This window comes from Protopterus annectens, chromosome 9.part0 (assembly GCF_019279795.1).
Source record: "Protopterus annectens isolate FY-2018-M chromosome 9.part0, PAN1.0, whole genome shotgun sequence".
Classification (NCBI taxonomy): Eukaryota; Metazoa; Chordata; order Ceratodontiformes; family Protopteridae; genus Protopterus; species Protopterus annectens.
In genome coordinates, this window is record NC_056743.1 from 183,391,119 (window position 1) to 183,463,207 (window position 72,089).

The window sequence follows — 72,089 nt, forward strand, 5'->3', positions numbered from 1 at the left end:
GTCAGCAGATATGTATTCAGTCCTATGATTAAATATCTATACATATAATCAGGTTCAAGGAACCCCATACCTCCTTCCGATCAAGGAATATATAATCTGATTTTTATATCTTTTGATAAGCGTAAAGAATTATTCTTGTTTTGTTGTCCAACAGATCCAATACCTTTTGGGCCATTCACCCCAAAGCTTTTGCACATTAATCAAGACCAAATTACATTTTATATCACTTGAGAAAGTTTTGACTACTTGCAGTTGTGCTTTCAGCACCTCATCTGATGAACTATACAGTTTTAAATCATCCACAAAAAAATAAATAAATAAGTCCTTACACTTTGTTTTCTGGTAGCCAAATTATAACCATGACCTAATCTGTTAAATAGACAGCTTAATGGGTTAAGGGAAAAACAAAAGAGCAGCAATGACAGAGTCACCCAGGAATATCCCTCTGAATTTTTATCCCTGGGACAATAATTTGTCATTTATCACTGCTTAGTTGAAGTGTAATGCAATTGATAAATGTAGGGTGTATCTTGTACATCTGTAAACACTCCTTTAGCCATGAATATGGAATGCTGTCAAATGCTTTTTGTAATCTGTTCATGCCATATTTAGATTCTTCCCTTTTTTACAGTTTTCCATTATGACTTTAACAGCTAATGATTTTTTGTTCCATATGACTTTTTGTTACCCTTTTGTTCTACTGTAATGATTGAGTTTTCTTCTAAATACCTGTAAACTCCGTCGGAATAAATTCCAGTGTATAGTTCCTACACAATTGAAAGGCAAGTTATTGGTCTGTAGTTTTTAGGATAGCTTGCAGGTTCATTCTTAAGGAAGTAGTATCATTTGTCCTGTAACAGGCTGGTATGTGCTCAAGATGCACGTATAAATAGTTTTTACTTAGGGCTAGATCTTCATATAAAGGTGTTCATACTTTTAGCTAGAAGTTAGGTCCTGCATCTGGGCCTAGGGTTTTCCACTTGTGAGGTTTTCTTAATTTTACTTCAGTTTCTGTGGTTGTTACTTCATTTCATTTCATATCCTGTACATCTGAACTTCTTACTGTTTCTTTTACTTCTTCTGTCCATTTAACATCTTTATTATGTTCCACAGGATCTTCATAGATATTTCTCCAAAATGTGTCTATTTCTTCTTCTTTTGGTGGTGTTTCTATTCATTTTGCATTGTTTCCCAGGTCTCTATAAAACATTTGTGGGTCATCAATATGTTGCTTATTTTGTACTTTAGCTGTATATTTATCTGCATACCTTCTAACTTTTTTCTTCCCATGCTGATATCTTTAGTTTATTATTTGCAGTAGTGCATGATGGATCCTGGTCTGCTCTAACACTGTGCATTGCTTTTATCAAGTCTAAGTATTTTTGTTGATCTGTTCCTCCTTCTGTCTTCTAACAGTGACACGTCTGGTCTTAATTGCTTTATAGTTTTCTCTGTTTGATACTTCCACGGTGGCATTTGATTTCTCCCCTTCTTTTCCCTTATTGCCCTCGATTTTGTAGTAAGACTTTATCTGTTATTAATTTCGCTGCACAGTAATATATCCTATTTACTTCTGTTATATCATATGACATTCTGTTAATAGTCTTGATTACTGTGTTCATTTGTTAGACTTCTAACATTTTGGGTCTTATTGTCTTCCTGTAATCTATTTCTTATATCAGTCTTAATATGTCTGTTCTTCTCTATTAAATCAAGCAGCTCTTCCCTTAGATTATTTTCTTCTAAACTGAGGGTGGATTCTTTGTTCTCCTTTTCCTGCAGGCATTCTGTAGAAAGTTCTAGAACATCTTCCTGTCACATATTCTCTTCAGCTGCATTCTGTGTCATCAATTGTTCTTTTATATGGGAACTCACTGGCCTATCACTCCACAACATTGACCGAGTCAGAGTTGTCACTGTTTCTTGCTCCTTCCCTTAATGTGCAAATCCAACTGAACTATTGTACTGGTTTTCTACAGAAGGCTCAAGAGTATCTTCATGCAGCAAGTGATCAGATGCTTCCTGTTTCACCTGTTTCTCTATAATTTGGGAACTCATTTGTCCATCATGCTATGATGTTACCAGAGATGGATTTTCTACACTAAATCCTTCATTTTGCAAGTAAGTGAAAATTCTAGAACATCTTCCTGTGACATATTGGAATGGTGCAGTGGTGCAGCGGTAGCGTTGTTGTCTCACAGCAAGAGGTTCTCTGGTTAGATTCTCAGCTGGGGTTCCTTCTGTGTGGAGTCTGCATGTCCTCCCTGCGTTCGTGCAAGTTTCCTCTGGGTGCTCCGGTTTCCTCCCACGTTACAAAGACATGCAGCTGGAGTGTTTCTCCCTGGGCCTCTGCTGAAAATTGGCTTTGTTCCAAGTCGGACTTAGCCGGTTAGCAAATGTTAAATAAATAAATAAAATATTCAGGTCTTTGAACCACAAATATCAATATGACTCGGTCCATGTGGGAGTAAATAATCTGAGATGCACTTCTCTGGCAAATATGGAGAGAGACATGATGGAGATCTCAGAATGTGTCCTAGGCTGGTAATAAGCCTAGCATTGAACAGCACTCTAACTTCAGCAAGGATGATGTAAGAGTATAAATAAAAAATAACTGAATCTAATAGCTGGCTTAGTTTTTGGCATCCCTGGAAGGGGGTACAACATTTGTTGGCCAGGGAGGATATGGTTGACAGACCACAATGCTTTGCCAGAAATGGTCTGCACCTCTCCCTTCTAGGCTTTTGAATATTGGCAAAAACATTGTCCACACCCATAGTGTCTTTTCAGGCTTAGCCAACCTGATAAACAATCTGACATAGCTAAACCAACCCAGAGTAATGTAAAGGCAATACTGCTCAATGCCAGGGTTCTAAACAAGGATATCTACTCCCTGCAAGTTCTCCGCACTCTGGAGTATGTAGATCTCTGTCTAGTTGGCTCATCATTTAAAGCCGCAGGCAGCCCCCCCCCCCAGCAGCTCAGTGCAATAATGTCTTCCACACATTTAGACCAGTTATTGCACAGAAAGTGACAGAAGTTGGAAGTGTCTCAATTTACTTTAAAAACAAACTATCCTCAAGGCTGGTCATGCAGTATGATGCATTTGAGCTTTTCCACTTACAACTTACCATAAGCAAAGTCATATACTATATCTTTCTGAGCTGTATGACCCCCCCCCCCCAGTGACGGGAAACGTATACCATGTGCTTAAATTAACATGAGTAACTCTCCATTTAACTCAGCCCATACTCATGGGTAATTTCAATCACCCCACTATAAAAGGGCAATCATACATGACCTCAATATCCAGGCACAAAGAATCTTGAACTTCAACATGAATGCCCTTGACCATTTAGTCTTTATGCTCACTAGGGACACTAACATTCTTGACCTAATCCTCATCAGCATACCTCTCAACTGTACAGATTTCTGCAGAATGTACAGATTATTGCTACATACCTTTGTTTTGTTTTTCATAAAATCGTAGTTCGTCTGGCAAATCAGTGGCACATCATTAAAGATTAAAGTCAGAAAATAAGACATTTGAGTTTCAGACTTCTTACCCTTCAGAAAATTCATGTTAATGCACAACTTGTTATTCTATCAACTTTCTAAGTTAGTAAAAGCAATATTTAAAATGTGTCCCTATTTTGGGGCCTTCTGGACCCATTATTTATGTCTTTGTCCAGATTTCTTGCTCTAAGAGGTTGAGAAGTGTGCTTAATAGTATGGGGAAATATTGCATCCCTCCCCCCCAGTGCAATGTCATCACTAGTCAGTTCTGGTTGCAAAGCTTTCTGACAGCAGGTACACCTGGAATTTTTAGGTAAGCATTCTACTTTAAGTGAAACTTTGGCAAAATTTGAAGCCCCCCCAACCCAGTGTACACCACTGCCTAATGGAGTCATTCACAAACCCTTTACATTTTTAAAACTGCATTAAGACAGTGAAACATTCCCAAAATAAGCACAGGACAAACTCAAAAAACAACTTATAAACTTAAAGTGTAGTGATATGGACCAGCAAATAACCAAAGCTAAGTATCGCAGTAGTTAAACCAAAGGACTTCACATTGTCATTATAACCACTTTATTAAAACAATAATAACTATGGTTAAGCATTTTTGTCCTATAAAACATTAGGACTTAATCAGACCCACATTGCAATTTAAAGTCAAACTCTTAAATACTAAAAAGGTAACCAATTACATTGCTAATCAATAAAAACAACTGCATGGATATAAAGATACACTACCTTAAAAATCACTTTAAAAACAAGGATAAAAACATTATAAGTATTAATCAAAAGGTTTTTCTATTAAATAAAATTTGACCTTAAATTCAGAATAGGCTGAAGGGAAATGTTGTTGTTAATCCCAGGGGACCAAAAGGAATGTCATCTCAATTGCTATTTTATTTCTCTTTCTACAAGCGTGAACTTAAAGTTGCCAACCCTAGGATTAGTTAAAATTGGTTCTAAAATCGCAAATGTAAAGATGGTGCATTTAGGGCTGGTGAAAGCGTGTTTAAAAAGGACATTATTCATGTTTATTAATCTGATAGGTATGTTTGTATATTGTTTTCCTCAGGGGTCTTTCAGTTTTGCCCACATGAAAAGCTGGGCACCCCAAACATTTAGCCAAATAAATGACCCCCTTGGAATGACAGTTACCTTTACAGAAATTAACTCTGGAAAGTAAATCATTATCTACAGTTACACTGGCAACCTCCAGAATCTATTGACATTGTCCACATGTTCCACACTTGATTGTACCTCTCATCTGTAAACTATTAAGATTCATATGGAATTGTTCCCTCTCACGATGTTGTTTCATGTTAAGACCTGTTTTAAAAATGAATAAGGGGCTAGAACCCCAAAATTGATAGGTTGCTGTCTTACCCCTTAAAATGTTCCAGTTCCTCTTAATAATGTTTTTGATTTCACTTGCCTGTGGCAAAAACAAGCTACCCTGGTGGAATCCTGACATCAAAAGGATGCATTATGAAAGGAACAAAATTGTGGCCAAAAATAGGAGGTCTAATACCCAGCAAGAAAAACACTCCCTCATCAAACTAAAACAGCTGAGGTACTAATAGTCTACCAAAGCCAAATCTGAGGTAAAGCTAGCCTCCCAGGCTAAGGAAACCGAAGTGGAATTTTTTAGCTATGTTTAAGACCTCACAGTCTCCAATTAGGTTTCTTGACAAATGAATGAAAGGTTGTAAGAGTTAACCTTTGCACAAGATCAGCTCATGCACAGACATAGGAAGCAACCCATAATCCTGATGACATAGAAAACTCAGTTTGGTTTTGTCAAGGGCAGGGCATGCCTAGTCAACCTGGTGGGGAACAATTGTGGATACTGCCTTCCTCGCCCTAGCCAAGGTATTCAACACAATACCACACTTGGACATTATAGACACTCATGAAAGTAGGTATAAACATCTATATCACTTACTGGATATATGTCTAGACACATGCAACAACTTGAACACCCACAGAGATACCTTCCTAAAATAATACAAGGCCTGAACATGTCCTACATGGATCAACTCAAAGCCTGTCAATATACTCTGTATCATACAGACTGCTAATGTATGACCTGTCTCTGGCATACAAGGCATCCTCTGGCCCATTACTGATGGATTTACTGTACACCAGCAAGTCAAACGGCATCAAAAATAATCATTCTGGGGATCTAAACCTCTTTTGCAACACTGACAGAATGATTTTGAGGGACAGGGATATTTTACAGAAGATACTGCTGATGTGGAACAGACTCCCCATCCACATAAAACAAAGTTCATTCCTGTCCATTTTCAAGTACAACTTAGATCAATGGATGAGAAATAGAAGATTTTCCCCAGCACTACCCCTTGTACTACAAATGGACAGATGCTCCTAAATGCTTTATCCCATGAATAGGTCCCTTCAGATTATCTATGGTATGATCCCATTTGTTCTCATTAGGGGTAATATATAGTCAACCATAGGATGGATAAGACCAGTCTATAACCAAGAAGGATAGATTATTTTGAGCATAAAAAGGGAAACTGTCTAGGCTTAAAATCCCCTGCAGGGGCAGCTAGCCTTGTATTTACATGTGAACCCATGAATAGCCAGCTGGCTGAAATATAGGACTCAAGAAGTCAGGATAGTGAGTCTCTCCTCAAACAGAGCAGTTACTGGTGAAGTCCCCCAGGGCTCTCTGCTGAAGCTGCTTCTTTCTCATATTTGCTTCTCTTAAGTCAAGGCCAATGTAAAACGCCTCTGGCTGTCTAAGATTGTAGACAATTGCAAGCTAGGCATTGTCATGGAATTCTCTAAAGACAAAAGCTCCAAGATTTTGGAATGTATGTAGACAGTGGCCTTTGACTGCTATGTGCATACAGTAATAATGAAATCATTCTACACTGTGCAGCTTACAAGCAAGGATAAGGCATCTAGGTCCAAATATGTCATTATTCCATTGTATGCTGCACTCATTAATCCACTCATTGAGTACTCTGTTCCCTACAATACATACCTTACCAAGCATATGGAACAACTGGAGTTTCCGCAGATGTTTCTCACAAAAAGAATGCAGAGCATAGCCAACATGTCCTACACACACCAGCTCAAAGCTTTATCCTTGTACTCAGTCTCCTACAGACTGCAGAAAGGTGATCTATGCCTGGCGTTCAAATAATCCTCTGATCCCACCCTTGTGGATCATTTTTACATCCACAAAACAAACAACATCAGAAACAACCAATCTAGGGACCTAAACCTGTAAATAGGACATGGAGGGCCAAGTTTGTATCTCAGAGACTACCCCATCTCTGGAACAAGCTTCCCATCCATGTGAAGCAGAGTTTCTCCTTGCACTTACTCTAGCATAACTTGGATCATTGTATGGGGAAATCATAAATTTCCTGGTCTGCCATCCATTTTGAAGGAAGAAGCCTGGAAATGCTCAAACACTCGTGCCGAGCGCTACTCCCTATAACATGAATTCTATCAAAACCTGTTAAATACATTTGGGATTCATGGTAAGGTTTAAATAGGCCCTTTGGGTCATTTGCCTGGTTATCACCTACGAACTACTGAACCTATGAAATGGGCATAGGTCTACAGAAGTGGATATAAAGACACAATGTGAATGAGAGTAATATTCAGACATAACTATATCACTGATGTGGATCAGAAGGAATGGAAGAATGCAGACAATGTGCAAATATTACTAAAATGAAAAAAAGAAAAACACTGATTAAATGGAGCACTGGAAAACACTCCCAGTAATAGGAATAGACTTTTAAGAGAAAGTTAGAGGTAGCTTTTGTACCTGATTTGAACAAAACTATTTAGCAGACATACAACAATAGAAATAAGTATTTGATAAAAGATGTATGGACAGTATAGTTTCTACAAGAGAAGCTTGTGTTTCATAAAACTAAAAAAAAAAAAAAAAAAAAAAGAAACTTTTTTTTGATGTTCATAAAGATTGCAGTCAAGAAACCTTGTTAGTTACGGATTGCACAGTTAGTAAATTACATTAGCACAGTTATTGTGCTATATCCTTGTGGAAGCCTTGTTATGATTGGTTTAATAAGAAATCGACTTTTACTTTCTCTAGTATTTCAAATAGTATGGGTAAGATGATAGAGATGCCAGTAACAATGAAGACAGGTGACACTCTCTATACTAAAGGGAAACTAGTAGTATATAAGTAAAGCTGCAGCACGTGGATTAGAGATAGCTACTCACAAGGAGTTGCTAGTTTGAGTGGTCTGGGTACTAGTAAATTAGTACAGTAGCAGAATTGGCATTCATTTTGGCAGTAGTTTTAGTAAAGATTTTATGGTTAGGAGTGAAAAAACGTAGAGAGAGAATTGCAGTGGTTTATTCTGAAGTACAGAGTTTAATGGGATGTGATCTTAAATATGAAAAAAGTATTACTGAAAGAACTACTTTCATGGAGATAAAGATGGACTCCATTATGATGGCATCGCAGGAGTTCTTTATCCGTAGTGTGGTGTTCACTGTTATTCCACTTCCCTCTACAGATTTCATTGTTCCCTCATGAGTAAGTTACTGTGAGATGTGACTAAATCTTAGTTATTTAAGATGCCAGTGAAATCCTTCAGAGATTCAAATTGTGGCATCAGTTCACAGTCCTCTAGACATGAGTGTCTAACCTAAAAGAATTAGAGGTAGAAATAATGGCATAATACTCAACAATGAAGGCATAAAAAAGTGCACCCATTCAGGAGATGTTACATCAGGGAAAATATGAATGGTGTTCATAAAGTTCAAATCTCTAAATGTTACTAGCCATATGGGAATTTGACAGACTAAGTGGCACTTAATCAGCATGTCTCTATGAAGTACTCAACGGTAGAGTCTGAGAAGCTTTATAGGTTCATAGGTTCATACTAGACTATCTGCCCTAGGGCATTTATAAGCCTAGCCAGAGTGTGTTTGGCTTTCGCCACCCATTTTAAATAAATTTTGCTATGCCCTTTTTCGAGGTTAGTATACTGTGCCTCTGTCTAACAGTGACACAGAAGTGATACCCGGGATAAACCTACGATCTCCCATCCACTCATCAAGATTCCTCTTGAAGAGGGTCAATGAGGGACTCTGCCTAACCTGGACTGGGATTTTATTCCAGAGTGAAGGGAGCCTCCGGGTTATGAATCTGTCCCTCCAGCATGTCCTATTTATTTCAGTGCTGTGGTTCAAGTCTCTCGAGCGCGTAGCTCGATGGGATTTGGATTTTCTGAGGTGCAGCATGTCCATTAATTCCGGGTTGGATGTGGCTTTATATGTCAGGCACAGATCGCCTCTGAGCAGGCAGTATGCCACTGAGTAGAGCTGGAGTTTCTTTAGCCGGGCAGCATATGGCATCTGTTTGAGCCCTATGATCCTCTTGGTGAGGTACTTTTTTGCTGCAGGTGTCTGGAAAGGTACATCCCAAAAGGGGCATTGTACTCAATTATGGGCCTGATGAGGGATGAGTAAAGAGGCACTATGACCTCCCCTGATCTAGATGTGAATCCCTTCATGATTAGGTGGGCTATATAAAATGTTTTTCTAACCACTTTGGCCACGTGGTTGTCAAATGAGAGATTGCTATCAACTTGGGTCCCCAGATCCCTAATTACTTCTTCTGTACTTAATGGATTACCACCTATGTGGTAATTTGTGGGCACTTTGTTTTTGCCAAAGGAGATGACTATACACTTTTTGGCATTTAGCTTGAGGCCATGGCTCTGGCACCAGTTGTCTGTTTCTATTAGGCCCTTTTGGAGGATGCTTGTGTCGGCTGCAGAGTCGATTATGGTGCCCAGTTTGCAGTCATCTGCGAACTTGGTCAGCCACAGTCCTTCTGTGTTGGCCTGTACCTCCGAGAAACATATACCGAACAAGAGAGGTCCCAGGACTGAGCCTTGTGGGACACCACTTGTAACTGGTTTGGAGTCTGACATGGCTCCAGCAATTCTAACCATGTGGGTTCTGTCTTTGAGCCAGTTTGCAACCCATCTAGTGACATAGGGGTTTATATTTAAGCTGGTGAGCTTATCTATAATGCCCAAGTGGGATATTGTATCGAAGGCTTTTGCGAGGTCCAGGTAGGCTGTGTGGACCACCTTCCCCTCGTCAATGGTGACTGTTTCAAAGAAATCGACCAGGTTTAAGAGGCAGGATCTGCCCTTAACAAAGCCGAACTGGGTAGGATCCAGTGTCTGTAGGTCCCCAATATCTTTATTTATGAGGTCCATGATGATCCTTTCCATAGCTTTGCAGACCAAGCTAGTCAGGCTTATGGGGCGATAGTTTCCAGGATCTGTTGAGGCACCACCTTTATGGAGAGGGACCACTGTTGCTGTACGCCACTCTTTGGGTACATATCCTGTAGTAAGGCTGAGATTGAACAGTAGTTTTATTTTTTATGTATTTATTTTAGAACAGTTACTGTGGCAAGTAGAACTAATTAAACTGCTTGTTTTTGTCCTGTGTAAATTGGGGCTAGAAACAGGAAGAGAATATGTTATCTTGCCTCTGAGCATGAACTGTTTTGATAATCCTTGAGCCCTAACTCCATATTTTCACATTAAATTTCAAACCCCATTTTCTGTCTTTAGGAGATGTATATGACACATTTGTACCATCACTTAGCCTATCAGTAGGAGAGGTGTATGGCACATGTATGGCACATTTGTATTATCACCTAGCCTATCTTTAAGAGATGTATATGACACATTTAACCTTGACCTACTGTGAAACAAGTGTGACATTTCTTTTACAGTTTCACCTTCACAAACACAGGTGAATATTTCATTTAAAGCGAAACAAGTTATTTAAAAATGGGGGACTTGGGACACTTTTCAACTGTATGCATTTCATTCCTGTAATAGTACTGCTTAAAACCCCACTAAACTGTGGAAAGATATGTGTATGTCATAATGTAAAATTAACACCATTAAGCTGTATGCACTGACATTGTTACAGCTGCCAGTTCCCTACAACTTAAAAGTAGTAATACAAAAGTTTTCAAAGAAATACTAATAAGAATATTACAGATTAAAATCAGTATCCAGGCACGTAAACAAACACTGCTGCTACTTCACTCTCACTGCCACTGAAATTATATATTTTGTGTCTGAGGCCACAGATATTGTGTATGACAAAATAAAATGATCTCATGCACAGTACCTCAAAAGATAAAATACTTCAAATTGAAAAAAACATTGCATAAAATAAAAATGACATATGTTTTCTTTCAAATGTAAGGTATTAACTCATCTTAAATATGGAATTAACATTTTTTTATTGAGCCATTTGAGGACATTTAGTATGTACATACTTAAGTAAACTACCTCACTAGAATTTATGGTGCAAAAACAGTTAATGTCATCAATACTTATATGATGCCTTGTGACAATCACTGAACAGGAGTCGGTGAGCACTCAGGCATGAAATTTACAAACAATAATATGATTAACTGTTCTGAAATAAATACATAAAAAATAATTATTTAAAGATGAGGAGGAATGTCAGATGAACAGTGACAGTAGACCAAGCACCACACAACATTGTCCACATATTACTACATGCATCAATTATACTTTTTTTTTTTTTTTAAGAAAGGAAACTCTAACCTGAATGTTATGGTCTGTAATTCGGGACTAGATGCCACCTCTTCATCTGAGCAGCAGTATGTCAAGCATGAGCCTGCTGGATGGGGTCCCTTACCTTTGTTGCTAGCTGGTCATCATTAGTCATACTGGGACTTAAACTGGGAGCTGCAGTGACAACATGGGTGACTTTGCCACCAGTCTGGTGCAGAACAAAACATGCAGTAAATATCCTGTATGCAGTAGTTGGGTCATATGGAAGTGAAGCCCTAGACTCATCCAGGCCATGCAAATGACCCTTCAGGAGAACAAAAACTCTTTCAGTGACAATATGGGTCTGGGACTGGGCTCTAATTATCTTCTCTTCCGTAGTTCTATGTGGATTCTCACTAGTCACTAGTGTTTTGAGCAATGGCTCTGGTGGATATGTGGTATCACTTGAACGACTTTTAAACAAAAAAAAAAAAGAGAAAGGGGTTGGACAATACAAAGACGTGGTTTAGTGTTCAATGCATTTTACCATGAATAACTACTTAAATACATATTTTCCCCTTGCTGACAGCATGACCAGTTGAGATACTACCACGCAGGAAGAGATGGTGGAGTGAACTAGTGTGCCAGATATGGGAATCATGCGCTGCCACGGTGCTGGGCAGAGACATTAGTAATGCACCCCCGTGCACCCTACCCAGCAATTGATGGAATAGAAGCACTTTCTGTTGTGGTACCAGTCACCCCATGAGCCAGAAGGGGCCCTAATTGCAACAAGGGTGCACTCTATTGCACTAAGTACCTCAGGAAAATGGTCCACCTCATAAAAGGTACCCAAAGTCCTGCCTTGGTCTTGAGGTGACATCAGAAATAGATGTACTGATCCACACATGCCAAGTCAACTACCAAGAATTGCTGCAGTATCCTTGAGGTAGAAGCCTGTAAGATGCCTAGTGCATCCCTAGTTTGTTTCGTGGAAGGTCCCCTTACCAAGTATAGTGTGGTCTATACATACCTTAGTGTCCACAGGGATATGAAGTCCATGCATTCCTCCAGAACTTCTATGAGTGTCATACATACTCACTAAGACTGTTATAATAATCTTGTTCACTCTGAACATATCTAGTATCTCCTGAGAGCCAAAATTATGATGTATATATCCACCTTGTTGGCTGGCGTGTGCCACTGGGTTGAAGTGGTTCTGGCTCTGCCAAGACAAGCTTATCACAATTGGAAATAGCAAGGCTAGCAGCAAGTGACAACATCTTTGTGGACTGAAAATTAGGTAGCATAAATAAGATTCCTCTTTATATGACAAGTCTGCAGACAACACAAGAAAGCGGGAACATTTTACTGTGAATTACAAATAGGTGAGAGAATGCTTCATTAGCATATGCAGTTTTACATCACTCCTCCTTTACACCTCATTATGACTTCATTTGCTTAGGTTTATTCATGGCCATATTGCTTTAGCATATGTGCCCTCTATGAATTGTGGCTTAGCTGTACTCATTTGTGGATAGTGCTGATAACCTTAACACATTTGTATAATGACTATGAAAACTAATTTACATCTCATATGACCAGACGTTCCAATTCTAAGTCCATGATTCCCTGGTCTAGGTACTTTGAAAGAGATATTAATTTTCTAAGTGAAAGTTTGTTTTTTATGAGAGATGCCGTTTGATAATGTTCCTTAGAATAGCTATGTATGTGTAATACAGTGTGGAGTACAGGTAACTTCCATGTCAGTCTGAATGCTTTTCCATGCATTAATATAAAATGGAAAAAATAGCATAGACACTTTCAAACAGAATGATCAAGTTGTAACTTTCAAATAAAACCGCCCTTATGGTACCATTTTTGTGTTTACTACTACTACTGCTGTTTTAATTGGTAAAAATCCATGTATTAGTAATAATGTTTTAGCTTGATCCAGAATATTGTATCTATAGCAATCAGAAGTAAAGCTCATGCAGTAACATTACTCTACAAGAACATAAATAAGCTGATAAAAGGGTCTATATTAGAACATCGAAGTTTTAAAACTTCGAATGTTCTAATATCGACCCCTATTCAGTGAAAGCTGAAAATATTGAAGCAACAGAAAACCCAATTTTTTTCCTAGGGACAGAATTTGGTTGTCTGTTTCTGTTGCTTCAGTATTTTCAGCGCTGTGGTGGAAAGTTATGGGTCGGGTTCACATAAGTGTGCGATTGAGTGCGGGTTAGGTTAGTTAGGGTTAGGGTGTGGGTTAGGTATGTGTGCGATTGTGTGGACGTGAGGGTTAGGTGAGTTAGGGTTCAGGTTAGGTATGTGTGCGATTGTGTGGACGTGAGGGTTAGGGCGGGTTAGGTGAGTTAGAATTAGGGCGCGGGTCAGGTAAGTGTGAGATAGTGATGGACCTTAGGGTTTGGGTTAAGGTAAGTGGATAGTTAATGGTGTGTGTATAGTTTAGTGTAGAGTTAGGTGTAAGATTTTAGGTGTATGTATGTGGATTGTTTGTTTGATGTGCTTGTGTTGTGTGTATGTGTTTTGGAACAATTAATTTTTTCCCTAGGAAAACATTCACTGTTCTGTATGTTCGATGTTTTCAACTTTCGGTGAATAGGGGTCGATATTAGAACATTCGAAGTTTTAAAACTTCGATGTTCTAATATAGACCCGATAAAAGTTTGCATGCAGAAATGTAGCTTAATATACACTTCACATCGACAATGCTGTTATCCAAGGATATTCTGAATGTGATGCTACATAGATTATAAATGCACAGGTGTGTCAAGAGATCAAAGGTGTACCCACAACATGTATGAAATAAGATGTGGGACTCTGTTTCCCAGTAATGAACATAAAGTAATTCGTGAGTATGATGGTTATCAGATTTCCAGGATTTCTTTTGCATTTCAGCTGTGTTACATGCAATGGGTTGCCACTAACTTTGGATTTCTTAAGGTTCTTTAGTAGCGTATGGTCTTCACTTTTCCTTAACTTCTATCTGTTTAAAAGAATGGTCTATTTTATGGTTTAAAAGGAACAGGGTACAGAAGACATAAGTGTCCTTTAGACTACATGCCATCTGCATTTAGAGATGTGATTAATCTTGGCAGTATCCTTTGTAAGATGATGAGACACAAGTCGGTTATGCTGCAGACAAAAGCAGCGGAAGTAATACTATAAGTTGTTTCATCAAAATGCCTTCATCAGACTTGAATAAAGTGCATATGATTGTTTTTCAAATTTCAAACAATTAGCATCTCAGAATGTTGCATTCATGCTGATTTTGAATCACACAGAATTACTGACCATTCTAAGTTATTCTTTTAAGAAGCTAAAGACAGTTCCATCTATTATCAGTTTCAGGTCATTCCCTTTTAAATTCTAATACCAAAGGTTAGACTTTCTTCATTCATCTAAGATATGCCACATAAATTTCAGTACACAGAAATTGCATATTTCTTTTTTATTCTCCACTGATATCCACAAGTATGTATTCCCAATTGCAAGGCAAAAACTAAATGACTAAAAATGCACCTGGCTCACTGCTCATATTAAATCTTTATCTATGCTAAGAGATCTTTGCTGGCAAATATAATTAGTAAATCAAAATCGGTTAGACCACATCTTTTTTCTCAGAACATAATACAAGTTATTGCTTAACAGTAAAAAAAAAAAAGTCATCAAATACCAATTCCAAGAAATACACTGCAGTTTAAAATCATTTGCAGCATCTATCATTGTTTTTCTCATAGAGAGAACCCATCCCACTTCCCCTCTACAGATGACTCCTGACAACTCCATAAGTCATTCCAGCTATTCAGCATGTCTCATCTTCATTCCAGTCTTATTCCTAAAAAGCAAGCTACTCCATAAAAGCAAGATACAATGTACTTAACACCACAATACCCTAGTCCTCACAATCCTCCTAACCTCCAATTTGCTTTAAAGTTTTATCAGCATCTTCTGTTCTTAAACTTCCTTTAAGACTTCCAGTCAGATCTCCTGGATGTTCTACCAAACTTCAACTATTTCTTAAAACTAGAACAATTTTCTCGCTTCATTATCAGATCTCGTGCAGTAGTTAACAACCAAGGAAAATATTTCCTGTATAAGGACAATCTTGTAAACATTCCACAGCAAGATTTTAGATATGCAGCCAGATTCAGTAAAACCTACACAGTCCGTTTACGCCATGTGCATGTCGTGGCATGACGTACACATGGTATCACACTATTTTAGATTCAGTAAGTGACTCTACATGATGTGTAATGCAGCGCAAAAAAGGTAAACACCCTGGCATGCTGATTATGGGATAAGCAGCTGAATCGTGTGCTAATCAACCAATCCAAGATGGAGGAGCTGTTCAACAAGCTGTAAAGCAACTATGTAGACACAGTGCTGTTTTTTCCTGTGAATTCCAAAACCTTTTTGAATACAGCCAGAGGAAGGAGTCTACATGGAAAGAATGTTAGTCTGCTGTTGCTTAAATTCATCTCTGTGTGCAACAGGCTGAAGTCTATGCTGCTGCTAATAGGCCAAGAATGAGAAGAGTTTTCATACCCTGGGTGACATCACAACCTACATGATGTGGAAATTGTTGAGCACTACAGGCTGGACAGAGACACACTACAGAAGCTCTACAACCTCTGTCACCATCACCTGAGAGCCAGGGCAGATAGAGGGGAACCCATCCCAGTGAAGACAAAGGTATGTGTAACACTTAGAATCTTGGCTACAGGTACCTTTCAGAGAACAACAGGGGACATACTGGGGGTGTCACAGGCATCAGCATCCAGAAGCCTCCCATCGATTCCTGAATGCTTTACTCCAACATGTCAGTGACCACATAAATATTCCCTGTACTTCTGAGGATAGTGCCAGAAATATGCAGTAGTTCTACGCTGTAGCCCAGTAGCCAGAAGTACAGGCCAGGATGCCATAGATTGCACACACAGAAATTAAAGCACCCCTTGGGGAACAGGGAAGGCTGTACATTAATAGAAAGGGCTTCTACTCTATTAAATGCCAAGTCATGTGTAATGTCAAGGGAACTATATTGAACATGTGTGCTGGCAACCCTGGCAGTTAACACAACTCGCATATCTGACACACCTTCCTACTGCATCAGATGTTTGCTAGGGGCATATCTCACAAGGTCATTTACTGGGGGATGCAGGTTATGCACTGGAACTGGGGCTAATGACACCAATCAGAAATGCACATACACCTGCTGAAGAACACCGCAATGAGGCACATGCTCAAAACATAAATAATATAGACCATTTGCTTGGGCTGTTGATGTCGCAGTTCCATTGCATAAATACATCTAAGGGAGCCCTGCAGTACAATCCACAGAAATGTACTGAAATATTCACAATATGTGCTATGCAACATCATCCTGAGAAAACAGCTTCAGCAGGATCAACAAGGGGGATGGCCCACACATCCCACCACCAGTGCCAAGGTCACCACAGCCACACGCTGATGAGGAGTCAGCGGGTTCATCAGCAGCTGCTGTGGGTGTAGGCAGATGTAGGTGTGCTCAATATACCCTCACATTGGCCAATAGACAATGCATATCACACTCACTCACCACCTAAGAGCTTAAAACCTTACTCCTATGCACATACATATAGTAACGCTGATGCCTGGCAACTCTCACAACCTTCACCTCCCCATGTATTGGCTGTGTACTGCTTGCATCAGACTCAGCCTTGAACTAAAACTGTTGCAACTGCTACATTTACAAGGTAAGTATTGAACCTGGAGTGTATTGTGTAATAATATAAATGAGTGGCATATCCTTGCATTTCGTTACTTTTTAGAGTAACTGAGTAAAGGGTGGGAGATTAGTACAGAAGCCATAAGCAAACTTTACAATAAAAGGAGGAGACTTATACAAAAAAAGGCCAAATCTCAAGTAGAAAAATCATCCCTGATCAGCATTAGTAAGAAATTGAGGGCCCTCATCAAGTCAACTAAAGCTAATTTTGAAAAGAAAGTTGCCAAGGATGCCAAGGATAACCATAAGGCCTTCTGTGGCTACGTCAAAAACCTAAATGGCAATGCTCAGGTCTGTTCTGAGCTAGTACAAAATGGAACAAAATACACTGACCCCCACTGAAATTGCCAACATCTTGGCTGACAGGTTCAGTGCAAATTTCTCCCCCCCATCACCACCTACAGGGCCTATTACCATTCCAGGGGATTGTGTAAGTCCAATTATTACTGATACGTTGATTAACAAGGCTCTATCTAAAGCTAAAAACACTGCCTCCATGGGACCAGATGGTGTCCCAGGCTGTGACATACGCGAGCTCCAAAAGGAATTAACCCCGCATCTTAATACCCTGTTCAGTCTCGGCCTCTCCACACGATACGTGTCCATAGAATGGCACATGGCAACGGTGGTCCCGCTACACAAGGGTGGGGCCACAACTGACCCTGGGAACTACCGACCAATAAGCCTGACCAGTCTGATCTGTAAGGCTATGGAGCGAATCATTATGGAACTCATAAATGGAGAGATTGGGAACCTCCAGTCGCTGGACCACACACAGTTCGGCTTCGTCAAGGGCAGATCATGTCTCCTGAACCTGGTGGATTTCTTTGAGACAGTTACTCAGGGTATAGATAAGGGAAAGGAGGTTTTTTCAAAAAAATACAGTATTTAAATTGATTTTAACTGTGTTGCAGGAATATTAACTGAACTGGAAGTTAGTCAGTGTTTTCTGAATTTTGTTATTTGCTAGTAATTACAGGTGTGGGGGTAGCTACATTCTTTGATTTCCTGTCCTTGCCTATTTAAGTGGTACAGTGTGAAATATTTTCTGCTTAAAAACCTCAGCTTTGGCCGGCTAAGAACTTGCTGTATTCAACTGGACATATAAGAGAATTTAAGTACCTTTATCTGCACTTTTTTCAAAAAAATACAGTATTTAAATTGATTTTAACTGTGTTGCAGGAATATTAATTGAACTGGAAGTTTTGACTCTGCTCTTCAGTTAGTCCCAACCACCCTCCCTGTTTTTGTTTTGGTGTTAATCTTAGTGGCCTTGAAACTGCCCGCCCCTCTTGTAAATTTGTGTTTGGATACTCCTTCTGGGCCCATCTCATTTGCTCACTCAACTGAGTGCAGTGAGATCATATTCTGATTTCAGGCACTCCTACTGTGTACAAAGAGAGCATCTGGGAAACAGAAAAAAAAAATTAAGCTTGTTTCCTGCCTTTCCTGTTAAGTGGTATAGACTATTTGTAGGCTTCTGAGCCCCCAAGCCCTTCTGTGTTGGAGGGAAGCCTTCTAGCTTATTTTTTTTCTTATAACTAGCCAGTTTTCTAGTTTCAGCACTCAAATCTGTTTCTTTGATCTCAGCACTTGTTCAGAAAAAAAAATTCATCTGTTTTTACTGTACTTGTGTTTCTACCTACTTTATTTTACTTTTGCATCATCTTAAAAGTACTCAATTGTATTTATTACTGCTTGGTGTAACTCATTCTAAGCCTTTTGGTTTAAACAATTGGGCTTCGGACCAGTTGTTTCACACTGAGAGGGTTTGTGGTCTGCACTGTAGTGGCAGAACAGGTAGCTTACATCCTTCTAGGTTGGGAACTGCTGATTGAGGGTTCAGTGTCTGTTATTCTAAAAGTGTATTAATTCTGGTTTAAGCACTTGGGCTTTCAGGCCAGTTATTTTACATTAAGAGGGTTCGTGGTCTGCACTCTTGTGGGAGGAGAGGCTGGACTCTGCCCTTCTGAGCTGGGAATTTCTGGTTAAAGGCTTATAGTGCATGCATATCTGAACTGCTTATTACTGAAGTTGGTGCGCCTTGTTTGCTGTGGCATAGACTGGATTCAGGCCTGCTGGATCTAGCTTTGTTTGTGTAACTTGAGCACTAATCCAGGCATTCTCTAAAGTATTCAATTGTATTTATTACTGCTTGGTAGTAACTTGATTAAAGTGTAGCTATCATTCTAAGTCTTTGGATTAAGCACTTGGGCTTCAGACCAGTTGTTTTACATTAGGAAGGTTTGTGGCGTGCACTGTGGTGGCAGGACAGGTAGCTTTCATCCTTCTAAGTTGGGAACTGCTGAGTGAGAGCCCAGTGTCTGTTATTCTTAAAGTGTATTAGTTCTGGTTTAAGCACTTGGGCTTCAGGCCAGTTATTTTACATTAAGAAGGTTCGTGGTCTGCACTCTTGTGGGAGAAGAGGCTGGACTCTGCCCTTCTGAGCTGGGAATTTCTAGTTAAAGGTTTATAGTGCCTGAATATTTGAACTATATCTTACTGAAATTGGTACACCTTGTTTGCTGTAGCATAGACTAGATCCAGGCCTGCTGAATCTAGCTTTGTTTATATGCTTGTTGTTTGTTTGCTTGTTATTTCCTGGAACGCTAATTCCACCTAATACGGCTTCTCAGCGCTTCTGTGGATCACTAGTGATATCTGCATTGCTTACTGTACTTATTTCCTTGTTTCACTTGAAAGAAATTTACTGTTTGTCGTTTTTGCATTTAAGTTACCTGTAACACATTGCACTTAAGTTACCTGGCACTTGCTCACTAAAGCAATTATATAAGTCAGCACTAAAAATTAAAAGCACTACACCCTCACTCCCCACTGGCCCTTGTTTTCAATTATTAAGGAATTCCCAATATTATTCTAGCATGTCCAAAGGTCAGTTGTCAATCTCCTCTCCGGTCCAGCTGGTGAATCTGGGAATCTTGAGGCAATGTTACAAGTGCCTCATGTACACAGACAACCCTCTCCTCCTCCCAACAAATTCCAACACATGTGAGAGATGCAACCATATAGCCAAACTGGAGGCTAAGCTCTCTCAACTCAGTACTGGCATAACCAGTCAGGAGGAGAAGGAAACCACACTCACTACAGTTCTAGCCTCACATAGACCTACCACGACAGCAAACAAAACACATAATCACACAAAAACATACTCGGAGGCTCTAAATAAAGATCTGCCTAAGCAGCAGAGACCTCCAAAGCAGACACCCAAGCAACCGCTATCCCAAAACAAAACACGTGCAACACATATCTCACAAAGCCAGTTTGCCGAACAGTCACAGCCCTTAAGACTAAACAACACACCTGATACACTTGTAATAGGTGACTCTATCATCAGGCACACTGACGTCCCGCTCACCAGGCTGAACAAGGAGAGGGTCACGGTGAGCAGCCTGTTGGGCGCTAGGATCCGCCACATAACACAAGCACTCAGGTCACTCCAAGGCAAGTACAAATATAACTCAGTCATTGTCCATGCTGGTGTGAATGACTTGAGACGTACCTCACTGGACTACATGAAAAGAGACGTAAAGGAGCTCTCTCAGCATGTAGCCCAGGCCGGTATGACCCTGACCTTGAGTAGCATCTTACCCTCATCAAGAATGATGCCACAATATGAAGACAAGATGATCAATTTCAACAATTGGCTTAAGTACTGGTGTCATTCAAAGGGGATCCAATGCCTGTCAGCTTGGGATGATATGCTCGACAAGCCACGATGCTTCGCTAGGGACAGCTTGCACCTGTCACCCCTGGGCTTTTGGATATTGGCAAAGGCTCTTGCTACCCCCATAGTGCCTTTTTTAGGCAAGGCTCAAAGACAAACCCACCTCCATAGGTATCACAAGGGATAAGAAACTAAGAGTAATGCTACTCAACTCCAGAAGTCTAAACCTCAAGATGCATGCACTCGAAACTCTCCTTAGCATGGAGAACATTGATATCTGTGCAGTAACAGAAACCTGGTTCAGGGCTCCCGAGAGCACCCCAGCACTACCAGGTTATACCTCATACCATGCTTTTCGGCCCCAAAACTTGGACCGAACCACAAAAGGAGGGGGAGTATCGATATTCATCAAAGATACCCACACCTCCAGGTTGGTGGCAAACCATGTGCAACTAACAGTGGGTAAAACTGCCTTCCAGTTTATAGCCTGCAAGAGACCACCCTCCCAAACCCAGGAACCCCACTCGGCCTTCCTGAGAACACTGGAAAATATGAAGGTCTCTCCAAACACCATTATATTGGGCGACTTCAACTACCCAAACATAGACTGGGAGCATTACTCTAGCTCCAACACCCTAGCCCAAAGGTTCCTGGAATTTATAAACTCAAATGCTATGGAACAACTTGTTACCACTCCCACAAGAGGGGAAAACATACTGGACCTGATCATCACCAACATGGGGACTCTATGCTCCAGACCAGAAATGTATCCCTCACTGGTAAGATCAGACCATAAACAAATCTCACTGGATATTCACATCCCGACCCCACCCACTGCCCAGAAAATCACAGTGAAAAACTTCTCTAAAGCAAATTTCACACTCCTCAAAACCGAGGTGGAATCCTTCAAAGCCCCCGGGCCTATGGAAAATACGGCCCAGACCACAGAATCCTTTATAAACGCATTCTATGAACACCTTCAGGAATGCATGGATCATGCGATCCCAAATAAAACCAAGACCCAGTCCTCCAAAGGCAGACGTCCTGTCTGGTGGACCCCAGCCATAAACAAACTATACAATAGAAGGAGGAAGCTACTAAATGATAGAGCAAAATCCCAAAAAGGGAAGGCATCACTGATCAGTATTAGCAAAAAAGTACGGGCACTCATAAAATTGTCTAAGGCCAGCTTCGAGAGAGAACTTGCACAGGACACTAAGGATAATCACAAGGCTTTCTTTAGTTATGTTAGGAACCTGGGTGGTAATTCCCAGATATGCTCAGAATTAGTCCAAAATGACAAAAAATACACTGAACTCACAGACATTGCCAACATCCTAGCTGACAGGTTCAGCGCAAACTCCCCCCCCCCCCACCAAAAGGGCAAATATCTATCACAGCAGAGTGCTGCCCCCCTGACATCTCAGATGCTCAGGTAAGAGCCGCCCTCTCCAAAGCAAAAAACACAACATCAATGGGACCAGACGGTGTCCCGGGCTGCGTCCTACATGAACTCCAAGAAGAGCTAAACCCAAACATAAAACTACTGTTCAATCTCAGCCTTACTACAGGATATGTGCCCAAAGAGTGGCGTACAGCAACAGTGGTCCCTCTCCATAAAGGTGGTGCCTCAATGGATCCTGGAATCTATCGCCCCATAAGCCTGACTAGCTTGGTCTGCAAAACTATGGAAAGGATCATCATGGACCTCATAAATAAAGATATTGGGGACCTACAGACACTGGATCCTACCCAGTTCGGCTTTGTTAAGGGCAGATCCTGCCTCTTAAACCTGGTTGATTTCTTTGAAACAGTCACCAAGGCCATTGACGAGGGGAAGGTGGTCCACACAGCCTACCTGGACCTCGCAAATCCTTCGATACAATACCCCACTCGGGCATTATAGATAAGCTCACCAGCTTAAATATAAACCCCTATGTCACTAGATGGATTGCAACCTGGCTCAAGGACAGAACCCACATGGTTAGAATTGCTGGAGCCATGTCAGACTCCAAACCAGTTACAAGTGGTGTCCCACAAGGCTCAGTCCTGGGACCTCTCTTGTTCGGTATATATTTCTCGGAGGTACAGGCCAACACGGAAGGACTGTGGCTGACCAAGTTCGCAGATGACTGCAAACTGGGCACCATAATCGACTCTCCAGCCGACACAAGCATCCTCCAAAAGGGCCTCATAGAAACAGACAACTGGTGCCAGAGCCATGGCCTCAAGCTAAATGCCAAAAGTGTATAGTCAGCCCCTTTGGCAAAAACAAAGTGCCCACAAATTACCACATAGGTGGTAATCCATTAAGTACAGAAGAAGTAATTAGGGACCTGGGGACCCAAGTTGATAGCAATCTCTCATTTGACAACCACGTGGCCAAAGTGGTTAGAAAAACATTTTATATAGCCCACCTAATCATGAAGGGATTCAGATCTAGATCAGGGAGGTCATCGTGCCTCTTTACTCATCCCTCATCAGGCCCATAATTGAGTACAATGCCCCTTTTGGGATGTACCTTACCAGACACCTGCAGCAACTGGAAAGACCCCAAAAGTACCTCACCAAGAGGATCAAAGGGCTCAAACAGATGCCGTATGCTGCCGGTTAAAGAAACTCCAGCTCTACTCAGTGGCATACCGCCTGTTCAGAGGCGATCTGTGCCTGACGTATAAAGCCATGTCCAACCCGGAATTAATGGACATGCTGCACCTCAGAAAATCCAAATCCCATCGATCTACGCTCGAGAGACTTGAACCTCAGCACTGAAATAAATAGGACATGCTGGAGGGACAGATTCATAACCCAGAGGCTCCCTTCACTCTGGAATAAAATCCCAGTCCAGGTTAGGCAGAGTCCCTCATTGACTCTCTTCAAGAGCAATCTTGATGAGTGGATGGGAGATCGTAGGTTTACCCCGGGTATCACTTCTGTGTCACTGTTAGACAGAGGCACAGTATATTAACCTCGAAAAAGGGCATAGCAAAATAAATTTAAAATGGGTGGCGAAAGCCAAACACATTCTGGCTAGGCTTATAAATGCTCTAGGGCAGATAGCCTAGTATGAACCTATGAGATGCACATAGCTTACCTTGACCTTGCTAAAGAATTTGACACCATTCCCCATTCAGGTATTATTGACAAGCTCACCAGCCTGGGCATGAACCCTTACGTCACAAGATGGATCGCAAACTGGCTCTCAGACAGATCCCATAAAGTAAGAGTAGCAGGATCTATGTTTGAATCTAGACCAGTAACGAGTGGTGTGGCTCAGAGCTCTGTCCTGGGGCCCCTCCAGTTTGGCATATACTTCTCAGAAGTACAGGCATGCACAGTAGGGCTGTAACTGACTAAGTTTGCGGACAACTGCAAACAGGGTGCTATAATAGAGTCTCCGGCCGACATGGAGATCCTCCAGAAGGGCCTAAATGAGACTGATGCATGGTGTCAAAGCCATGGTCTCAAGCTAAATGCAAAAAAATGCGTAGTAATCCCCTTTGGAAAAAACAGAATACCCGCAAACTACAACATAGGAGGTAATCCCCTGAAATCTGAAGAAGAAATAAGGGATCTAGGGACCCAAGTAGATAGTCAGCTTTCCTTTGATAACCATGTTGCCAAAGTGGTTAGAAAATCCTTCTATGTGACCCATCTGATCACGAAAGGGTTCGCATCAAGATCTAAGATGTAATGGTGCCCCTCTACTCTTCCCTCATCAGACCCATTATTGAGTACAATGCACCAATTGGAATGTACCTGGCTAGACATCTCCAGCATCTGGAGAGACCACAGAGGTACCTAACCAAGAGGATTACTGGCCTCAAACAGTTGCCCTATGCAGCACGATTGAAAAAGCTAAGTCTGTTCTCCGTTGCATACCGCTTTCACATACAGAGCCATGTCCAACCCAGAATTGTTGAACATGCTCCATCTTAGCAAAACCAAATCTACTCGAGCTATGCACTCTAGGGATATAAACCTCAACACATCAATGAATAGAACATGCTGGAGGGATAGATTCCCTTCGCAGAGACTTCCCTTACTATGGAACCGGGTCCCGATCTACATAAGACAGAGCCCCTCACTATCACTCTTCAAGAGGAACCATGATGAGTGGATGGGTAACAGAAAGTTCACACCGAGGATTACACCAACAGCACTACTAGATAGGGGCCAAGGGTACTAGCTGCTAGTACAAGGGTCTAGGGAACTACTAAAGGGGCGGTGAATACTGCACAACGTGGCTGGGCTAATATATGCCTTCGGGCAGATAGCCCAGTACCAACCTATGAACCTATATGTGACAGCAGAGACTTTTTTGACTTGTGTGAGTCCGTTATTAATTAGTAGGCCTTAGGCTTCAAAGATTCACACAGTCATGCCCCTCAAAAGTAGTGATAGTCACTGCATGCACTTGCTCAATTTAGCACCATATGTTTGTACTGGAAAATCATTAGAGAGAAGTTAGAAAGTAATGCTAGACACTGCAGTTTCAGATCTCACAACCCTCACAAGATCATTCACAATAAAGTTGGGAAATTTTGAAGCTTCCATTTGACTAACTTTATAACTAATATAAGTCAAAGGTACAATTATCAGCTCAACATCACAAATGCAGATTTACTAAGCATTACGTCAACTAGGCACCCTGAGCATTAGACACAAAGTTTATGTATCCCTGAATTCAAAAGATAAAAAACGAGGATTTGGTACAGTTATCACTTGTAGAGGATGTTGCGTGGGGGGCAGAAAGCCTAGGCTAATACAAAATGTCGGTGACTGTGTGTGAGTAAGAAAGAGAAGCAGGCAGACATTCGGATAAAACAACAAATGCCCAGTGAAATTAAATGAGTTTTAAACTATACGGCTGAACCATGTAATTGTTTTGTGTGCTCGTACGTGCACGCATGTGTGTGTGTTTCTTTCTGTCTGTAGGGGTCCTCCAGGTGAAATTGGTGTGTGAATGTCTGTATGTGCACAGCCAAGCTCTGTTCTAGTTCTACATCTTGGTATGTCAGACAGGTGTGAGCCATGCATGGTAGAGGTGGCAGTTCATTGTTGTTGTTCCTGACCACAAGTACTGGCTCTGCCAGGAGTTGCACTGGCTTATCCATATCCATGGTCAGATACACTGCTGCTACCTGAATGTGACTGATGTCTGCTCTAACTCCCTTCATAAGGATGCCCAGGACCATGACTCCATGGCCTGCCACGTCTGATGGAGCAGTGGAAATACTGCCTCTATGGTATGGCCACTTTGGCAAACAGCAGATGATGTGGCTGACCTACGCCCAAGAAAATGCTATTCCCCTCCCAGCAGACGTTTTATCACAAACACCACTTGTTCCATTACAGAAGCCCGTAGTTCCAATGTGTCATTCATTTGATCCATTGAATCAGCAACAGGGTGAAGGCAGTCATGTATGCCAGCCTGTGCTACATTTACAACCCAAAGCATTTCTCTGGAGCACATATGGGAACATGCCTGTGCCTCCATGACAGCCTTTAACATATGTTGAGTGGCAAGGGAAGTGACACCTGGATCAGGTGGAGGATAGATAGCAGTTTACCTCCAAGCACCCCTAACAATCCTCCTGCATGGCACCTCGCCCACACTTTGGATATGGTCAGAGTCAACAGTTACTGAAGCTGCAGTAACCACACTTACCTGATCAGCTGCCTTTCCTTTCACTTGTCTAATGTCTAAGGCCTCACTGGAATGTGTAGGCATAAGCCTACTGGCTATATCTGATGGAATTGCAGGGGATGGCTGTACGTCAACCTCATTGTCATGTTCAGCCTTTGCACCCTTTGACTGTGCCTCTGTTTGACCACCAACATCATCAGAGTTTGCTGATAAACTGACATCAGGTGATAGAAGTCCCACACTTCCACTGTCAGGATCACCAGTGATAATAAGCACTGAACACAGGAACTATTAATACCTAAACTGCTATACTCCAGTATATGCTAACAAAATAGCAGGGCTGCCACTATTAGACAATACAGCAATGCACACAACTATCCTGACATCAACATATCACACAGTAAAATATGTCTTTGAATTAGTTATCAGTACTGACATAAAACTGTTTAGTTTACCATCTGCAGCCGAGGGTATCCTTTGCAAGCCAGATGGTCCTGGAAGAAGTTAAGCAAAAGGTAAGGACAACATCATCACAATTAACAGTAATGCAAGGGTAATACTTTTACCCCTTTATATGTCCATTAACTAGACTTTCAACAAGAACTTGGATGACTACTCCAACCTAAGATAATCCATCAGAATGTGTTAACTGTAGCAATCTTCAACCCCCCCCCAAAAAAAATTAAATAATTGTGAAACAGAAGTAACATATTGATTTAAATTGTTTTACTATACAATAGTATTCATCAGTTGAGATACAAAAGCCTACCTGGAAGCTGTTCCTGGAACATGCTTGCTGTCCCTCAACCAGTCACACCAATGTCAAAGACATGCTGTTCTGCACTTTCCTGGGAGCTGTCTGAATCCATGACAATGGACAGGGACTTTTCATTTGGTGTTGGTGGTGGCTCTGTAGCAACCCCCTGGTAACCCATCTGATTGTGGCTCACTGCAGCTGCTCTCCTCTGTGCAAATGTGATCATGTCAGTGGCCCTATAGTGCACTTGCTCATATGTCTTGCCGTGGACAATTTGTTGCCAGATCTGCATTTTGCTTGACATATCTCCCCATCCCCTTTCAAGCAGGAAGGCACCATGTTGCCCAAAAGTGTTGATGATAACCTGGTTTTCAGCATCATTGAAGGTTGGTCTTCAAGGATTGAGACACCTTTGTAGCATAGTCCTAGGTGTCCTAAAAGACAACATAATGATAATACACATACTTATCCCATAAGTACAACATAACTGTTTCCAGATAAACAGAAAAGGTAGCATCCTAGTATTACTCACTGGCGAAACATAAAACAGACCATTTTCGAAAAAAGGAGAGTAAAAATAGCAACAATTCCTTATTTGTGTCATAACAGAAATGAAGCTTTGCTTCCCCCCAAAGAACAGGCAAATGACACATTTTGCTAGCAAACCATCTTTGTAATGCTAAAAGTGCTATCAAATGAACCGTGTCTGAAACATTTTTACAGATTTATCACAAAACATTCCATTTTGTGGTATTGCTATGTGTGTGTGTGAAATACCTTGACAAACATGCCCATGACATCAGTACACTTCTAACTAATGCATACAGATAAAAGTGCAAAAGCTTGTGATTTAGATTTCTCTTAATTATATTCTAGCATATGCAGTATGTAGCTGACAAAATTAAAGCATACCTCAGGTTCGGTAATCCTCAGTGCAGATGTATCCCAAAGTAATAGCCTCTGTTCTTTGTTCTCCACTTAAACAGGTCTCCTTACCTTATGTTTTCCTAGCTACATTGTTGCTTTTTTATATGCTGTAGATTCAGGGCTGTTAGCATGGTGAAGATGTAAGTTAGGTGCAAACTGGTTAGAATTGCTGAATCCTAAATACTTGGTTCCATGTAGCCGATGTAAACATAGTGCAGGCATTCCCTCATTGTTTGTTTTCAATGGATTGCAACTATGAATGATTACTGGTTGGGAAAAGGAAAACACAACAGCACTGCAGGCATTTCTACATCCAGTGGGTGTGTCACGTTAGACTTGCAAAGTGTTAGATGTAAGGTTGGACATGTAAGTAGGCAGCACACAATTCACATATTATTTTCATTAATATCCAACCTCCTCTTCATTTGTTGGCAGCTGCATCTGATATTTCCATTTAATATCCTCACACATTTTAAGTCCAATGATATAGAATGGCTTACTGAGTGCATGTCTCATTACTGGTCAGGTTCATAGGTAGGTACTAGGCTATCAGTCCTGGGACCTATACAAGCCCAGCCAAAAAGGTACCCTGACTTTTGCCACCCAAGAAAATTATTTTCCTGTGCCACTGTCGAGCAGAGCCACAGAGGTGATCCCCGGGGTGAATTTCCTATTTCCCATCCAGTCATCAAGATTTTTCTTCAAGAGTGCTAATGAGGAGCTTTGTTTGATATAGATAGGTAGTTTATTCCAGAGTATGGGAAGTCTCTGAGAATGGAATCTACCCTCCGGCATGTTCTGTTTATTGTGGTGACAAGGTTTAGGTTCCTAGAGCGTGTAGCTTGGCGTGATTGGGATTCTTTAAGTGGAGCATGTCCAACAGCTCTGGGTTTGACATAGCTTTGTATGTTAGGCAGAGATCACCTCTGAGTAGGTGATATGCGATGGAGTAAAGCTGGAGTTTTTTGAGACGGTCTGCATAGGGCATCTGTTTGAGGCCAGTATTCCTCTTTGTCAGGTATTTCTGTGTCCTTTTCCAGTTGTTGATGATGTCTTGTGAGGTACATAGCAAAAGTGGTGTTGTACTCTATAATGAGTCTAATGAGTGATGAGTAGAGAGGAACAATGACCTCTTTTTTTTCTGGATGAGAAACCTTTTGTGATGAGGTGTGCCACATAGAAGGATTTCCTGACTACTGTGGCAATGTGATTATCAAAGGAGAAACTACTGACCACCTGTGTCCCAGGGTCTCTTATCATACTTTCGGTGTTAAGTATACTACCGCCTGTGTTGTAGTTCATGGGTACAGAGTTTTTACCAAAGGGGATGACCGTGCACTTTTTGGCATTTAGCTTGAGGCCATTGCTTTGACACCAGGCATCTGTCTCAGTGAGGCCCTTTTGTATGATTTCCACAATGTTAGGAGTTTCAATTATGGTTCCTAGTTTGCAGTCATCTGCGAACTTCATTAGCCAAAGACCTTCTGTGTTAGTCTGTACTTCAGAGAAGTAGATACCAAACAGGAGAGGACCCAGGACTGAACCCTGTGGTACTCCACTTGTCACTGGTCTGAAGTCGGATTTGGAGTCTGCTACTTACACAGTGTGGGTTCTGTCAGTGAGCCAGTTGGCAACCCATCTTGTGACATACCTAGTTTAGTGAGTTTATCTATAATTCCAGAGTGGGGGATGGTGTCAAAAGCCTTGGCAAGATCTAGTTAGGCTGTGCGAACCACCTTACCCTTGTCTACGACTTTGGTGCTGCTTCAAAGAAGTCTATCAGGTTTAGGAGACATGATCTGCCTTTTCCAAACCCGAACTGGGTGGGGTCCAGAGTTTGGAGATTACCAATGTCTTTGTTTATAAGTTCCGTGATGATACGTTCCATGGCCTTGCAGACCAGGCTCGTCGGGCTAATGGGGCAGTAGTTCCCGGGGTCCATGGTGGATAACCCCTTGTGGAGTGGGATAACCGTCGCTGTGCGCCATTCAGCAGGCACAAAGCCTGAGGTGAGGCTATGATTGAACATGGTACTTAGGTGGGGTGCCAGTTCATTCTGTAGTTCGTGTAGTTCATGTAGAACGCAGCCTGGGATGTTGTTTGGTCCCATGGATGCTGTGTTCTTGGCTTTGGAGAGTGTGGTTTTTACCTGTGCAGCCATGATTACAGGAACTTTGCATTCTTCCTTTATAGAGATGGGCTCTTTAGAGGGTGAGAGGGGGGTAAAGTTAGCACTGTACCTATCTGCCAGGATGTTGGCAATATCAGTTGGGTCTGTATATTTAGTGCCATTGTGCTGTAACTCAGAGCAGATCTGAGTGTTGCCATTGAGATTCATGACATAGCTATGGAATGCTTTGTGGTTGTCTTTAGAATCCGTGGCGATTTTGTTTTCATAACTAGCTTTGGAGGGTTTTATCAGGGATCGCAGCTTCTTACTGAGGCTGACCAGGGAGCTCCTCCACTCGTGGGATTTTACTCTCTTTTGCAACAGTTTCTTCCTTCTGTTGTACAGTTTGTTTATGGCAGGGGACCACCATATTGGCTTCCTTTTTTTTGGAGGATAGCGTCTTGGTTCTGTTTGGGATAGCACGATCCATGCACTCATGTAAGTGCTTATAAAGTGCAATTGTGTAGGATTCAGTAGTTGTAACTGTATTGTCCATCTGCATGGGTGTCATGAAGTTCACCACTTCTGTCTTAAGAAGTATGAAGTTGGCTTTGGAGAATTTTTTCACCATGGTTTCCTTAATGGGGATTGGGGGCAGGATGTGGATATCTAGGGTAATTAGCTTACGGTCAGATCGGACTAATGAGGCATTGACTTCAGGTGGGGAGTACCGGTCACTCATGTTGGTAATGACTAGTGGGGGTGTGGATAAGTTGATCCAGGGCATTGGAGTTTATGAATTCCAGAAAGCGTTGAGTGAAGGAATAGGTACATGAGTAGTTTTCCCAGTTAATGGTGGGGTAATTGAAATTGCCCATTATTAGGGTGTTTGGTTGAACCCTAATATTTTCCAGTTCATCAAGAAAAGAGGAGTGGGAATCCTGGGGCATGGTGGGTGATCTGTAGCAAGCCACAATTTGGATTGCAGTTTTGCCCAGAGTTAGTTGCACTTGGATAACCTTGGCTGCATTATGCTGAGCAACTAGCCTGGAGGTCTGGATATCCTTATTGAATATGGACACACCTCCACCTTTGGTGTTCCGGTCCAGGTTACATGGCCAAAAAGTGTGGTATGAGTTATAGCCTGGGAGTGCAGCAGTGCTGTCTGGGGCCTTGAACCAGGTCTCGGTCACTGCACAGATATTGATGTTCTCCATTTTAAGGAGTGCCTCGAGTGAGTACATTTTGAGATTTAGACTTGTAGCATCACCCTCAGTTTTTGCTTGCCTGTTCCTGTTATGGTGGTGAATTTGTCATTTGAACCTTGCCTAAAAAAGACACTATAGGAGCGGCAAGCACCTTAACCAGTATCCAGAATCCCAGGCCATCTCTGGCAAAGCATCATGGTCTGTTGACCATGTCATCCCAGGCAGACAGATACTGGATCCCTTTAGAATGGCACCAGAAGCTTAGCCAATTGTTGAAGTCAATCATTTTGTCCTTGTACTGCGGCATCATTCTGGGTGATGGCTGGATGCTACTCAGGGCTAGGGTCATACCTGCCTGGGCTACAAGATTGGAGAGCTCTTCCATGTCTCTCTTCATGTAGTCCAGGGAGGTACGTCTCGGGTCATTCACACCAACATGGACAATGACAGAGTCATATTTGTACTTGTGGAGTGACCTGAGTGTGTGGGTTATGTGGCAGACCCTGGCACCCGACAGGCAGCTCACAGTAACCTTCTCCTTGTTTAGTCTGGTGAGTGGAACATCAGTGTGCCTGACTATAGAGACACCTATGACTAGTGTGTTGGGTACGTTGTTTTGCCTTATTGGCTGTAGTTGAGTGGCACACTGAGTCTGCAGGCAATGTGTCATTTGGGTTGGGTTGTGTTGGGAGGTGGAGGTTGCTTGCATTTCTGCTTTGGAGGTCTCTGTTGCTTAAGCAGATTATTATTGAGAGCCTCTGTGAATGTTTTTGTGTTTCTATGTGTGGATTTTGGTGGTGTAGATTTAGTGAGACTGTGATAAATGTGGTGTGGTGCAAGTGTTTACCTTCTCTTCTTAACTGTCAAGTTCAGTCTTGATTGGAGAGAGCTTTACCTCCAGTTTGGCTAGATAAGTGCATCTTTCACAGGTTGTAGTGTTTGGTGGTAGGAGGAGAGGGTTGTCTGTATACATGAGGCAATTTCTACATTGCCCCAAGATGCCCAGATTCATCAGATAGACAGGAGAGAACACTGGGAGCTGACCCTTGGACATGCCTGAATAAAAAAAAATATTTTCCCTCTAGATAAGCGAAGAAAGTGAGTACAAGAGCTGTTTTTCTCTAAGCAAGTGAGTAAAGTAAGTACTAAAACTGTTTTCCTCTAGGTAATGAGGAAGGTTGAGTGCTGTAGTAATTAGTAGGTTATTTAGTGCTTACAAGTTCTGAACAAGTGCTGATCACGAATAAGCAAATTCAAGTGCTAAAACTAAGAATCTGTATCTAGACTAAACTAGTTACATGAAAGGGGAGAAACAAGTGCAAATGTGGGCTTTTAAATCAGAAAGTTGAGAGAGATGGAAAAACTGCCCAAACGGCCAATAACTACAATTTCTCGGCCAGAACCACTCCTTATGTGGTAGATAGGTTAACTAGTGCTTACCACTCCCACTGATAAGCTACAAGGCTTCCCTCCAACACAGAAAGCTTGGGGGGTGGGGGCTCAGAAGCTTACATACAGTCCTGGATACAGCAAATCTAAATCTTGACTACACTAGTTACAGGAAGGGTATTTTTTTAATATATATATATATATATATATATATATATATATATATATATATATATATATATATATACACAGAAAAGTAGCTAAAACAGCAGTAAAAACAATTCAAATGCAGTGCAAGCTAGCACACATGAGTATGTAGCAAGGTTAGACCAAGCAGTTTAAAAAATGCAATTAAATTAAAAATGACTAAAAACAAGTGCAGAAGGAGTCTATTAGGTAGAATGAGGTAAAGAGATGGGACTGGGGGGAGTGTCCCAGATCAAATCTACAGTGGGGGCGGGCAACTGCAAAAGCTTGCAAATTTAAACAAGACAGGAATAGGGAAGGGTGGGTATGGGAAAACCCAACACCTTCAGCAGAGATCTGAAAAACTATACAGTGAAGCAAAAATAACAGTGCACAGCTCTGAAGTCAACCAGCAATGATATAAAATTAGTCAAACAACAATTACCAGTACACAACTCTGAAGTGCCAGAAAAATATATTCAGCTCTGTATATCTCCAGATAGTTTGAAGAGCACTCTGTCAGGACACAGGAAGGCTCCAGCAATGATATGCAGGCTGTTACTAGGAGGGTCTAATTTTATGCAAGTAATCCTTGAGATAGTCAGATAACACACAGGATGTAAAACAAGTTATACCAAATTAAGAGACCGAGAAATAGGGGGAAGGGGGAAAAACATCTTCAGCAGAGATCTGAAAAACTATACAGTGAAGCAAAAATAACAGTGCACAACTCTGAAGTCAGCCAACAATGATATAAAATTAGTCAAACAACAATTACCAGTACACAACTCTGAAGTGCCAGAAAAATATACTCAACTCTGTACATCTCCAGATAGCTTGAAGACCACTCTGTCAGGACACAAGAAGGCTCCAGCAATGACATGCTGGTAAGAGAAGAATGACCAATAAACACAGAGGGACAAAACACAGTTGTATATTTGCAAGCAGTCATAACTGGTTGTGTGATCATTTAGTGCACACATCCAAAAATAACAAATATACAAGCAACAGTTGTATGGTTTCATATAACTGCAGATGTTGCAGATCGTTGTATACAGAATGATTTCAGTTCCTTGCTGCAAAGCTGTTTGTGTGGCAGAGAGGGATAAGGCCCACCCTTCCTGTGTTCTGAAGGTTTGTTGGAGTGAGAGTTGAAATCCAGATCTATGTACAAATATCTCATGTGAACCAACATTTTCTAGTGTGTACGTCAGAGATTGCTTTTCCTCATTTCAACTACTTGTCCTTTTTTGGGGGTGGGGCAGTGTGTGCTCGATGCACAACTTAGTGCAATTATGGGAAATGGAGCAAAATGAATGTCAGATTTGGCTGTGCTTCACTCGTTTGAGTGAAGCATGGCAGTGCACAAACAGGGCAACTGGACTATCAAGGAAGCAGACAGAACACCTGTAGACAGCCAATAATAGAAGCCGGATACATTAAATTAATTCTGTTGGGCACTGCGCAAGCCCACTAAGTGGAGTTGCATGGTGATTAACACAGAGACTTTAAGAGTTATTAGTAACTTAGGTAATGTCTTGTAACTAGTCCTCTGGCAGCAGGTATAAGTGTAGGGCTGGAGTACAGGTCGTCCTGGGTTCTAGTACAGGGTGCGCAACCTTTTTTGTTACTGTTGTGACAGTGCAGTTTATAGCAATAATCTGAAAAATAGACGAGTGTTATTTCAACATTCTTGTGACAACAGGTATAAGTGTAGGACTGCCATATACATGGTCATGGATTCTAATACAGGATATTCCATACACTTTTATTGTTGTTCCACTTCCCATTATATTCACAATCATGTATAACACTGTAGATAGAGAGTTGATATAAATTATGTGTGTGAGAGATGAGACATCATTATTGTGTTTTCAGATTCATGACTAAAGATATACTACGTACTATAGTTCTTTAAGTATAATTCTACTTTCTGGACTTGCATGACCTTCACAATTACCTAAGACAAATATGCAGCTGAATCTATATCCAATAACCTTGTCAGATCGCAGACATACACGTGTAACAGCTCATACGGTCACCTGTATTTATATACTATTCCCAAGTATGTCTGAGCAACACCTCTGTGGCAAAGATGGAAAATCAATGCTATAGAAGAAAATGTTTTGTCCCTTATGCCTAGGTCTGAATCCCACAGTGTAAAAATCAATTTTCTCAATGTATAAAGGTAAAAATAAATGTCAGGTCATTACATTTATGCTCCCAGTGCATCTCTGCAAACCTAACTCATCAAACAGTAACCTTCCAATTTCCAATATATATTTCCAGGCTACATCAGTACAAACCCCTCAAACTAAGGCCAAGTGTCACACTAACCTTTCAATTTCAATTATTTAATTCCACCCTGATTGGCACTGCTGTTCTCTGCTTAACATCATGCGAATGCATTGCTCAGGTTTTCACACTACCAGTAAATTCAGTAACTGGAATTGGCAGGAAAGTATCCATCTCAATTGCTCTAGTTTGGCTGATAGACATGGCTGGCAATAGAGAGAAGGTGCCTGGTTTAGGGCACAGAGTTGGGGTGTCCAGGAGTCCAGGATATTTATTGGACTCCTGGTAAAGCACCACAGCCAAAGCCTTATTCAGGGAGACTATTCTGGTTCCCAGTACAAGTCTGAGGCATGGAATAGTTTGGCCCAGACTCTATCTAATGTCACTGGTATCCCATGCACTGGAGAGCCATGTAGAATCATTTTAATGACCTACACAGGAGATAAAGGGATACTGTCAAGCGTTGGTTGGAGGAATTTGAGACTGCAGACATTCCACAGCTGTGTTAGTAGGAAATTAAGAGAGTACTTGTAAGACATAGAAAACTTAATATAGTCCAGGCTGGTATGCATACTGGTTTTCTGTTCTTTCCCCAGCTGCCAGAGAGTGAGTTCAATGTGGAGGCTCATGTTGCTTGATTGGAGAAGCTGAGGGAAGGAAGTGGTATGTATGCAGCAGAAGATAATGGTTATTGTAGCATTAAAAGTTAAAGATAGCTTTTTTGGCATTTTATAGATTAAATAGCCACTCAGAGCAGATAGGATGAATGGTTCACCCCAAAAGACAATACAACAAAATCCAAAAAACAAGAATGTTGCGAACCAAACCAGGACAAAGGGCGGCAACATAAAAGTCTTTATTGTGAGCGCTTTTGCAGCTATGAAGACTGCTTCATCAGACATAATCACATCCCATTCTCTCCATAGTTAAAAGAATAATCGACCAATTCTCATTGGTTGATTATTCTTTTAAGTATGGAGAGAATGGCAGATGATTATGTCTGATGAAGCAGTCTTTGTAGTTGTGAAAGCACTCACAATAAAGAAAGAATTTTAGTTGCCACCCTTTGTTCTGGCTTGGTTCACTACAGTCTTGTTTTTGGATTTGGTATTTTAAAGAGTTGTATCAAATTGAGCATGTATATCTCAACTGTAAAAGCAAGTATGCATGCATTAGACTATAGCACAAACCGATTGTGTGAGTCCAATATTAGACTGTAGTCATAGGTTGTGGGGTCAAATACCATAATTCAAAATTATACAATACTGTTATTTCTTTAATAATATTTACATTAAATTAAAAACTCCATACCAGTGGTACAAATTCCCCTTTGTAAACTATAATCCATATAATTGGAACGCGCATATGTGCAATATGTGAGCATTTCAAGGATTACTTTCAGCAATCTCTAGTATAGCGTGTATCTGTTAGGACATATACTTGAATGTAATAGTTCAGATAAAATAGTTGTATAAATGTATCAATGCATTGTATAGTCACTTACGATGGTACTAATTTTATCTTTTTGTTTTCCCCAACCCTTATCTCTCTTTTTGTATTTTCTATTATTTGTTTTTCTTTTGGCTTTTTCCGGTTAGGGGTCGCCACAGTGGAACTCCAGTCCGCTAATGATTGGCAGTAGACTTTTTACGGGTTTACAGGTGCCGAGGTGCCAGCTCGATGCCCAACCTTCAAAAAAGGCATACCTATTCTACACATGTCTTTTGAACGCCACTCGACCAAGGAGAGGACATGCAGACTCCACACAGAAGGTGCTCCCACCGAGAATTGAATGGGAGAACCTCTTGCTGTGAGGCAACAATGCTACCGCTGCACCACGGCGGCTTATGTGTCATCAAAATGTCCCATGTCCTCCATGTACGCCACATAACTAAATGTACACAGCACAGTGAGGTAGAACAGCCCCAGTGGATCAGCCTGCTCCCTCATTCCACCAGCTCCGGCACTGATGCCTACACATCTGGGAGCCAACCTGGCTGCACTGCCTCTGCTGCTCCCTGCACTACCTGGGCCCTCAGGTAGACTTGCCCCAGAAGCTGGTGAAGTAGCAGAGGTGGTGATTTTATCACCTGCAGTGACTTGCCAGGGATGGTACATAGGCTTATGTGCCACACCATCGATGGAAAGGCTGCTCTCCCTCATGGTCCGTAAGAGGAGTAGCAGATGTCAAGCACTCCAGCCACAAGTGGAATAAGGTGACAGTGATGATAGTTTAGTGGGTGAGTACACAATTCTCTGTGTCCACGTTTGATGGGCATGAGCCTGTTTTGTCCCCCAACCTTTTGTGTCCACCACCATCCTTGTCCATAGCTTTCAACTGTCCAGATTTTCACAGAACATCCAGATTTTTGGATCATGCGTTAGGCCCATTCCTCATAAAATTTGTGATTTTCTGGCAAATCGTTGAGGATTGAAAGATAGCTTTTTTGTCAGTAAATAATGACAGACATTTAATATTCAGCATTCATATCTTTCAGAAAATGCAAAACCTATTACTCTAACAACTTTCTAAGTTTATAAGAGCAATATTTAAAATCTGTCCCTATTTTTCGGCCTTTGATCCTCCATAATTTATGGCTCTGGCCAGATTTCTGGCTCTATGAAATTGAGAGGTATGGACCCTGTCTCTTGTCTTGTATGTTTGCAATTGCTTCCTCACCTACTCAGCTAATCTGACCAGGACGTACCTATGTCTCTTCCTCAACATTCCTCTTTTACTGAGATAAGTAAAAAAAAATTGGCACCTGTCCCGCAAAAAAAAAAAAAAAAAAATGTCCCATACATTGCTCTCCATTTTGCACATTTTCCATTTAGTTCAGTTAATATTTTGCACATATTTTCAGTTTACACTGTTAAAGAAATGAATAGCTAGGGTGCTTTCCTACCTCTCTTCTACACATTCCACACTGCTTTCCTTTTGTCCTTTCTCTTGCTTGCTACCCATTTCGCCACTTTCCTAACTACCCCATTTTAGCACCTTTAATCTGTTTGAAAAAATAGAATCATACATGACACACACAAGTAGCAGAAAAAGCAATGGATCCCTTCACTGTTTGACCTGTATGTTTGCTCTGAGGTGCACATCGCACACAAATGCACAGCGATGATGGGTGGCAGAAAAATGCTGTTGTTACCTCCGTGCAATGCCACTTAACCCCGCTGTGCTATGTCAACACACAGCAACAAATGTACTATGAAGAATTCATGTCATTGCTTTATTACTGTTTATTTAAATCTATTTAAAATATTGTGTACACCCGGATTTGAACCCAGTATCATCTGGCCTCAAAAGGAAATGCATCAATGCATTTATACCTGTTGCCACAATGTCACTTAAGCAGCAGGTGGTTTTCATAGACTCAGTACTAACTCCAAGACTGCTTAACTATGCACAAACATTGAAAGTATTGAAAATGTTTCTCGCCTGCATGAACACTTTAACTGTCGATCAAACCTACTGCTCAGTACGCTACGGAAGAGTAAATATTATTATGTATTACTGCTGTTTACTGTCCATTTCCTGTCTATGATATGCAATTACATGAGGAAACATAACAAAATGAAGGCTGTATCTAACAATATGTCACATATTTACAATATAGCCATTTGTTGCTTACCCCCAAGCACTGCATCCCTGGTGTCTCAGTGCTTTTTCCACTCAGATATCATCTACACTACAGAAATTAATATCAAATGGTGTAAGATAGGCAATGTGAATCAGTCTTGTAACATGCAGAACTAGAACTATTGATCCATAAGCCTAAAAAGCCTTATCTGCAAGTCTAGTAAGGAATCGGCATGTGCATTATCCACAGGGACATAGGTGATCTTCAACACACTTGACCTAACCTTATTTTGGTTTGTCAAGGGTAGATCTTGCTTATTATACTGAGTGGACTTTGATACTGACCTGGATGAGGGATAACAGGACGTACCATCTATGATGACTTATCAAAGGCCTTTGACACTATCCCCATTCAGGTATCATAGAGAGTATCTCCCATCCGGGAATTAGCCCATACTTTACTAGATGGATAAACAACTGGCTCATCAACAGAACAGATGCTGCCAAAATTAGGGACTGCACCTCCACCACTAGACCACTTACCAGTGGAATGCCACAAGGATCTGTGCTGTGCCCTCAACTGTTGAAACTCTCTCTATGAAACCCAGACAAAATAGATGGCCTGTGGTTTACTAAGTTTGCAGATTACTGTCAATTGGATGCAGTGATGTAGAGTCCCCCCAATGATGTTAACATATTAGAGAAGGGGCTTACACAGACATGATTGGTGCCAAACTCACTGACTGAACCATAAAGCAAACAGTGTCTCATTATCCCCTTTGGCAGCAAAGTACCCCTGCTAATTATGCTATATATAGCACCACTCTAAGCTCAAACACAGTGTTGCAAGACTTGGGATGACGTGTTGTTAGCAATCTACACTTTAATCATTATGCATCCATAGTGGTAAGACACACATTCTACATTGTGCACTTCACAAATAAGGCCATCACATCCAAGACAAGGAAGGTCATAGCTCTGCTGTACTCTACCCTTATCAGACCACTAATTGAGTACAATGCTCCCTTCTATCTGTACCTCACCAGACACCTGCAACAACTGAAGAAAACAGAGTTTTGTGACTGGGAGAATTCAGGGCCTCCAAAGCATTACATACAAGAAAAGACTGAAAGACTTGTCACTGTACTCAGTGTCATGCAGGCTGCTGAGAGGTGACCTATGTCTGGCTTACAGACCAGTCTCACACACTGACCTACTGGGAATGCTGGACATATGCAAATTAAATGGGACAGGAATAACTTGTTCCAGGGATCTTTTCCTAGCCTGTGACATAAACAGAATAAGATGTGAAGACAAATACATCTCCCAGCGATTGACATTCCTCTGTGATAGGCACCCACTGCATGTAAAACAATGCTGCTCAATGGCCCTATTCAACTGCAACCTTGACAACTGGATGGGTGATTGCAAATTCACCCCTAGGGTGGCATCTATGTCCCTCTTAAACAGGGCCAGTCAGTGCTGATCACAAAATCTCTCTGCTAACAGTGACCATCAAACTATGCTCAATAAGATAACTTGTGTTTTTACACAGCTAGGCTTGTATACATCCTAGATCCATTAGGCTAGTAACCTCCTATGACTCTATGAACCTATGTAGACCTTCCAAAATAATCTCTCCAATGTGGCCTGCTGATGTCATCCATTATAAGTTGACCTGCAGTCTTGGAAAAGTCACACTTGTGCCGTGGCACTTGAGTAAAGTACTGAGTTCTAGAGTCTGTTTACTTAGGTATGGTTCTATTCTCACGCAGTCAGCTTGGGTGTGTGTGTGTGCATGTGCACTTGCACTTATTTGACATTACAGAGAGCCTTTTACACTAGTATGTGGAGCAAAGTTATTGCCATATTTTCCTCAACAGTCCCTGCTGATGTCGGCTATAAAGTGTTGTCTGAGACACTCCAACTGGGTGGGTATATGTGTTTGTGCTCTTGCTTGATGTTACAGAGACCCTTTTACCACCAGCATGTGGGACACTGTAATTACCATTTTCTCCTCAACAGATACTGCTGATGTCGTCGGTTATATTTGATTTGTGGATATGAACTATTCCCACCAAGGCAGGGTCAGAGACTAGCCTGGAGGCCAAGCTGGTCACGTCATCCTATATAGATTACTATGACATGGCTTTCAGTCTATCCACATGCATCATGGCATGGTTTGTGGGCACTGTGTTCTCTTGGTGAGAAGGCCCTATGGTCTCTTCAGCTGCTGCATGTGTCTGGTAAGGTACATGAAAAACAGAGCATCGCACTCTGTTTTGATGAGGTTCGAGTACAGTGCTGTCATACAATCATAAAATCTGAATATGATGGCATGGCTTATGACGTGAACAGCATAGACTTTCAATACTAGTGTGGACACTTGGTCTAAGTTCAGATTGCTATCTGCATGTGTTCCCAGTGCTTGCATCACTGAGTTTCAGCATAGCAGGACTGTTTTCAGTGCTGTAATTACCATGGGATTCCACTTTTCAGGACAAAATAGACACATTTCTGCATTTATTTATAGATCATGTGGCTATGTCACCAATCATTTGTATGTGTTAGCTCCTCCTGGATTATGTTGTCATTATCGGTGGACTTGATTGCACCTTATATGGAAGAATGAGCAAACATGGTAAACCAAAAGCCATATACTTTAGCCTGCACTGTCAAGAAATAGATTCCAAACAGTAAAGGGCCAAACGCAGATCCCGTGACAGCTCTACTGGTACAGGTTGATTCACCAACTTTCACAGTATGTTTTCTGTTGGTGAGCCAATTGGTTACCCATCTAGTGACATAAGGGTTAATCCCCAGCTGGGAGATTGTGTCAAAACCCTAGTCCAGATCAGATAGGCAGTATGCCCTGCCTTAACTTCATCTAGGCCTATCACATAGAATCAATGGGCTGTGACAACATCACAGATTGCCTGTGACATGACCCAGCACATATACATTCCTGATATGCTTGAGTACATACTTCAACACAATGTTCCCATACAAGGGTGTGCATCAGCATGCATCCGTCTGAGCTGGGGGACACACCACCTGATACATGCATGTATAGACACATTCTGACTCTCCTCAACTGTGATATAGACCAACGTGCCATCATGGACCTTTTCTAAATGGACACTAATAATATCCCAGCTATGTGCAGCAGACCTGTGTGAGTTGTTAATGCTACATCGTGTCTGTTACATCTGATAGATGTCTTCAAAGAGGTCATTGAGGGCATGCATGATAACACTATCATCCTGTGGAACCTGACCAGGCCAAGGCATTTGACATAAATCCATACTGAGGTATTCAGTCAGCACTGTCAGACGTGTCCATAAACATCTATATCACCAAGTGGGTATACCAGTGTATCACATATTTGGCATCTCACTATTTTGAAATGTGTGACATGACCTATATATTGGGTCCAGTTATCAGGTCTGTACATCAAGTCTGTCTGCTAGGCCCTTTTCTGTCCATTATTTAAGTGATGGAAATTACACATGACATACACATCCTGTGTCCGAACAGCTGCCTGAAGGACTACGAATTTTGGGCAATCATTGACTCCAACTGTGATATCAGTATAATACAGACAGTATCAACGCACACCAAAAATTGCTGCCACAGCCATGACAACACCTGCAATGACAAGAAAACATAAGGGGATTTGTTACATCAAGAAAACAAACACAGAACTGAAGTATAATTCACACCCTATAATCAGACTAATAGGCACATTACCTGTGTTCTGGAGCAGATAAGAGGAACATCCGCCAGCATGTAGTCACAGTGCTGATTACTCCCTTGTATGCAACACAAGTACTTGAAGGACATCCACATTAAATGCCATAACACTGCCATAATTCGCAGCCTTCATCACACCAATAACTGCATACAATGCCCCCTTCTTCATGTACCTCTCTTTACATCTTTCACTAATGTGTAACTGAAGTGTATCAGCTTTTTCAGACTAAGCCATCACACAGCTTATTGGTCATACCTAGGCATTTTTTGTGGCATAAAAATGACTGTCTGATGGTGCAGAACACCCATCAAGTTGTTACACCAGATGCATATGTGCTATAGGAGCATCACTTCTAACACCTCTATCAGATGCTACAGTGTCACGACAGTGTGCATGGTTACCCTCATAGAGTAAGGATGTATCATAATAGTTGTACAAGTGTGTTTGTTTAGAATCATCTTTTATCGCTCTAAATCACATATGTTATGTCACAGGCATGCGATTACTGGTGGTATTATTCTGATATTGTCCATGATTATGGTTGCTTCTTTTAATATTGTCCATGAGCCTTTACCTGTGTCCTCCTTGCTGGAGACCTCTGCTGAGATTACACTCTTATTCAGGCAAGTAAGTTTGCACAGCTTCACAATATGTACCCTAGCCCAATTGTATGTCTGATCCCTGATAGATGTCCTCTGGATTATTCATGTAATGATGCTTATCTCACACAGACATCCTCTCCATTATGTCACCTTGTGTATGAGTCACATAATACACATTTTCACTGTGCAGTCCCTACTGTACCATATTGATATGTGATTGGTGTTGCTGCTACAACCATCTTCCATTGACATGCCCTCATCTGCTCTACATTAGGTTGTTTTGCCTGCTCTCTTTACCTGTGTTCATTCCTATAATTCACGTGTGTGTTCCTATTCAATGCACACACTTCCCCTGAGTGTTTATTTTACATGGTTGTCTATGTACCATTACAGATAATTTACACAGCTTCAGTACAGAATGCCAGGAATGGGGTATCACAGTATTCTGCATCTGTAGATGCACAGTCCTGTGCTGTTTTTGGATTATATACATTCATACTTCTCAAGTGTCCAGATTTTCACAGAATGCCTCGATGAGTTCCTTATCAAATCTGTGACTTTCTGTCATATTACAGGGATGATCTCAGAATGGATGTGACTCAGTATTGCATATCTTTGAGTTTCATATTTCAAATCCTTCAGAACATGCATCTTAACACAAACCCCTGGTTATTCTAGCACATTTCCATAGGGCAAACATGTCACATATGTCTCTATTTTTGGGTCATTGCCCCCCCCATTATGTTGGCCTTTGTCCAGATGTCTTGCACTAATAGATTAAGAGCTATCTGTGACGCCCTGGTGATAATTGACATTCTGCCCAAAACTGCAGACTGTCTGTGCTCTGATTTCAACAGGAGTGCTATCCATGTTTGCTTAGACAATTTCCTGGATGGTAACACTGTTTCCAGACATTAAACCTTGCTTAGACACTGGGCGCGGTAGGAATATGCATTGTGTGCTGCTGCTCGCTGTGCACCACCACATATGCATGTAAATTCCATGTAGGCTTTGGTCGAAGCCTTCATGGAGTTTATTGAATCCTGGGATGGTAAACACATACTCTTTGCCTTAATCTCCCCTTCCAAAACCATTGATATGTCTGGAATGTAACTGCATGATATTGAGAGACTCATTAGTGAGAGTTCCAGATCAGAGAGAGTGTTAATGTTTGAATGTGTAGATTTACATATGCATATTAAGTCACAGATTGCTGTTTCTCTAAATATTCCCTCTTCTCTAATGTGTGCCAGTCTAGAAGTTGGTGTACAGTATATAAGTTTGGGAAATATGGGAGGCTTCTCCCCCACCCCCAACACACACAAACACACACATCAGGGGGATGTACTTTAAAAGCAAAACAGCATTCTTTGTTTTCCTGCATTTTTGGACATTTTTCGCTATTCTGGGGTTTACAATTACACGTTTTGTAATTACAACAGGGAGATATGTTGGACATTAACAGTACTGCTAGACCTTAAAAATGCCTTCTACAATGTTGAACATGCTAGCATTACTAGAAAACAAAATAAAATCAGTCAGCTATAGCTACCTGCAGTTACTCATCCTATATTATTGTTCATAAGTGACTTACACAAATGCTGCAGTAAACATTTTCATTCAACTTTAAAAAAATAGTCACACTATTCTGGCGTTTCATGGCGTTCGGTTCTGGTGTCCATTATTTCCTCTTCGTTTTTTACATGAATAACATTACAAGTGATCAGTCTGAGTTAAGTGCAAGCTTTTATTCAACAATGTCTTGCTTGTCTGAGCAGGAAAAAACTTAGTTAATATAAATAATTTCCTTCTAGATAATCATCTTTTTCAGTGGCTTCACAAAAAAAACACTGCCTTAAATTATGATACATCACTGACTATGCTTCTGTATCACAACTTGTTGATTAAAAGTTCTCCAGGCAATATTATTGGTTTAGCAAAAATAGAACACTTTCCAGCTCTACCTGCTGCTCAGGATCTGGCAAAACTGCATAAAGACTTTCATAAAGGAGGGAGAAATACAGAAGAAGTTACTAACGACCGTAAACGTGGTAGTTTTCAACCAAATACTGGTCTTCTAAAAGATAATACAAGGCAACATAAGAAGTCTAAATAGTATTAACTCTATTGTAGTAAATATTTCAAATGTTTGAATTGAATGTCAAGTGAAAGGTATTAAATTATGGGTTGAAGTACTACCGTGTTTATATGAACAAAAAATGTTAAATATTTAGGCTATATTGTAAACTACATCTGCTTCATTACTTTGAAATTAGGAATAATGGGATGGGTAATTGTTTAGAACAAAAGGTGGATTCAGATACTAGTCTTGATAGCTTTTTTCACGTAATTCTGATTTTTGTAATGAATCAATGGAAAGAGATGATTTTAATGCATATAATTTGTTTAATACGGATAATGTCACTTATAAAAATGATTTTGTTCCTCCATACAGTCATGAGGGTATTAAACATTTTTCTCATGCTCAATTATGCTATGGAATGTGAGTTTAATGAATGTATGAGTAAGAACAACAATATTGAGTATAACCTGACATCTCAGGAGTGCTGTGAAGTGCAATTGTTAGCAAAAAATAAAATATATAGTTATTAAACCCTCCGACAAAGGGGGTAAAATTGTTATAATGAAAGTTCAATAATATTTTACTATGTGTATTGATGCACTTGGATAATGAAGTTTATAGGACTAGCAATTTAACTAAATATAGACAAGCAATAAGTGAGTTTGAAGCTCTTGTATATAAAGGGCATCGTTTAGGATATTTTACTAAGGGTGATATAGAAAAGAAATTTAATGGTAATAGTGAAATGGCAGTATTTTACTGCCTTGTAAAGATTCACAAAGATGTAATAAACCCCCGGGCAGACCGATTGTCCCTGCTCAGAAATATTTTTTGAAAAATATTGGTCTGTTACGTAAGTTATTACAACCCTATGTAGTGAAATTGCCATCATACATTACAGACAGCATAGATTTTTTGGATAAATTGTCTGACTTTGAATGGTCTGATACATATTTTATATCAGTAGATGTATGTAATTTATATATGAACATTAAACATGAACTTGGACTTGAAGCAGTTAGATATTTCATAGGAAATAATCCAAAAGTTAACTACATATTGGAACTATTGACTTTTTGTCTTAAAAAACAACTACTTTACATTTAACAATGTGATTTTTCACCAACTCTGGGGTACGGCCATGGGAGCATCTTTTGTACCCATGTGTGCTAATCTTGTAATAGGGCTGTACGAACTGGAACATTTGTATCATGGTGAATTCTTTTAAGAAATCTGTAATAAAATTCCACAGATTCATAGATCTTATTTTTATTTGTAAAGGGGGTTTATCAGAAGTCAATAGATTTGTGGGATGGTTCCGTGAAAGTAGATTTGGTTTTTGCTTCACTGGTTTGCAAGTGTGTAGAATAATCACTTTTCTGGACATTACACTTAATATTAGCAGTAATAAGTTATTTATATCAGTATATAGGAAGTTTGAGGATGGGGTGGATATTTATTTGGCACGAGTTGCCATCCACCACACACACTTTCTTCGCTTCCTTATAGAGAATCTCTAAGACTGAGAACACTATGTAACAACAAGTGTGATTTTCGTATGGAAATTAATAGAATGCATTCAATGTTTGTATCTAGGGGTATGATATAGAAGCTATAGAAACTGCCATTAAAAAGGTTACTGAAGGTATTAATGAAACTTCTGTAAGACATGAGGTATTTTTCAATAACTATTTAGTATATAATGATGGTAGAAATAATAATAATGGAAATAAACGCAGGATATATTTTGTTTCTACTTATGGAATATTTAGTTTTATACTCATTGACTTAGTGAAATATTATTGGCAAAGCTTATTTAAATTTGACAATTTAGCTAGTATTTTATATCCATCAATATGTATATCTTACAAGAAAAGTAGAAATTTAAGGGACATCTTGATGCATAATTATTTTACATTTCCTGTCCTGAATTCCATCTCAAATATTGATATACATTTAGGTACCTATCCTTGTGGTCATTGCATTGTATGTACTTACATTACTAGAACTTTTACTTTTATTAATGGACATGCATTTTATCCATCTGAGGTATTTAATTGTGAGACAGAGGGTGTAATTTATGCTCTTCAGTGTTCCTGCAGTCTTACATATATTATGGAAACCAAAAGGAAACTTAAATGTAGACTGCAGGAACACATTAGAAACATTAAAAACAAAAAGGTGGAGAGCCCTGTGGTACAACATTTTTTAGAATGTCATAATTCAAACCCACATGATTTAAAAGCTACTATTTTTGAAAAATACCAGTGGGTTATTCAGATGAGTTGTACAAAAGAAAATTAATGTATAAAGAAAGTGTGTCTATTTTAAAGTTTAATACTATGTCCATACCTCCCCACTGTACCAAATTGCTCGGTTTTTACAAAGTTTTGGGGTCCAAATAATGGGGTGCCATGATTCCTGAGTAGCACCCTTTCATTCCCGATTTTTTTTTTTTTTTCCGCAGTTTTGGAGCTGACGTCATCACGTGCGCGATGACATCAGCTCCCTCAGCCTGTCAGAATTGAGCTGACTGCTTTGCTAAGTCTTTGGAAGTTTTGGAGCCGTTAAGTTATGGAAACAACTGCTTTTACCTCTGAACTTCTTTTTCTGCATGAAGCTGCTTAGAGCTTGGGTATTTCTTGCTTTATGGAAGCAACTGTATTTCTTTGCTTTTGAAGCTGAACTGCATTCTGATGAAGCTGCTCAAGTATTTCTTTGCCTTTCTTCTGAACTGAAGCTGCTCAGGTATTGCTTTTGGAGCCGGTATGTATTTGCCTTTCTTCCTTTATTTAAGCGAACAGACTGCTATTTCTTCCCGTGCTTGAACAAGGGGATGTGTGTGTGTGTGTGTGTGTGTGTGTGTGTGTGTGTGTGTGTGTGTGTGTGTGTGTGATGCTGAACTGCATTCAGCTGAAGCTGCTCAGGTATTTTGGAGCTGTTAAGCAAACTACATTTCTTTTGACTTTCTTCCTGTAGTTAAGACAACTGTGTGTGTGTGTGTGTGTAAATGCCCCCAACTGAATACACCTGTTGGTCGGAGGTACTCTCAAGCTCAAACCCTGTACCTTGGGTACAGGTAAAAAGAGCCTTAAGTCCCTAGCCACCACCATTTGTGAATTTGTGCCTGATATTTTTGTTTTTGTTCTATTTCTCATTAAATCTGTATTTTTCAGGATTTTTCTGGCAAAACACTGAAGGATTGAATTCACTAAATAATGACAGGGATTTGAATTTCAGACTTCATATTATTTTTGGTAACACAAAACCTTTTATTGTAGCAATTTTCTGTGTTTGTCCCTATTTTGGGGGTGTATTCCCCCACTGTTGGCTTTGTCCATTTTTTTTGTGTTAAGAGGTTGAGAGCTATGGTGAGAAATGAGAACTGAATTCACTAAATGATGACCATTTAAGTTTCAGTCTTCCTGTCTTTCTGGAAACTGCTGATTTGGCATAGTGGTATGTTGCTCTGACTGTAGTACACAGGGTCCTGGGTTCAAGACTTGCCAGTGAAATGTGTGGTGGCAACACATCATTTTATTCTAGCAACTTTCCAAAATTATACAAGCAATGTTTAAAATGTGCCCCTGGTTTTTGGCCTTTTGTCCCCTCCCCCCAAAAAGCTGAAATTGAAAATAAGTGCCAGAAGCTGTGCAAGATGTCTATGGCTTACACTACTATCATTTTATATATATATGTGTGTGTGTGTGTGTGTGTGTGTGTGTGTGTGTGTGTGTGTGTGTGTGTGTAGAAGTAGACTTTTAAGATGGAACTGTTCTAAATTGGGCAGTTTTATCATTATTGGTTCATGCATTTTGTTTGATTGCCTACTGGAAAAATGTTCAAACAAATTTTAAAATGCCCTCTAACTTAAGTCTAGTATAAGTGTGCTGTATTACACAAGGAATATAATTTAATAAAGTTGGGGAGGTGTATCAAGGAACGCATGTATGTTTCTTGTTTGTGTGCAAGCCAGGGTCCAATGATTTGAAAACAGCCCAAAGGTAATCTTTATCCAGCTCTGGGCAGATGCATTTTCTTTGGATGTGGTGTGGGTTTCAATACTATTTCAATGAATTTCAAGGGCAGAGAACGGAAGTTTTAATGCCAAGTCTATTTTTATTGTGAGACAGTGTTGCTTTGTTCAGCAGATATCTATTAGTGTTTGTGTATTGTGTTATAAAATGTAATAATACAATCCAAATAATCATTGTAGAAGTAAAGCAGTATGCACACATTAGTATTTATGGTAAATGGGGTGAAATAGCAAGGTAATGGGACAATGGAATGGCTGCAGGGGAACTCTGGTGCCATATTTTGGTTGTCTGTTCTTCAGTTTGTGTTTGAAAGTTGGTATCCCACAATTCCATTGGAGTGGGTGAGGTTATTTAATTACATATGCAAATTTTACGTTAATCAGTGTACAGATTTGTACCTATTTTTCATGGGCCTTGTCCAGATGTTTGATGTTTCCAGGTTGAGAGGTATGACTATTTCCCCTTTGGGACTACATCTTGAGTGTAATTGGAGGCTGCTGATTTGAATTAAATGAATTTGAATTGAATAATTGATGTATAATTTTGTATTTAAGTGAATGTGCTGCCTGATAGTTTTATGTACTCTTTGAAGGCTTTGCTGAAGCACTGGAGATTTATTAAATATTTTATGTGATTCATAGCTGCTGTTTTTTTGGTATTTCACATTTTTTCGTGTAGTTCAATATTATTGGTTTAGAAGAACATTTAATAGAATCTGTTTACTCAGATAAACACTTAGGTACTTAGATCCTACATTATCCTACTCAGAAGACTCTGAATAAAAATTTGTGAAAATATGTTTAGCCAGCTTAAATCAGACTATAAGGAATCTTATAATAGGATTTTGTACTTACATAGCTACAAAACATTCTTCTACAAAAACTGAATTATCTGCTGTCCTGAATAGCACTGACATTCTTATTTCATATGTAACGCTTCAAGCTGCAACTAATTAACTTGCCATTTTTACCATGCTGCCCATTAATAGCAAATATTAGTAAGTCTCAATTAAAAATATAAATTATTTGCAGATAACTAAAAAAGGTGCATTTTTACATGCAGTCTTAGTGTTCCAATTAATAATATGTAATGTTTTCTTACTTCTGGTACATAATCTTAAAACAACCATCTACCACTATCCTCTAAGGTCTTTCAACAAAGCATTGCTCCTCCTGTCCCCCATTCACAGTGACTGTTATACAACTTACTACAGAACATTCTCAGAAGAGTATTTTATCTCTGATCTTCCCTCTCTCCTATATTTAGAAACTCTGATAACTTGAGCACAACTTCTTAAAGACTTGCTTGACTCAATAACATGTGAATGCTTTAATAATTGTTTGTTAACTTTTCACTGTTTATATATAGACACTGTCTCTTGATGTTTAAAACTAGCTCTTCTGTTAAATTTCCATGTGTTGGTTTGACAAACTATTCCTATACATCTCTTACTTTATTAGGCCCTATTGTATATATTGTTAAAATTAAATGTTATAAAGGAAATGGACACTGAATGGATTTTAGACTGAAATATATTAATTTGTAATTACATTATTAATAATTTGTATTATTTTTAAACATTGTAAAATTATCATTCTTAAAATGTTTTTGTAGTACCTTGGAGCGTTTTTCCTTGGGCCTTCACTGAAAATGGGCACCTATACAATAGGCCTTTCCCAGTAACCAAATGTCAATCAATCAATGACCATGTGATTTTGCCTTTGATCCACTGAATGCTTAGGTTAATTTCATTAAACAGTGCAGCCTGAGCTACAGAATAACACAATGCAGTGTGTGTGACATCACAGTTTCTGGGGCAGAGCTCTTAAAGGTAGGTCTACGTGTGTGTACTGAAACATGCTTGCTTGGAAACAGTAAGCTAAGCAACGTGAGAACTATGTTAAAATTAGTTTAAATATATGTTTTCAGTCAGGTACATGTATAGTTCTGTAAATGTTGAAAAAAACAATTTCCATTGATATGCATTATTATGAAATATCAGGAGAAAAACATGTAGCAATTTTCAAATTGACACTTCTGTTCTTTTCTATTTCATTAGTTTGAAAGCTTAAATTTGACCCTACTTGTGATGTAATACTAGAAGCCACTGGACAGATAGTTTTCAGGAAGGGACATTTCAGTTCTGGTAACTGCCTAAGTTTTGCTGGTTGAAAGCTAATACCAAGGCTTAGAAGGATAAAGCCATGACTATATCACAGGTGACCTGAGTTCAAAGGGTGTCTTAGGTGGCTGTAGTAGCTTGCAGGAGTGGATGGCTGTGAGTGGCCATTGCTGGTTCTCCCATCCTGCTTGGGAAGTTGTTGATTGTGGCTAACTATATGGGTGACATCTGGAGGAGCCTGCTTTGTGTTTATTAAGTCACACAGTAAGCTGAGGGGAGGTCAGCATGTGGAGGCACACATCTCCTCAGTGCCCGCTATAGTGGAAATTGAAATGGCTACCATGGTGAGGAGGTGCTCCACTCTGGAGGCAATAGGCTATAACACAGGGTCAGCAAGCTGACCTGGTCCCTACTACCTGACTTCCACTGGAAAATGGATTAGTTGCTGGAGGAATCCTGGGCAGCAGTGACTAAGCCATAGAGCTCACACCTCACCTCAGGATTCCCATCCCCCACTGCCACAAAACAAATGGGCTAATTTGTGTACAGATAGGGGAGGCTTCAGGCTTAGCCAGGTAGGGGAATAGCTAATGTAAAACAGTATTTTTTTTTTTAATTTTAAGAGGGAGAATAATATTAGAAATAGTTACAAAGGCTTGAGAAGTTGAAAAGACAAGAACAGCATATATTATTAATTTCCAACCAACTGTTGTCTTTTTTTTTACCTAAACTGCACCTTGTTTTTATGGGTATACTGGATGACTACAGCATCCTAAAGATTTGCTGCAGATGAATCAATGAGCTCTGCATTGCTTGTAGGTTTTACATGTGTGTGTATCCTGTTCAGGCCAGGCTTCCGTGCTTGTACTCTGTGAAGGCTGTGTAAGCAACACATCACTCCCTCTACTTTCAGTTAAGTAGATAATCAGGGAATGAGTGAATTATAATGTATTTTGCACTGCATCATTTTCAGTGTGACTATCGATATTATGTAGACAGAGTAATTCACAAGTGTATGTGTGCTTGTGTGTTTAATGGAGATGATAAATAGAGATACAGTAAACCTCCAGACACTGGACCCAACCCAGTTTAGTTTCGTCAAGGGCAGATCATGCTTACTCATCCTAGTGGACTTCTTTGAGAAGGTCACCAAAGCAGTGGATGAGGGCAAAATCATTCACACTGCTTACCTTCATCTGGCCAAGCATTTGACACAATACCTCACTCGGACATTGTTGACCAACTCAAGAAGTTAGGTACAAACCCGTATGTCACCCAGTGGATAAGACAACAGGCTCAAAGACAGGACACAGGAAGTTAGAATTGGGGAGTCCACCTCTACAATAAAGCCAGTCACAAGTGGAGTCCCTCAGGGATCAGTCCTTGGACCACTCCTTTTTGGCATTTATTTCTCAGAAGTCAGGGACAATGTCGCTGGTCTCTGGCTGACTAAATTTGCAGATGATTGCAAATTAAAAGCTGCCATTGAATCTCACACTGACACAAATGCTCTCCGGGAGGGTCTGACACAGTCAGACAACTGGTGTCAGAGCCATGGACTAAATGCCAAGAAATGCATAATAGTATCCTTTGGGAAGTCATCCATCCCTGATAACTATCATATTGACAACACACCCCTTTAGAGTTGACCCAGTACTCAGGGACTTAGGGACACACAGAGATAGTAATCTAGCCTTCGATCATCACGTATCTACAGTGGTGAGGAAATCATTCTATGCTGCGCAACTTATAAAGAAAGGTATGGCATCTAAGTCCAAAGAAGTTCCACTGTATTCAGCATTCATCAGACCTGTCATTGAGTACAATGCCCCCTTTGGTATGTACCTAACCAGTCATATTGAACCCGGAACAACCACAGAGGTTCCTCACTAAAAGAATACAGGGCGTAAGTAATATGTCCTATGCAGACCACCTCAAGGTCCTATCCCTGTATTCTGTCTCCTACAGGTTTTTTTGGGAAGATCTATGCCTGGCATACAGAGCATTGTCAGACCCCACTCTGATGGACCTCTGCATATCCACAAAACCAACCATACCAAAATTACCCATTCTAAAGACTTAACCTTCCCTGTGATATAAATAGGACATGCTGGAGAGATAGGTATATATATCCCTGAGACTACCCCATCTATGGAACAGGCTCCCTATCCATGATAAGCAGCGTTCTTCCCTAACCCAATTTGCAACTTGGACAATTGGATAGGAAACTGGAAATTCATCCCTGGTTTGGCACCTATGTCTCTAATGCAAACAGGAAACCTGTAAATGGTTCATCTTTCAGGCCCATGCTTACAGTTATCAAAGGTATTGGAACTTGTCAGAGATGTGGGAAAAATGTCTAGGCTTAAAAAGGCCCTTGTGGTCATTAGCCTAGTAAACACCTATGAACGTATAATTTCTTCAACTGCTTAGGTTTTATACATAACATGATGGGAATGGATAATGAAAACACTATAACAGTACTGTGGTAGAGGAAAGAACTCCGCTCGTACTACAGGACGCCAAAATCAACGAAAAATGGATGATGAAAAATTCCAAAACAAAAGTGGATAGTTCCAAAACAAAAGTAGATAGTTCCAAAACAAAAGTTGGTGAATCCAATGAACTGTTTTATTATAACCAAGTTAAGCGCTTTCGGCTGTACCCCAGCCTTCATCAGAACAACTAAAACACATAAGCAACGTGGTATATATACACACCCACACACCCTCACAAGTATCTTATGGAAATCAATTAATTAATTATTGTAATCGTAAAAACATTAAAAAAGGCGCCAAATGTTTTAAAGAAACACAGTACTCCATGGTATGTAAACACTCTCCTACACTGATAAAACACATGACTTACAAAAACAATAGGTAGGGAATAAAATAATGTATATACATAATAAATATATTGATATATTGAGTAAATACCCCAAGATTTACCATAGTGTTTTGTATGCAACCCATGAAGTTCAACTTCAACATACAAATAATGTTGTTTGGAAATCAAAATAGAGCAATAATCTATAATACATATATATGTATAAGTGTATAATGTGTATGTATATAATTAATAGATAATAATGAATAAATAATGATGAACTTAGATGAGCTACAACTGGTCCCTCTAATACATATAAGCTTTCATAAAAATGTACAAATATAAAATTAAATATAATGTTAATATAATATATGATCATCATGGCCAAGACAACGGATATTCATAATAAAAGTTACTCAGGCACATTTTGGAAAAGGGTGATGATCACAGCTTTTTATTTTCAATAATAGAACAGGTGGACATCACTGCCTTTGGAGGGGATTGGAAAATGAAACTGGCATCGTGCGAAAGTAAATGGCAAATTTTAACAGATTCCACGAGACCACCCGGTCTCAATGATTTCATCAGCATAAAACCCTTCTTAGCTCTTGAGTAACTTTTATTATGAATATCCGTTGTCTTGGCCATGATGATCATATATTATATTAACATTATATTTAATTTTATATTTGTACATTTTTATGAAAGCTTATATGTATTAGAGGGACCAGTTGTAGCTCATCTAAGTTCATCATTATTTATTCATTATTATCTATTAATTATATACATACACATTATACACTTATACATATATATGTATTATAGATTATTGTTCTATTTTGATTTCCAAACAACATTATTTGTATGTTGAAGTTGAACTTCATGGGTTGCATACAAAACACTATGGTAAATCTTGGGGTATTTACTCAATATATCAATATATTTATTATGTATATACATTATTTTATTCCCTACCTATTGTTTTTGTAAGTCATGTGTTTTATCAGTGTAGGAGAGTGTTTACATACCATGGAGTACTGTGTTTCTTTAAAACATTTGGCGCCTTTTTTAATGTTTTTACGATTACAATAATTAATTAATTGATTTCCATAAGATACTTGTGAGGGTGTGTGGGTGTGTATATATACCACGTTGCTTATGTGTTTTAGTTGTTCTGATGAAGGCTGGGGTACAGCCGAAAGCGCTTAACTTGGTTATAATAAAACAGTTCATTGGATTCACCAACTTTTGTTTTGGAACTATCTACTTTTGTTTTGGAACTATCCACTTTTGTTTTGGAATTTTTCATCATCCATTTTTCGTTGATTTTGGCGTCCTGTAGTACGAGCGGAGTTCTTTCCTCTACCACAGTACTGTTATGATGGGAATGGATCCCATTCCTAAGTAGGACTGAGAAAAGAGGCCAAACACTAGCCTCCTAGTTTGATTGATGGCCTATAATCATTCTGATTACATCAGCCTATTATATCATCTAACCCCACCTGGGGTTCCATGGCACCACCCCCGGTCTCAGGGGATTGATAAACTGCCCTTCCACCAGATCCCCCTCCCTGTTTCTATCCCTTTACCTAGGCCTCCTATGCACTGATTTCACCACTTGGAACCCACACAGAGGAAGAATCTGAACAGAAGGCTGTCTCGTTAACTGCTTGACACAGGATGTGGCTTGTCAGTGAAGACCCTAGACTGGAACATCATAGAACCATGCAGTCAGACAAGGGGCATACTCCCTTTCACTAAGGATACCCCACAGCAACCAGGTATAGACATTTTAACCACTTGGCCTGCATTTAGCAACTCTTCTGTAATTTGCAGTACAGTGAAAATTGTTATCCCAGGGCACACCCCACACTGCTGTATTCTTTACATCATATGGACTCCTTTAGTAGTAAAACTAACCTAGAACCAACATCAAACTCCAAAGCTGTTAAGAATTTTGTTAAGGCCAATTATCTCAGACTGTCAGCTTATTAAACTTCCAAGCCCCTCGGAACCTGGATGACACTGAGGCTTACTCTGTGATGTACACAAAAGCACTGTACAACTGCATTCATAGCTGCATAGAGGAAGGCTGTACCTGTCCAAGTCAAACCTATGATTAGTGGTAATAATATACCACCTTGGAGGACCTCTAGCATAAATAGGCTATTCAACAAAATGAAAAAAATCCTCTCCAAAACCAAGAAGGAACAGACAAAACAGTGCATAAAGAAAGCCACCAGTGTAAACAAACAAAATAGAGAGCTGGTCAAGTCTGCCAAAGCAAACTGAGTCAGAATAGGCTCCCAGGTAAAATATAACCATAAGGCTTTTTCATAGGTTCATAGGTTGATACTAGGCTCTCTGACCTAGGGTATTTATAAGCTTAGTCAGAGTGTGTTTGACTTTTGCCACCCTTTTAGATTAGTTGACTGTGCCTCTGTATAGTAGGTCACAGAAGGTAGCTCTTTTAAGGTTAGTTTACTGTACCTCTGTCAAGCAGGGACATAGAAGAGATCCTAGGGGTAAACCTACGATCTCCCATCCACTCGTCAAGATTCCTCTTGAAGTGGGTCAGTGAGGAGCTCTGCCTAACATGGATTGGGATTTTGTTCCAGAGTGAGGGGAGCCTCTGGGATATGAATCTGTCCCTCCAGCATGTCCTATTTAATTCTGTGCTGAGGTTCAGGTCCCTGGAGTGTGTAGCTCTAAGGATTTTGGATTTCCTGAGGTGAAGCATGTCCATTAATTCTGGGTTGGACATGGCTTTATACGTCGGACACAGATCGCCTCTGAGTAGGCGGTACGCAACTGAGTAGAGCTGGAGTTTCTTTAGCCGAACTGCATAGGGCATCTGTTTGAGTCCCTTGTTCCTCTTGGTGAGGTACTTTTGGGGTCTTTCCAGTTGCTGCAGGTGTCTGGTAAGGTACATCCCAAATGGGGCATTGTATTCAATTATGGGCCTGATAAGTGATGAGTAGAGGGGCACAATGACCTCTCTTGATCTAGATGTGAACCTTTTCGTGATAAGGTAGGTTGTATAGAAGGTCTTTCTAACCACTTTGGCAACGTGATTGTCAAAGGAGAGATTGCTATCTACTTGGGTCCCCCAAGTCCTTAATTAATTCTTCCATACTTAATGGATTACCACCTATGTGGTAATTTGTGGGCACTTTGTTTTTCCCAAAGGGGATGACTATGCACTTTTTGGCATTTAGCTTTAGGCCATGGCTCTGGCACCAGTTATCCGTCTCTGTGAGACCCTTTTGGAGGATGCTTGTGTCAGCCAGAGAGTCGATTATGGCACCCAGTTTGCAGTCATCTGCGAACTTGGTCAGCCATAGTCCACCCGTGTTAGCCTGTACCTTGGAGAAATATATACCAAACAAGAGAGGTCCCGGGACTGACCCTTGTGGGATGCCACTTGTAACTGGTTTAGAGTCTGACATGGCACCTGCTATTCTGACCATGCGAGTTCTATCCCTGAGCCAGTTTGCAACCCATCTTGTGATATAGGGGTTGATATTTAAGCTGGTGAGCTTATTTATGATGCCCGAATGGGGTATTGTACCGAAGGCTTTTGTGAGGTCCAGGTAGGCTGTGTGGACTACCTTCCCTTCATCTATGGCTTTGGTAACTGTTTCAAAGAAGTCGACCAGGTTCAAGAGGCAAGATCTGCCCTTAACAAAGCCGAATTGGGTAGGATCCAGTGTCCGGAGGTTCCCAATGTCTTTGTTTATGATTTCCATGATGATGCGCTCCATAGCTTTGCAGACCAGGCTAGTCAGGCTTATAGGGTGATAGTTTCCAGAGTCTGTTGTGGCACCACCTTTGTGGAGTGGGACCACTGTTGCTGTACGCCATTCCTTGGGTACATATCATGTAGTAAGGCTTAGATTGAACAGTGGCTTTATATGAGGGTTTAGTTCTTCTTGGAGCTCGTGTAAGACGCAGCCCGGGACACCGTCTGGTCCCATTGATGCTGTGTTTTTTGCTTTGGAGAGGGCAGCTCTCACCTGTGCATCTGTGATCTCAGGAAGGCTACACTCTGTTGGGATAGACATTTGCTCTTTTGGGGGGAAGGGAGGGAGTTTGCAATGAACCTTTCTGCCAGGATGTTGGCAATGTTTGTGGGTTCAGTGTATTTTTTGTCATTTTGCACTAACTCAGAGCATATCTGGGAGTTGCCTCCCAGGTTTCTGACATAACTAAAGAAGGCCTTGTGATTATCTTTAGTGTGTTGTGCAATTTTTCTTTCGCAGCTGGCCTTAGATGATTTTATGAGGGATCGTAGTTTCTTGCTAGTACTGATCAGAGACGCCTTCCCTTTTTGGGATTTTTCTCTATCATGTAGTAGCTTTCTCCTTCTGTTGTATAGCCTATTTATGGCTGGGGTCCACCAGACAGGTCTCCTGCCTTTGGAGGAGTGAGTCTTGGTTTTATTTGGGATAGCATGCTCCATGCATTCATGTAGGTGTCCATAGAATGCTTTTGTAAAGGATTCTGCATTTTGGACCATATTTTCCACTGGCCTGGGGGCTTTGAAGGATTCCACCTCGGTTTTGAGAAGTGTGAAGTTTGCTTTTGAGAAGTTCTTCACCGTGGTTTCCTTGGCTGAGAGTGGGGACGGAATATGGAAGTCCAGTGAGATTAGTTTATGGTCTGATCTTCCCAATGAGTGGTATACCCCTGGTGTGGAACATAGAGACCCCATGTTGGTGATGACCAGATCCAATATGGTTTCCCCTCTTGTGGGAGTGGTGACCAGTTGTTCCATAGCGTTTTAGTTTATAAATTGTAGGAACAGTTGGGCGAGGGTGTTTGGGCTTGAGTAGTTTTCCCAATCAATGTTTGGGTAGTTGAAGTCACCCAATATGATGGTGTTTGGAGAGACCTTCATATTCTCTAGTGTTCTCAGGAAAGCTGAGTGATGTTCCTGTGTTTGGAAGGGTGGTCTGTAGCAGGCTACAAACTGAAAGGCAGTTTTGCCCACTGTTAGCTGCACATGGATGGTTTACGATGCTTCATGCAGTGCCACTAACCTGGAGGTGTGAGTATCTTTGATAAATATGGATACTCCTCCTCCTTTTGTGGTTTGGTCCGAGTTTTGGGGCCGAAAAGCATGGTATGAAGTATAACCTGTTAGTGCTGGGGTGCTCTCGGGAGCCTTGAACCAGGTTTCTGTTACTGCACAGATATCGATATTCTCCATACTGAGGAGAGTCTCGAGTGCATGCATCTTGAGGTTTAGACTTCTGGCATTGAGCAGCATTACCCTTAGTTTTTTATTCTTTGTGTTGTCTAAGGAGGTGGGTTTGTCTTTTGAGCCTTGCCTAAAAAAGGCACTATGGGGGAGGCAAGAGCCTTTGCCAGTATTCGAAAACCCAGAGGTGACAGGTGCAAGCTGTCCCTAGCGAAGCAACGTGGCTTGTTGAGCAGGTCATCCCAGGCTGACAGGCACTGGATCCCCTTTGAATGACACCAATACTTTAGCCAATTGTTAAAATTGATCATTTTGTCTTTATACTGTGGCATCATTCTTGGTGAGGGTAAGATGCTACTCAAGGTCAGGGTCATACCGGCCTGGGCTACATGATCAGAGAGCTCCTCTATGTCTTTTTTCATGTAGTCCAGGGAGGTACGTCTCAGGTCATTCACACCAGCATGGACAATGACGGAGTCATATTTGTACTTGCTTTGGAGTGACCTGAGTGCTTGTGTTATGTGGCGGATCCTGGCACCTGACAGGCAGATTACAGTGACCTTCTCCTTGTTCAGCCTGGTGAGTGGGACGTCAGTGTGTCTGACAATAGAGTCACCTATTACAAGTGTATTAGGTGTGTTGTTTAGCCTTAAGAGCTGTGACTGTGTGGCACACTGACTTTGTGAGCTATGTGCTATGTGGGTATTGTTTCGTGGTAGGGGTTGCTTGGATGTCTGCTTTGGAGGTCTCTGCTGCTTAGGCAGATTTTTATTTAGAGACTCCAAGTATGTTTTTGTGTGTTTATGTGTTTGGTTTGCTGATGCGATTGGTCTATGTGAGACTGGATTTGTGGTGTGTGTGGTTACCTTCTCCTCCTGACAGGCTGTGCCAGTACTGGGTTGAGAGAGCTTAGCCTCCAGTTTGGCTATATAGTTGCATCTCTCTCATATATTTGAGCTTGTTGGGAGGAGGAGAGGGTGGTCTGTATACATAAGGCAGTTGTAATATTGCCTCAAGATTCCCAGATTCACCAGCTGGACTGGAGAGTAAACCTGAAACTGACCTTTGGACATGCCTGAAATAATATAGGGAACTACTTATTGACTGATCAGAAAGAACCAATAGGGAGCAAGTGCTTAGGAGTATAAGAAGATGTAGTGCTTAAGTTTATTAGTGTTTACCTATGAGATTACTTATACGAGCAAGTGCAGGGCTTTAGAATGAAAATAGAGTGCTTATTTTGGGATTTAGAGCAGTTCTAAGGGAAAAAGTGAAGAGCAGACTTTGTAGTGCCGGGAATAGTTTAAACCCATTTAAGCGGTGCTGCCCGACACTGCTCTGTGCGCAAGACCGCGCAAAAAGAGAGTTGCAGGGTTTTAAGAGAGAGAAATCAAGGAGTTTGGAATTGACCCAAAATGGCCAATAAAACTACAGTTTCTAGGCAGTAACCACTCCTACAGGGACAGGCAGGCTGCTCAGTGTTAAACACTGCCACTGGTGAACACAGAGACTTCCCTTTAGCCCAAGCAAGCACTGGCCTCCAAGAAACTTACAAACAGTTCAGAACAGCAACTCTGTAACTGAACTTTCTTTTAAATTAGAGAAAGTGGGAAAATAGCAAGATTTTTTGTTTTTTGTTTTTGTTTAAGGATAGCAGAGACACACAAGTAGCAAACTAGTCAGAACAGTGCAATAAATGACCCCAACACGTGTGTGCTAGGTCAGAGGCAGGAAAAATGCAATTTAAGAAAAAAACAATTTTAAATTAAGTGCAACACAAAAAATGCAGTAAACAGGCTCTAGGTATGTTCTAAATACTGTTTCTAACCCAGATATCAACTTTTGCAATCAAGAAAACGCCGAAAAGTAGGCGGCAATGCAGTTTTTCTAAGAAATAAATCACAAGAAAATACTTAAATTCTCAAAAGTGGCTTCTTTCTTCTCTCAGCATTTTCTCCAATTGGTAGGTGCTTCAGCAACAACTATCAAGCCTGGAAAGACACCAAAACTTTAAAACTTTAAACTTTAAAACTTCTTTTAATTATGTTTGTAACCTCAGGGGAAACACTCAGCAATGTGTCATGTTAAACATGAACTGCAAAACCTACACCCAGCCTGAAACTATAGCAAACCTGCTGGCTGACAAATTCAGGTCAAACTTCACTCCCCATTACCTCCTACTACACCTAAAGAAATACACACAACCATCACCCTACCAGTCATTAGCAAGCGCATTAAGGGCATGTTCCCTTGTTAAGCCAAAAATACAACCTCCATGGGTCCCAACAACATCCCAGGATACTATTTAAATGGTTTAAAACAGAAAACTGATTAAAAAGCTGTGTGTTCTCACAGTACTTGTCCCATTCAAAATAATCAAAGAAAAATTTTAAACCTTTGTAACTTATAAGAAGTTTTGTTTAAATATAATAAAAAATGTATATATGCTGTCAGTTTCATATGTGTAATATACAAAATAAAATGTTTGAAGTAGAAAGTTATATAAAAACAATATTAGTTTGAAACAAACAGTGGTATAATGGTCATGAAATCATATTATCTATGATAGGAAAATAGACTTGGTAAAACATACCAAACCTCGTGTTTGAGATTTTACACACTTCATTGTTGTGAATACTAAACAAATATTGCTTTATGAAAAAAAAAATAATCATCTAGTAAGAACTATTTTATATAATCATATTGAAAAAGGAAGGTTACTACATTTCATTTTCAATGCAGGTGTAATAGAAATATGTTCATTTAATCCTGGGTAATTTGTGGTATTTAACTTGATTTGCCATTTTAGTTCTTTATATTCAATAAAGTTTTTGGAGTTACTTCCCTTTTCATTTTAGGGAATTATTTCTAAAATGCCAAATTGAAGCTTAAAAAAATTTACATATCAATGAATGTTTGTACAGTATTTTAGTGTTTTTGTTTTTAATGTCATAATTATGTTCATATAGCCTTTTGCACAGGGTCCGTTCGGTTTTCCTAAGTAGAAGGCAGGACAGTTTGTACACTTTGCTAAATAAATCATACCCTTGTTGAGACAGTTCTCTTTTGTTAACTGAATTTCAATATTTTTATAGCAATCTGTTGTTCATTTTGGTGTTTTCATGATATAGCAACATTGCTTGCATGAACCACAGTTTTTGTCCCACTGTTGTTATTGGAATTGGTGAAATGATTGTGCTCTAAAAAATGTTGACATTCATACCAGTTTTGTATATAAAGTTTGGTTTATTACCCACTTTTCTGAAAGTTTCATCTGTCTTGAAAATACTCCAATTGTTTTTGATAATATTTTTAGCAGACGTGTTTTGGCTGTTGTGTTCAATTTTCAAAGCCTGCGAAAAATTAATTGCTTTGTCATCTGTAATTTTGAAGGTTGCTGGAGTTGAAGGCTCAGAATTGTTGAGTGGGTTTTGAGTCCCCCATGTATTTAAAACTTTTCCCTTCTATGTCGAGTAGTTTTTCATTATAACCTCTGTCTAAAAACATGTAAATAATTTTGTATTCACTTTTGAAAACCTCAAAAATAGACCATATCCTCGCTGCTGTTCCCAAAAGCAGATGGTATAATAAGGTTTTTCATACTAAGAAATTCATATTTTATAGTTGAAGCATCCTTATTAACTTTGAGCTTTTCAAAAATGAATGTAGAATTATTTTCATGCTTTTAGAGAGAGGTTATCCTGAAAAACTACATGACACCACAGGGAAACAAATTTAAAATAAATGGGTGACTCAGTACCACTTGCTCATCGATTCTGAGCCTTCAGCTCTAGCAACCTTCAAACTTACAGATGACAAAGCAATTAATTTCTTGCAGGCTTTGATAGTGGAATACAACAGCCAAAACACGTCTGTTAAAAATATTGGCAAAGTGCCTGAACTGTCCCACCTTCTACGTAGGGAAGACTGAACAGGCTCTGCAGAAAAGGATGTAAGAACATAATTATGACATTAAAAACAATAATAATGCATTGTACAAACATCAATGATATACACATTTTTTAAAAAGTTTAAATTTGGCATTTAAGTTATAATTCCTAATGGTGAAATGGGAGGTAAATGGAAAACTTTATTAAATATAAAGAATTGAAATGTCAAATTAAGTTAAATGCCATGGATTACCCAAGATTTAAATGAGCATATTTCTATTCCGTGTGCATTGAAAATGCCAAAGCAATTAGGACTGTGTTTTAAGTAATTGCATTTAGCCTAACTCAGCTGTGTATGACCAGTGGCTATATTCGATAATTCTGAGTATATTCTGCGAGTTATTTTTAGCGGTAGCGTTTTGGAGGCTTAACGTCACTGTTTCATACCACTTACTGGGCTCAAACTGTGCATGTGGCTTGTTTTGCTTAATTGCTTAAAGCAGTATTGAAGACACTGTGACCTGTCTTCTGCTGAAAAGTACTATGATTTGTAATTACAGTGATTGAGGCATACCTATTTTGACATATTTTCATGTTATGTCACAGTGTAAAGTACGCATTTTTAGTGTCATCCACTGCTAGTTGCAGCTTTATCCTTCAGTCTCCTGTAATATCTGTTTTCCTCAGTTTAGTCTACCTTTCTCTGTCCTTGTCTTTACCTCTTCTGAGTCTTATCCCTATTCACTGTCTCCCTCCTATTCTTTGCCCTATACTCATGCACTCTCACTGCAATTTCCCTTATACGTTGTAACAAAGCCCTTAGCTGCTAATCTTCTTTCTTTTTCCAAGTTTGCAGTCAAATATTAACTATTTTATTTCCACTCTGTATTGCAGCTAGCTTCTGTTGCATACAGCCTCTCTGGGCACTGTTATCTGTTCTACGGACCACCCTGCCCTTGAAGCAACAACATACAAGAAAACCGTACCAACTTCGTTTATATACAGCCTCTCCCTAAGGACTGTTGAGTGTATGTACCTGACTCAGTGCTATATTTTCTTTTGTAATATTATTTTTGCTACATTGGTCCAGCAAAGGGCTCAGCTACGTGTTCGCCAGCAGCCTGCTGCCTTCTATAATCCCTCTCTATTCCCTGCTTTCTCTCCCACTCCTTCGCCCATTTTCCTGGCCATACCTTATTGCCATTACTAAGCTGGCCACTAGGTGGCAGTGTTACACCTCCACCTACCTCTATATTTTTACCTACTAAAGCCCAGTGTTAGTTCTGCTTCCCAGTGTATTCCCTTGCTCAGCTCATGACAGAATTACTAATTAATTCAAAGCAAACTAATATTTCCTAGCTAAATACCTATCTGGTCTTCTCAGCTTAGATTTGGACAGCTTTAAATATAATTTAAACCTGCATAGTATTTTCTACCTTAATGCCTATTTAGCTTACCCTGCTTAGATTCTGTTAAGATTTACTTATATCTTGAAGCTAAGAAATTTTCTGTAGCTACAGTACATTCAGAGTGACACAGCTCCCCTCTTAAATATTTTGCATAAGCCTCTCATCGCTGAGAATGCTCTCTAGCTCTCCTTGGCTCTTTTCCACCAAACTGAATGTTTTTCTTTTCTTACCTTTCCTCCTCCTCCTCAGCTCTACCTGCTCCGTTCGCCCTGTGGGCTCACTCCGCTCCCCTACCCTGCCCCCAAATCTCACCCGCCCCAGTACCACCAAACCCACCTCCTCCCTCATCCAATCAACATAACCACACCCCACCCATAATTACTCCACCCCATCCAACCCCTTCATCTACTCCACCCCTCTCACTCCCCTAAATCTAAACTCTTTAATTATTAGCTTTCCCTATACCTTCTCAACTTAATTATTATTTAAAATAAATATGCCTTCCAAACTAGTCACACTTCTAACTCTAATACTAATTCTCTTTGCCTTATCTCCCTACATTCTTACCCAACCTTTCTCTGCCAATCACATTCCCTCATTTCACTCCAGTACCTCATCCTGCTTACAGCACACACACCTCTCTATCCACATATCCCCTAGCCTCTGCTACATCAACAATAGTATGTTCTTCCCTTATAAACTCATATCCCACCCCAAATACAATATCCCAATCTATACCCAACCCATCCCAGTTAAGCTTACAAACAACACACTAGACAACAAGCAACATAAATTTCTCTTCTCCCAGATTCACCATTTTATCTCTATCCTTGTCTCTGGGGGCATCCACCCTAACCCAGGCCCCTCTCCCTCACAAAAATCTACCTCACCATCGCATCTTCTCCATTCAGCCAGTAGATCCCTCCACTTCACAGCCCTAAATGCTAAGCGTATATGTAACAAAATCCCTAAACTCCACTCCTGGCTTCTCCATAACCAACCTGATATGCTCTCCGTCTCTGAAACTTGGCTTAAACCTCATATAAAAGACTCAAAATTGATACCACCCAACTACTGCTGTTATCAGAAAAGACAGAATACATAAAAAGGGGGAGGGGTAGCTTTCCTTTACTCCTTATCACTCTTAGTTACCCCCTACTCCAAACCTATTCCCAAATTTGGTAATGCTGAATTAATTCTAGCCCTTCTTCAGGTAAACACACAAACTTATCTGCATTGTCTCTGTTTACATCCCTCCTGGTGACAATATCCTAATTCTTGAAGACATGCTTTCCTGGCTCTCTACCAACATCACTAATGAAGCTATAATCCTAGGTGACGTTAACATTAACAGGGACAAAATTCAAACCCCAGCCAACTCCCTTAATATAAATCTTTACAACTTCACTCAACTTATTAGCTTCACAACCAGACCTTCCAAAGACTTCCTTTCTGTTAGCACCTTAGACTGGATTCTAGTTTCCCATCCCCACTACATATCTGCTAATGGAACCCTTCCAGACCCACTAGGCAACCACCTTCCCACTTTCGCTCACCAACTTCTCTCCTCCCTATAACTCTCACACACCTACATCTCCACTCAACACCTAAAAACTTTGACCCCAAAGCTTTCTCAGATGCACTAAAAATAATTAACTGGAACCCACTAAAAACCCTATCCCTTGAAAATTCTTTTACCTTAATACAACCTTTTTAAACATTCTTGACTGCTTTTGCCCCTAGAAAACAAAACGCATAAAAAGTAACTCTTTCCCTTGGTTAACTAAGAATCCCATAGCCACCATGTGACTCCATGACAAAGCCTGGAAGCACTACCATAAAATAAAAACTGCCACTACCCTTAATGAATACAAAACTCTTCGGAACAAAGTAAAGAAACTAATTATCTCTGACCACAAAGTCTTATTTTTTTGCACTCCAAACCAATCATAACAACAACCCTAAAAAATTCTAGAATGGAATTCCCTGTCTCTTTAACCCAGGTAAAAAAGAAACCCCTGTCCCGACCCAAATGCCTCAGACCTCAATTTAGCTATTCAATTCAACTCTTTCTTTATTGACTCCATAGGCAAACTAACAACATCTTTCACCAATAGTCCTGCTTCCCCACATCCACCCCTACATATCTCCCAATTCTCCAGTACCTCCAACTCCCAACCTCCTCCCTTCTCCATGAACCTCATCCCTATCTCCACATTAAAAAACTTCTTTTAAACCTAAAGCCATGTTCTAATGCCCCTGAAGAGATACCCTCCTTCTTCCTAAAGATAGCAGCTGAAGCCATTGCCTTTCCTATCTGTATCCTAATAAACCAAGCAATTTCAGAATGCCATGCTCCCCAGCTTTAGAAAAGGTCCTTCATTATTCCATTCCATAAAGGGGGCAACAACAACAATATCCCCAACTTCCATCCCATCGTCACCTTATCTCCTATTTCAAAACTCCTCGAAAAATGCATCCACCTAGAAATTCTACCATATCTTATAGGTTCATAGGTGGGTATTAGGCTATCTGCCCGAAGGCATTTATAAGCCTAGCCAGGAGGTGTTTGCTTTCACCATCCCCTTAGATTAGTTCCCTGTGCCTCTGTCCAGCAGAGCCACTGAAGTGATCCCCGAGGTAAACTTTCTGTTTCCCATCCACTCATCAAGGTTTCTTTTGAAGAGTGCTAGCAAAGAGCTATGCCTAATTGGGATCTTGTTCCAAAGCTGTGGTCTTTCCAGCTGTTGCAGGTGTCTTGTAAGGTACATCCCAAATGGGGCGTTGTACTCTAAGATGGGTCTGATGAGTGATGAGTAGAGAGGCACAATGACCTCTTTTGATCTGGATGCTAACCTTTTTGTGATTAGGTGGGCCATGTAGAATGATTTTCTAACCAGTTTGGCAATGTCAGAAGCACACGGAAAGAAGTGCAAACGAGTCCACCAAGCCACACAAACCTTAACGCAAGTTTATTAAAAGTAATAAAAGAAGCGTTTTCGCCACTGCAGTAGAGTAGCTTCTTCAGAGGTACAGGAACAAAAAACACAAGCCCTTTGGTCCTTGTTTAAATACCAACAGTCATTTACATATCAATTAAGAAAGTCAATCAGATACATCACTTCCTGCTCGTAAATAATCAAACATTTTAAAAAACATTTTAAAAAAGAAGAAGAGTTATCTATAATATACCAGGACATGTCATAATCCCCTTCAAAAATCAAAAGTAAAAAATTATGACAAGATTAAATTAAGCAGAAGAATGTGCCAAGAAAAATGTATATACACTAACCCCTAAAAGTTTTTTGTTAACATAAATAGATGAAAAAGGAAAATTCCTCTAATATTACACAAATATCTTTTTTTAAAATATCTTCTTTAAGGTTATTACCCTTTTGGTCAATAATGACCCGCACTATATTGGCTTAAATAAAGTATAAGCCATATAAATGCTTATAACCTTTTAAATAGATGGCATTCAAAATATAAAAACAACCTTTAAGTGAAGGAGTTATCTTAAGTAGGCTCTATACTTTAGGACCGGAGCAATATTACAATTCTCATTCAATCCTGGGAAATTGAAAGCATCCACTTTTAATTGCCATTCCAGTTCACGAATCTCTAATAAAAGAGAAGTTGGCCCACCTCTAATGGAATTTGGAATACAATCAATTCCCATAAAAACAAAATTATGGCCTGGGTAGTTTTCTACATGCTTTGCTAATGCATTTTCTGTTTTCCCATTTTTTATGGCATAACAGTGTTGGTAAACCCTTTCCCTAAACTTTCTGTCAGTTTTCCCAACGTAGAAAGCTGGGCAGCAAACACAAGAGGCCAAATAAATAATAGATTTTGTTTCACAATTGATCTTACTAGTGATTTCATATTTTTTATGTCCCAAAGTTACAGAATTACCTGTACGTATAACATTGCACCAGTTACATCTTCCACACCTGAAACAACCCTTAGCTCTATTAAAAGGGTCACTAACCTGGTTTCAGTGGCGAAAACGCTTCTTTTATTACTTTTAATAAACTTGCGTTAAGGTTTGTGTGGCTTGGTGGACTCGTTTGCACTTCTTTCCGTGTGCTTCTGAAGTTTGTTTTGCTGTTCCTGTTGATCAGTTTGGCAATGTGATTATCAAAGGCGGAATTACTATCTACTTGGGTCCCCAGATCCCTTATTACGTCTTCCGTATTTAGGGGACTACCACTTATGTGGTAGTTTGTAGGTACTTTGTTTTTTCCAAAGTGGATGACTATGCACTTTTTGGCATTAAGCTTGAGGCCATGATTTTGACACCAGGTATCTGTCTCAGTCAGACACTTTTGCAGGATGTCTGTTTCAGCCAGAGAGTCAATTATAGCCCTAGTTTGCAGTAGTCTTCGAACTTGGTCAGCCATAGTCCTCCTGTGCTTGCCTGTACCTCTGAGAAGTATATGCCAAACAGGAAGGGTCCTAGGACTGAGCCTTGGGGAACACCACTTGTAACCGGCTTTGAGATGGACCTAGCTCCTGCAACTCTCACCATGTGGGTTCTGTCCGTGAGCCAATTGGCAACCCATCTTGTGACGTAGGGGTTTATGTTCAGGCTGGTGAGCTTTTCCATAATACCAGAATGGGGAATGGTGTCAAAGGCCTTAGCGAGGTCTAGGTAGGCTGTGTCTACCACCTTTCCCTCTTCTATAGCCTTGGTAACTGTAGAAGTACACCAGGTTTAGGAGGCATGATCTGCCCTTAACAAAGCCAAGCTGGGTAGGGTCCAGTGTTTGGAGGTTCCCAATGTCTCTGTTAATGAGTTCCATGATGATGCGCTCCATAGCCTTGCAGACCAAGCTAGTCAGGCTTATAGGGTGATAGTTCCTGGGGTGTGTTATGGCTCCACCTTTGTGGAGCGGAATAACCATTGCTGTGTTCCACTCTATGGGTATTTAGCCTGTGGAGAGGCTGAGTTTGAACAGTGTGTTTAGGTGAGGGGTTAGTTCGTCTTTGAGCTCGTGTAGGACACAGCCTGGGACACCGTCCGGTCCCATTGATGCTGAGTTTTTGACTTTGAAGAGGGCTGTTTTAACCTGTCTGTGATTTTAGAGACTCTACAGTCTTCTGGTATGGTTATAGGCCCTTTTGGGGGTGAGAGGGGGTGAAGTTTGCACTGAACTTGTCTGCCAAGATGTTGGTGATATCAGTCAGTTCAGTGTATTTTTTGTCATTCTGCACTAACTCCGAGCAGATCTGAACATTGACACTTAGATTCTTGACATAGCTAAACAATGCCTTGTGGTTATCTTTGGAGTCCTTGGCAATTTTTCTTTCAAAGCTCGCCTTGGATGATTTTCTTGGGATTTTGCTCTTTTCTGTATTAGTTTCCTCCTTCTATTGTATAGCTTGTTTATGGCAGGAGTCCACCAGACTGGTTTCCTTTTCTTGGAGGAGTGAGTCTTGGTTTTGCTTGGGATGGCACGATGGTTCCCCTTGACTTGATCGACACGCCAAAACACCGACGATCAGAAGACCGACTCCAGAAGACCGACGAGACAGATGATCGACAAGGTAAAATCCCGACAGCCGAAACACCGACATGGGCAACGTGTGAGCGCGACTCGGTAAGTGTGTGATAGTGAGGGATTTAGCGTTAGGGAGCAGACAGGTAAGTTTGAGATAGTGAGGGATTTAGGGTTAGGGTGCGAGAAAGGTGAGTGTGCGGTAGTGTCGGACTTAGGGTGTGGGTAAGGTAAGTGTGCGATAGTGACGAAGTTTAGGTTTAAGGGCGGGTTAAGTGAGTTAGGGTTAGGGTGCGGGTAGGGTAAGTGAGCGATAGTGACGGACTTTAGGTTTAGTGGCGGGTTAAGTGAGTTAGGGTTAGGGTGCGGGTAGGGTAAGTGTGCGATAGTGACGGACTGTAGGTTTAGTGGTGGGTTAGGTGAGTTAGGGTTAGGGTGCGGGTAGGGTAAGTGTGCGGTAGTGTCGGACCTTAGGGTTAGGGTTTGGGTTACGGTTAGTGCATGTATAGTTGTGTGTAATGTGTAGTTTACATTTTGTGTGTCGGTGTTATGGTGTTCGGTTTTGTGAGTTGTCAGTTTTGTGCGTTTTTGGTCTTTTGGTGTCGGTTTTGTGGCATGTCGGTGTTGTGATAGGGATCTGGCATGATCCATGCATTCTTATAGCTGCCCATAGAATGCATTAGTAAAGGATTTTGCAGCTTGGACAGTGTTATCCTTCAGCATGGGGGCTTTGAAACTTAACTTGTCTTAAGTAACGTGAAGTTTGCTTTTGAAAAGTTTTTCATGGTGGCTTTCTTGTCTGGGGTGGGGGCAGAATATAAATATCCAAAGTGATTTGTTTATGGTCACATCTAACCAGCAAGGGGTTGACCTCTGGTGTGGAACACCGGTCGCCCATGTTGGTGATGACTAGGTCCAGTATGTTGTCACATCTGGTGGGAGTGTTGACCAGTTGAACCAGGGTGTTTGAGTTTATAAATTCTAGGAAAAGTTGGGCAAGGGAGTTAGTACTTGAGTAGTTCTCCCAGTTAATGTTTGGGTAATTGAAATCACCCAATATTAGGGTGTTTGGTAGGACATTTTTGTTTCCCAGTGTTTTCAGAAATGTGGAATGGGGGTCCTGGGACATGGTGGGTGATCTGTAGCAAGCTACAATTTGAATTGCAGTTTTGCCCATTGTTAGTTGCACATGGATGATCTCTGAAGCATCGTGCTATGCCACTAACCTGGAGGTGTGGGAATCCTTGATGAATATGGATCCACCCCCGCCTTTTGTATTTCGGTTTGGGTTATAAATAATGACCTCCTCACCCTCACCCAGCATAGATTCTGGCCTGGCCATAGCACCACTATCGCTCTCCTCTCCTTCCTAGAAACTGTAAACAAGGTACATGACCCCGTCTTACTGTATCTACTCTCCTCTTAGACTTCTCTAAGGCCTTTGACACCATCTCTCACAACCTTCTCTCTAAACTAAATCTATCCCACTCCACTATCAGATGGTTCACCAGTTATCTGTCAAATAGGCAACAAGCAGTTAAGTGGAAAAAAGCTACTTCCCCATTCTTAAATACTCCCACAGGTGTGCCCCAGGGGTCAATTCTAGGTCCTCCTCTATTCAATATCTTCATTAATGACTTCTGTCATGCCATCCCTAACGCTAACCTCATCCAATATGCCGATGACTTGACAATAGTCTGCTCTGCCACCTCCATTTCCTCATTAATAAAATTAACCCAAGATGCCTTCTCTTCTACTTAAAAATGGATGCTAGATAACCATCTATCACTAAATGCAAACAAGACTAAAATAATGATATTTCTCCCTTCCAAAACCATCACCCTAGACAAAAACTCATTCTCTATCACCAGCTAAAATAACGCATCTCTCGAAATAGTCTCTGCTGCTAAACTATTAAGAATTCTCATTGATGATCAGCTAAAATTTGATAGCCATCTACAGCTAAATATCAAAAA